Source organism: Callithrix jacchus, chromosome 5 (assembly GCF_049354715.1).
Source record: "Callithrix jacchus isolate 240 chromosome 5, calJac240_pri, whole genome shotgun sequence".
Classification (NCBI taxonomy): Eukaryota; Metazoa; Chordata; class Mammalia; order Primates; family Cebidae; genus Callithrix; species Callithrix jacchus.
In genome coordinates, this window is record NC_133506.1 from 68,741,544 (window position 1) to 68,804,658 (window position 63,115).

The window sequence follows — 63,115 nt, forward strand, 5'->3', positions numbered from 1 at the left end:
TGGGCTGGACGGAGGCCCTGGGCAGACCTGGGCATGTGAGCTCCCCGAGGACTAGAAGGGTTGCCAGGCCCAGACCCATCTGTGCTGTGAGGGGGCTGAAAACCCCCATGGGGGAGGACAGCTTCGGAGAGGAGAGAGCATTCTATTGTGTTTTCAGTACTTTCATCAGACCAGTCTGGGATGGGGGGAAGGAAATGTTCCTGGAAGAAGGATGTGCAGAAGTGCAGAGGCATGGAACAGCCACTCAGAGAACTGCCAGGAGCTCTGTGTGGATGAAGGACAGACAGTGAAGCTAGGAGGAGCCCAAAAAGGCCCAGGGGCAGGTCACCCAGGCCTCAGGAGTTTGGACATTACCCCGAGGACACCAGGGCACCACAGAGGAGGTGGATGCAGAGGAGGCACCAGGGCAGAGCTGCAGTTTGGGGCAGTGGGGGTACAGCAGAGGGGGAGACAGGCAGGGAGGCCAAGGAGGAGGCCAGGGAAAAGTCTGGGGCTGTCCCACCACACTCTACCCCACCCCTGCAGGCCAGGACTGGAGCCCATGAAGGGTGGCAGGCAGGAGAGACTGTCCCGTCTGGGTGACGCTGGGATGAGGGGCTGGACGAGGCTGAGGGAGGCCGTTTCAAGGACTCTGTCCCTTCTGTTCCACCAGTGATGCTGCTGCTGGGGAACAAGGCCAGCATTTCTGGAGGAGGACTGCCTGCCCGGTACCAGGCCACACAGCTGCACCTGCACTGGTCCAAGTGGCTGGATGAGGGCTCGGAGCACAGCCTCGATGAGGAGCACTTTGCCATGGAGGTGAGGGCCCCTTCCCTACTTGGACCTTGTCTGGTCTCTGGGCGTGCCCCTGCCTTGGGCAAGCAGGGTAGTCCAGGCCCCTCACAGGTCCCCTCTCCACCCTCCACCCCCGCCAGGTGCACATAGTACATGAGAAAGAGAAGGGGACATCGAGGAATGTGAAAGAGGCCCAGGATCCTGGAGACAAGATTGTGGTGCTGGCCTTTCTGGTGGAGGTGGGACCCCCATCCCCCACTTCCCAGGGAACCTGGGGCTGAGAGCTGCTGCTTAGGATCCAGAGACCTGGGACTCCAGTGAGGCAGGCAGTTGGGGGAGGCTCCAGCTTCCACCTCTGTTTATGGATGGGTTGCATGTCCCCGGGCCAGGTAGGGAGCCCAAAGCCTCAGTCCCAGAAGCTGCCTGGCCTTCTGTCCCCAGATCGGGAGAATGAACTGACAACCACCACCAGCTCCCTGTGACCTTCTCAAGACTCTTTCCTCCCTTTCCAGGCTGGACTCCAGGTGAACGAGGGCTTCCAGCCGCTGGTAGAGGCACTGTCTAATATCTCCAAACCTGGTGAGTCAGCATGGCAGAGGAGGGCAAGGGGTGAGGAGGGGGATGCCTTCCACAAAGGAAGGGGTGGGTGTGCAGGAAGAGGAGCTCCTTCTCCCACCCTCACTGACAGTGTCCTCTGCCCCCATCCCAGAGATGAACATCACGATGGCAGAGAGCAGCCTGCTGGACCTGCTCCCCAAGGACGACAAACTGAAGCACTACTTCCGCTACTTGGGCTCACTCACCACGCCGCCCTGCAATGAGAAGGTGGTCTGGACTGTGTTTCAGGAGCCCATTCAGTCCCACAGAGAACAGGTGCCAGGGCTTCCACTTTCTGGCTCCCCAGAAATCATCCCTCTGCCCTCAGAGGTCCCTCGGAGTATGGGTGGGGAGCCCAGGGAACTGAAGTCCGTTGTTAGTCATGGACATTCACTGAAGACAGGCAAGAAAGGCCTGGGTTGTTCCATTGCTGAACTGGTGGCTGGACGGGAGGCTAGGGAAGGTGGAGTCAGAAGAGGCTTCCAGGCTGAAATCTGAATAGGTGGGAGTTGGCCCAGTGAGGGCAGGGGCAGTGTCCTGGGAAGAGGTGTCTGCCAGCAGCAGGGTCTGAGGTTGGCCTGGAGTTGCTTGGAGGCAGCAGGAAATAATGCATTCATTCAGCAAATGGTGCTGGAGTTTCTGCGATGAACTAGAACAAGGCTCTGGGAGGAAGCAGTGAGCCCAAAGGGCCCAAATCCCTGCCCTTCAGCTAGTTTGATTCCAAAACAGTGGTTCTCAAAGAGCACTCCTGAACCAGAGGAGTCAACATCATAGTCCGGGGAATTTGCTAGAAATGCTAATCCTCAGAGCTACTGAATAGGAAACTCTGGGGGTGGAGCCCAGGCATCTGGGGTCCAACAAGCCTGCCCCCCAGCTGATGCTAATACATACTTAAGTTTGAGAGCTGTCTTATAGTAAGAGTGACAAGAGAAGCAGGCATTTGGGGCCCCCTGGGGTGTGAGTGAAAGGAAGCCCAAGGGTGCTTAGCCCCACCCCTGCCACGCACCTCATTTCCATCCCTTATTATCATCTTCACGACCACCTTGAGAGCCAGGGGTTTGGAGCCCCTCTTTCCTTTTTTTTTTTTTTTTGAGACGGAGTTTCACTCTTGTTACCCAGGCTGAAGTGCAATGGTGCGATCTCGGCTCACCGCAACCTCCGCCTCCTGGGTTCAGGCACTTCTCCTGCCTCAGCCTGAGTAGCTGGGATTACAGGCACGCGCCAACATGCCCAGCCTGTTTTGTAGATTGAAATGGCAGCGGTGGTGGTGGCGGCAGCGGCGGCCGGCCACCCAGGGGTAAGCCCCTTGGGAGGAGGGAGCGGCAGAGGCCGGGGTGGGGTGGGGCCGTGGCCGGGAGGGAGGAACGCTGGGAGGAAGAGGCCGGGCAGGAGAGCCCCCGCCCTGGGAGGAAAGAGAGGAGGCCGAGCGTTTCCAGGCGCATTACCTGCCCGCTCGACTGACTCACTCAGCCAAGGACGCTCCTGGGCCGTGCCTGGACCCGCAAGCCGCCGTGGACCCAGGTGAGGAACCCCGTGCGTCCGCGTCTGCCCTACGACCTCCGTGGGGTCCAGGTAGCCCTCTGAACGTGGGCTGGCCAGGGCGGCGGGCCGGGACTGAGCCCCCCAGTAGCGCAGCCTCTGGGATCGCCATGGCCCCAGCGTCCCCAACTCTGGCCCCGGGCTCCAGGTCCCCCACCCCTAAACCGGACTCCAGGTCCCCGCACCCTAAACCACGCGCCGGGAAAGGTACCTACCGACCAGAAAATGCACATTCCAGCCCCCGCCAAGTGACAGCACCAGGCAGTACCCGGCACAGCTGGGGCCAGGCACGAGAGCTCCAACTATGGCGAGAAAACCGCCAGCTCAGAAAGCGACTGTCGCGGGAGCCCGAACTCTCGCGCGAACAGCCGCCCGAACTCTCGCGCAAACAGCAGTCAGGCGTGCGCTGCAGGAGCGCGGAGTAGGGCGCGGCATGGGCAGCCTTGGAGCCGGCTGGACCCGCAGGAGGAGCGGGACTTGCTGGAGCTCGTCTGGAGTGTTGCCGGCCTCCAGGAGGAGACAGACCCCAACTTCCAGCTCGCCCTGAACTTCCCGTGGTCCAACTTAAGGCGGGGAGCATGGCGCGGGGCAGGGCGGGGCGGGGGTCGCGAGGCGATGCAGGGCGGGGCGGCGCGGTGCAGGGCGGGGTTGGGGGGTCGCGGGGCGGGGCGGGGCAGGGCAGGGCGGCGCGGCGCAGGGTCGCGGTGCAGGGGTAGCGTCATGGGGCGTCGCGGCTCCGGGCGGGGGGTCGCGGGGCGGTCGCGGCGCGGTCGCGACGCGGGGTTGGGGGTCCCGCGCGGTGGGGCGAGGGTTCCCCGGAACAGGACTCGCTAGGGCGGGGCACGGGGCTGAGGTGGACGAGGCCTTGGGGAGCCCTTGCAGGCCCTGCCGCCCCCCTCTGGACGCTGACCAGCCTCTCCTGATAGTCTCGGGGTAAGCGTAGGACTGGGTTCTTTTGGGCTGGGGCGCGCCTGCAACCCCAGGGCTCTGGGAGGCCCAGGCGGTTCTCAAGGCCAGCCTGGGCGAGGTTGCCACTCCACCTCTAATTTTTTCTTTTTAAGTAAAGAGATTGTATTCTCACTGATTCCTGCTCCCTGGTCTGCCAGTACAATTTCCCTTTCACTCTGTTTTCCTTTTTCCAAAAGGCATGTCAGGACAGTGATTTAACCTGTCATTACTGTCTCCTCTGCCTCCACTCCAGCTAGAGTGCTGCATTCCTGCACAGCTCCTGGCAGGTAGCACGGTAAATCACCTAACACAATTGCTAATGCGGTTTCTCTTGTAACTAATTTCTTGTTTGGTTGGGTTTTGTTTTGTTTCGTTTTTGAGATGGAGTCTAGCTCTGTTACCAAGGCTGGAGCGCAGTGGCGTGATGACGGCTCACTGCAACCTCTGCCTCCCAGGTTCAAGCGATTCTCCTGCCTCAGCCTCCCCAATGAGCGTGCCCCCACGCTTGGTTAATGTGTGTGTGTGTGTGTGTGTGTGTGTGTGTGTGTGTGTCTGTGTATTAGTAGACATGGGATTTCACTGTGTTAGCCAGGATGGTCTCAATCTCCTGACCTCGTGATCTGCCCCCCTTGGCCTCCCAAAGTGCTGGGATTACAAGCGTGAGTACCATGCCTGGCTTCTTGTAACTAATTTTTAAAGACTTACAGAGTTTAGATATTTAGGTGTAGTGAGATCTGTTTTTCTTTATGGGAGATGTAAATTAAACAATGCTTTAGTTCATTATTCATAATGAGGTTATTAGTAAAAGAATGTTAATGCTCTACCTGTTTAATTTCAGTAAAAATCTTCTTGAGTAATGATTAGGTTTTCAAAACCTGTAATCTTAGTTACCTTAATGATCATAGCCCATAAATAAAGTGTCTAGTTAGTTGATTTATAATAGGAATACAGGGCTTTCAGATTCTTTTAAAACATGCCAAGTTTCCGAAGTAATAAACTGAATTCTTAACTGTAACTTACACAAATATACAATGTGTGAAATAGGTTATACAATATAGAAACTTAAAGGCTGAATCCCAAGTTATTTTTCTGTAAATGTTTCTAAATGACAGTAGGCAGATGTTCATCATTTTAGAGCTGGGAGAGACAGTAGAGGTTACTATTTACTTTCATAAAATGGAACCCTACATTACCTGTACCTAAATTATAGGTAAAGTGGTGTTCCATTAAGCCATTTACTGGAATAGTATCAGATGTGGTTTTCAGTAGTGAAATTTTATTTCTTTTAAGTACAGATTGCTGGCTGTGATAATAAAAAAGGCAAAAAGTTTTTTGCATAGCCTATGCTATATACATATACATTAGTTGCATAGGCTATGCTCTAATGTTATGACACTTTAAACCATCAGGAAAATGAATAGTTCATGTTTACATTTTTTGAAATTGTGGCCATTTAGAATTCTAGGCCCTAGAAATTCAAAAATGAGTAAGTTATAGCCTCTGTCTTTAAGAAAAAGACAAAAGTTAATCACAGTATAGTATATAATAGGGATTTTTATAATTCAGATATTTGTTAATTTAGATGAGGAAAAAATTGTACTAATCTCTAACTGGAAAGTATCATCTCCTTCCATTAGGAATGAAGGCAGAAAACCATAGGAGAAAGAGAACACTCACCTTTGAGAATGAGTTAATTAAAATGTTCAATGTTTCAGAATATCAATTTAATAAATGTTTCAATATTTTTAAATGTTTATCTGATTGTATTTTATTTTGAGTCTTGTTAGTCTTTTTTCCTTTAGTTTTGAGATTTTTTTCAAAGATAGATACAATAAAGCTGATGAAGTTCTTCTGTCACATTTTAGAAAAGACAGATGATTTTGACTTGGGAAAATACTTGATGGAAGGTGAAGAAATGGACATTGGTCCAGACTGGTAAGTGACAGTAGTTTTGCTATTAAAAATTTAAATACACACCAGGTAATAGAGATGATTTTAATGTGTCTTTCCACCCTAGGCCAACTAAGCTAAAACAGGAACACTCTTAATTCTTAACAAATCTAGAGTCATTTATCATGGAAGTCTGGTTAGGATTTTGCACCAAATCACGAGTATTAAGAAGTTAGAAAGGGGTGGGCATGGTGGCTTGTACCTATAATCTCAGCACTTTGAGAGGCTGAGGAGGGAGGATTGCTTGAGCTCAGGAATTTGAGACCAGCCTCGGTAACACAGCAAGGTCTTATGTCTATTTTTTAAAAATAGATTTTAAAGAAAGATGTTTGGGCACACTGGCTCACACCTGTAATCCCAGCACTTTGGGAGATCAAATCACTTGAGGCCAGAATTTCGAGAGAAGCCTGGGCAATATAGTGAAACCCCATCTAGTAAAAATACAGAAAATTAGCTGGGCATAGTAGCACACGCCCGTAATCACATCTACTCGGGAGACTCAGGCACGTGAATATCTTGAAGGTCAAGGTTGCAATGAGGTGAGATCATGCCACTGCACTTTGTCACCTGGGTGACAAAGTGAGAGACTGTCTCCAAAAAAGAAAAAAGATAAGTTAAAAGGGTTGAGTATAAGTATCTCTTAAGGACCTGTGATCTTGGGACTTTTTGCCACCAAAAATAATTCCATTCCTTATTGTTTCAATGTTACAGAAAAAAAGAAAAAGTAATAATTATATTTCCATTCCTATAATAGGCACTTCCAAGGGATTTAGAAAAAAAATTCATTTGGTTTTTGTTTTTCTGTTCCATGTTGCTTCAAAATTTTTGCTTTTCTTCAAAATCTTCTTAGTCTTTTAATATAAATAGCTTTAAGTGTTATACTCTATAAGGCTAAAGTGTATTTCTTTTTTAAATCAGAATTGGTCTGAAGAAAGTGACAAGGAAAATGATCAATAGCCATTAAGCAGAGAGGACTCTGGAATTCAGGTAGACAGGACACCTTTAGAAGAACAAGATCAAAACAAGATTCTGCCACTGCACTCCAGCAACAGAGCGAGAGACCTTGTCTCAAAAAATAATTAAAATAAAAAACTATAAGGGAGGATATGCATAGATTATATGCATACACTGCCATTTTTATCAGGGACTTGAGCACCTACAGATTTTGGTGTCTGCAGCATTCCTGCAGTCAATCCCTGGTGGATATTAAAGGACAGCTGTATTTCTGGACTTAATAATCTGTGCTCTTGGTGTTGGTGTGACCTGGAAACGGACAGACTGTTATTTATGTGGCCTTTTAATATTATGTTTTGATACATACATGGCAGGTTTCCTCTCAGCTGCTTCGGAGCCTGAAGCAGGAGAATCACTTTGCTCTGGTTTTCTTTCTTTTTTTTTTTTTTTTTTGAGAAAGGGTCTCACTCTGTTGCCCAGGCTAGAGTGCAGTGGCACAATCTTAGCTCACTGCCTTTGCCTCCTGGGCTCAAGCAGTCCTCCCACCCCAGCCTCCTGAGTAGCTGGAACCACAGGCGACTGCCACCACACCAAGCTATTTTTATAGAGACAGGGCTTCACCATGTTGCCCAGGCTAGTCTCAAACTCCTAGACTCAGGCAATTCACCTGCTTCTGCCTCCTAAAGTACTGGGATTATAGGTGTGAGCTACTGTGCCCAGCCCACTTTGCTCTTTTTTTTTCTCCCCATTCAGCTTCCCCAAGTAGCTGGGGTTACAGACATACACCACCATACTCAGCTAATTTTTGTATTATTATTAGAGATGGGGTTTCACCATGTTGGCCAGGCTGGTCTCAAATTTCTGACCTCAACTCATCTACCCACCTCTGCCTCCCAAAGTGTGGTGATTACAGATGTGAACCACTGCACCAAGCCCACTTTGTTCTTTTTCAAAATTGACTTAGCTATTTGTGACTTTTATTCTTCCATAGACATTTTAGAAGCAAGATGGTAAACTTTAAAAAAAAAAAAAAGGCCCACCTGGCTCATGCCTGTAATCCCAGCACTTTGGAAGGCCAAAGCGAGTGGATCACTTGAGGTCAGAAGTTTGAGACCAGCCTGACCAACATAGTGAAACTCTGTGACTACTAAAAATACAAAATTAGCTGCACACGGTGGTGCATACCTGTAATCCCAGCTACTAGGGAGGCTGAGGCAGGAGAATTGCTTAAACCAGGCAGGCAGAGGATACAGTGAGCCACGATCATACCATTATACTCATCCTGGGCAACAAGATCAAAACTGCATCTCAAAAAAAAATCCAGCTGGAATTTTCATTGGGATTGCAGAGAATTTGTAGATCAAACTTGGGGAGGTTTGATTGCCTTAACATGTTAATATCTACATTTATTATAACTCTTTATCTTTTACTAGATCTTGGAAATTTTCTTTTTGAAGATCTCCAGTTTCTTTTGTTAATTTCTATATCTGTTACAGTTTTTATTTTTGTGAATGATACTTCTTTTGTTTATTCGTGATGTGAAGGAGATAATACTGGTTTTCTTATATGCAGCCTTTTGTTGAATTCTGATATGAATCATAATACTTTGTTGATTCCATTTGGTTTTTTGTATAGATGATTAATGTTATTTGCAAATATTGGTTTTTATATGCAAATATGGTTTTAGTGTCATCTGCAAATATGGTTTTATGTCCTCCTGCTAGTTCTTATGCCCGTGTCTTCTCTGTGATGTTGTGATCTAATCTCTTTTCTGGCCCAGCAGCCTAGCCCTCTACTCCATAGCAGAAGCAGCAGCTCATAGGAGTGGGCTTCCTGGACAACTAGGTCTCATCCTAAGGGCGGGGGGGGTTATACCTGAAACTCCTCCATTAAGTGTGATGGTTGTTTGGTATCAGTTCAGGCTGTGTAGCCTTTATCAAACTAAAACAATTTCCTTCTATTCCTTTTTTTCTACAAGTCTTTAATCATAAATAAATGTTGAATTTTTATTAAATGCTATTATTTATCTGTGAGATCATCTCATAACTTTTCTTTTATGATAATAATACATTGATAGACTTTCTGATATTGAATTACCCTTGAATTTTTCACCTAAACTTGTGTGATCATGTTATTTTTTAGAACATTGTTAGATTGGGTTCAATTTTGGATTCAGTTGTTTTTTTAAAAGACGGAGTCCTGATCTGTCACCCAGGCTGGAGTGCAGTGGCATGATCACAGCTCACTCCAGCCTCAACCTCCTGAGCTCAAGCTGTCCACTACCTCAGCCTCCTAAGAAGCTGGGACTTCAAGTGCATGCCACCACACCCAGCTAATTTTTTTTTTTTTTTTGCTTTATTGTAGAGATGAGGTTTCACTATGTTAGAGACCAGCCCAGGCTGGGATTACAGGTGTGAGCCACTGAGCCCAGCAGGTTAGCTCTTTTTTAATGTAAGATTTTTCATTTTTATTCTTTGATGAATTATATTTATTATGTCTTTATCTGGTTTAAGCATCACTGTTATATTAGCCTCATAAAATGTTAGGTGGCTTTCTCTTTTTCTGCCTTTTGGAACAACTCGTAAGATAGACATTATCTAATCCTTCAAAATTTAGCACCAGTGCTGAGGCTTTGTGAGTGGTTGGGAAGGTCTTTGGTTACCATTTTAATTTCCTTAATGGGTATTGGACTATTAACATATACCATTTACATCTTTTTATATGTGGGACAATTTTTTTTAACTTTCTAGGCAATTATATTAAATTAAATTTAGTATGTGTTTCTTTTTAAATGAGTTGCTTGTCTTGAACCCCTAGACACAAGTGATCATCCCATCCTGGTTTCCCAAATGACTGGGATCATACATGTGAGCCATAGAACCCAGCTTATATATATGGTTTAAAATAAATGATCATATGTAAGTAAGTGTTGTTAGGTAGCTGTTATTTTTAAAAAGCCATTTTCAACTATACATTTGAATGGATCTGTAAGTCCAGATATTGTGACCCAGTATTTATTGTTGTTGTTAACTGTTATAACTCAAACTTACTACATTTCTTTCAAGCAGATGAGCCAGATGACCGAAGCTGGCTGGAACATCACATGGTCCATCAGTGCTGGACAGCCAGGCCTTCCCAGTTTCTTCATAGCTCACATTTGCACTCCAGTTTAGCTGCTGTCTGGTAAGAAGCTAAAGTTTTCATTTAATGTGATAATAGAAAAAACTTTGATGTTTAAACATTTGGCTTTGATTTGTGACTTCAGTTCCTCTCTGAAATTTAAATTTGTTTTGGTTTTGACAGTTTCTTTTTTGAACAGAGTCTTACTCTAGTTGCCCATGCTGCAATGCAGTGGTGATATCTCAACTCACTGCAGTCTTCACCTCGCCCAACTAATTTTTTGTTTTTTATTTATTGATTTTTGGCGGGGGGGAGAGAAAGTCTCACTCTGTCACCGTGGTTGGAGTGCTGTGGCATAATTATGGCACACTGCAGCCTCTGCCCACATGGTTCCAGCAGTTCTTATGTTTCAGCCTCCCAGGTAGCTGGGATTATAGGCACACATCACCACACCCAGCTAATTTTTACAATTTTAGTAGAGATGAGGTTTCATCATGTTGTCCAGGCTGGTCTCCAACTCCTGACCTCAGGTGATCTGCCTACCTCAGTTTCCCAAAGTGCTGGGATTATAGGCATGAGGCACTCGCCCAGCCACAGTGTTTTAAATTATAGCATAACTTGAATTTAGGTTCTGTCATGTCATCTACAATGTAAAAATCTTTGGAATCTAATTTTGAGAGTCCATCCTAGGCACAGAAAAGCAGTAATCTGCTGATCTTAAATGTGGGGACTGGGAACCAGGTGTTATTAAAAATGTGAGGAAGTGATCTTGGAATATAAGTCACCTGGTAGATCGTCTCAGTCCGCTGGTCAGGATCCATTCACTGCTAACTTCCTGCCTTACACAGAGCTCAGGGTGGGAGCAGCTGAACCTTCACCATCTAGTGGCAGGACTGGGGTACCCGACACCCATCCTTGCTGTGCTCCTGAAGAACCAGGGTCGCAGTTGAAGGGGAGCGGGGTGCCTGGGCCGTGCGGAGTGTTTAAGGCCATTTTCCTGAGCACGCCTGAGAGCAGCTCACCCCGCTCGGCACTTCCGTGTGAGGTTTGGACCTCACGGCCCTTTCATGATTGTTTACTGGGACAAACTCACATCAGGTTTTCCTCTGTCCACCCTTCCACGGGTGCGCCCAGGTCTGCACCAGCTCCCTCAGGTGGCTGGGCTGAGGGCCGAGGGTTCCCCAGCAGGCTCTGACCTGCCGCCCCCGGAACCTGCCTGCCCAGTGCAGGTGTGAACCTCCTGCCCATGGGGCGGCCCCAGACGGGCGCCCTGGGAGTCCCCATCCCACTACCCAGCACAGTCCTCCCCTGCGCTGACCCCATCCCCTGCCCTGATGCCACATGCCCTGGTGCAGTACTCGGTTCAGACCCCATTCCTCTACTGTCTAAGCCGGACTGACCAGCAGGATGACCCCACAGTCGCATTCCCAGCCCACCCTACTGACTCATTCGGCCAAGGAAACTCCCTGGCCCGCCCAGACCTTCAAGCTGCCATGGACCCAGGTGAGGAGCGCTGCATGCCCGCGCCCTCCCTGCAGCCTCCGTGGGGTCCAGGTCATCTCAGAACCTGGGCCTGCCAGGGCAGCAGGGCTGGGACTGAGCCCCCTGGTAGCACAGCCTCCGGAATCGCCCTGGCCCCAACATCCCCAGCTCCCGGCCTCGGGCTCCAGGTCCTCCCAACCCTAAACCAGGCTTCTGGTCCCCACACGCATAAATGGTGGCCCCCAGGCTCCAGGTCCCTGCACCCCCAAACCACTCCCATTGGGCTCCAGATCACCATGCCCCCTAAACCACGTTCCCGGGCTCCAGGTCCCCACAACCCCTAAACTATGCCCCCCGGGTTCCAGGTCCCTGCACCCCCTAAACCATGCCTCCCTGGGCCCTGTGCCCCCGGCCTCTTGGCCTCAGCTCTGAGCCCCCCACAGCTTGGATCCCCAATTCCGTGGCTCCTGTAGGGAAGGCACACCTCCATGTTCACGGGTTTTTGTTGGAAAGTAAGGGGCAGGCAGATTGCTAGTGTTGCCCTACACTCATGCAGTGGGATCTGAAGCCATTTTTCTTTCATGCCCTGTTAGGACCTGAGGGAGCCTGGTCCATGCAACCGTTCCATGCATTCTTGGAGAGAGGAATTTTGGGCTTTGTTTGAGGAGGTGTGATTGTTTCAGGAGCAGCACTGTTTCACACGAGCCTTCTGAATTGTGTATTTTCAGCCTGAAATGCATGAGCTTTGTTTGCGGTACACTGTGGGTGTGACTAGAAGGGGGCAAGAGTAATTGGGAAATGGGATTGAAGGAGCGTTTTTTTTTTTAAGTTGAGAGGGGCATTGAGACAGTGCCTGCTCCACCAAGAAGTCCACTCAGGGAGCAGTGTGGATGGAGCCCAGTGCCGTGCAGACCCCTTGGGGACTGAGGCTTGGAGCGTTTGTTTTCTGGAGGTGGAGGGCACTGTGGCCACGCCAGGAGCGGTGGTGTTTCCTGGAGTCATCGGGTGGAATCCAGGATGAGGCATGACGGGAGCCACGGTGATGCCTATGCAGGCGTGTGTTCCTGTGCCTGACAGCTTGGTGGCTGCGGCAGAGCCCTGGCCAGGCCAGGACCTGCAGGGCCCCATGTGTGCTGCCCTTTGCCTGCACTGGCCAGTGCTTTCCATGTGAAGTCTAGACCCACAGGCATGGAGCCTGGAAGAACGAGTCACATTGTGGGTGGGCGCAGGCTGTGGCAGGTGTGCACTTGTAGGGTCTCTACAACCAAGTGCCCTGGAGTCCTGCATTAAGACACTGTCTCTGTGCCACACTCAGAGAAAAATGTATCCCCTAAGTTTGTGTGTGTGTTTAAATTTACATATAGTAAGGTTTACTTTTTGGTGTGCAGTTAGTTCAGTGAGCTTTAACAGATGCGTGGACTGCAGCGACTACCACCGCAGTCACGATACTCAGGAAGGCAGCCTCTCTCCTCCTCCCTGCTCCTGCAGCCACCTGTCTGTGCCTGAGTCCTGCTTCTTTGCCTTTTCCAGAGTGTCACATGTGGGCTAGGAGTCTGGCTTGCTTCACTTAGCATAAGGAGTTGGAGATTCAGCCATGCTCTGGTTTGTCCCTGAAGCGTAAAGATACAAAGGTTTTAAAAGTGTGGCTCTCGGATACAGCCTGAGAGAGAGACTAAAATGATAAAGTGATGAGAAAAATTATGAAACTATAGTTCATTAAAGACATTAAATAGTATGGAACCAACGTGTATGCTGAAAGTGAAATTCCCTCGGTACTTTTAAGTAGTATACAGTCTTTGCTGTGCATACGTAATTTTTTTTATAACATAGAGCATATTGCATATATTATCATCATACATTTTTCACTTAATGTTTGGTTATTTAAACATTTTAGTAACCTTTACATGTTGATATATACACACAGATTTCCCTTAGTCTTTTAAGTGGCTGTATAGTTTTTTTGTTTTGAGGCAGAGTCTTGCTTTGTGGCCCAGACAAGAGCTCGGTGCAAACTTGGCTCACTGCAACCTCTGCCTCCTGGTTCAAGCGATTCTCCCATGTCACCCTCCCAAGTAGCTGGGATTACAGGCATGCACCACCACACCTGGCTAATTTTTGTATTTTTAGTGTAGACAGAGTTTCCCCATGTTGCCCAGGCTGGTCTTGAACTCCTGACCTCAAGTGATCCTCCTGCCTCAGCCTCCCAAAGTGCTGGGATTAAAGGCACAAGCCACTGTGCCCAGCCAGATGACTATAGTATTATGTAGTATGGATGTTCCATAATTTTATCAGCCTCCTGTTAATTGATGTTATAGTTATTTACTGTTTTATGCCACTACAATCAGTGCTTGTATCTGTATCTTTGTGCACATACATTTATCATGCTAAAGGTGACTTTGGGTTTAAATAATAGCTAACATTTCATGAGTACTTCTCATGCACCAGGCGTCGTTCTAAGCCAGGGTTACCTGTCAAGGTCCAGGTAGTGACTGCTGACAGCTTTGCAGGCCGTGTCATCTCTGGGCTGTAGCACCCGTGCAGTGTGGACAATATGTATGGGGAATGAGTCTGGCTGTGTCCCATTGAAACCTCTGTACAGAAAGAGGCAGTGGTCCATAGTTTGTTGACCACTGTTCTAAGTCATATGCATCCTAATTATTCTCATAGTCCTCCAAGGGATGTGCAGTTACTATCCCCACTTTGTGGATGAGGAAACTGACACACAGAAAGAAGGAATCCAACGTGACATGGTTGATCAATGGCCCAGCCAGGCCTTGACCCATCCATCAGACTTACATGCTTCAAGTTTAAAGATTAGAAAAAAGCTGCCAAATGTCTTCTCCTAAATGTCAGACCTGGTATAGGGACCCTCAGGCACCTGCTGAACCAGTGTCCTCTGGTTCTTTGAAAGCCATGTGCTTGCTAGCTACCACTCAGGGCAGTTTTTGGATGCTGGATAGGCCAGCACCCTCTCAGCACCTCTCCTTGTGTGCCTGTCTATATTCCTGCTTTTGATAAATGTTTCCCCAGCACCAGCCTACAGAGAAGTCAGCACAACCAGTGCCTGGGACCACCCATCTGGCAGGCAGGAGGAAGGACAGACTTTTCCAGCAGGGAAGATCAAGTTGGGTGCTGGCAAGGTTAACTTCCTTTGATGTCTGCTCCAGCAGTGATCACCTAACCCAGGTCGACATGTTGCTTGGCTACCATGGCCCATTTTCTTTAAGTAATGTGGAGCAGGCAGGGTGCGAGGGCTCATGCCTGTAATAGCACTTTCAGAGGCCAAGGCAGGGCAAATCACTTGACACCAGGAGTTCAAGACCAGCCTGGCCAACATGGTGAAACCTTGACTCTACTACAACTACAAAATTAGCCAGGCATGGTGGTGCATGCCTGTAATCCCAGCTAGTTGAGAGGCTGGAGAATCACTTGAACCCAGGAGATGAGTTCACACCACTGCACTGCAGCCTGGGCCAACAGAGCAAGACTCTGTCTTGAAAAACAAAAATTGTGAAGAATAAATGAGATAATGCATAGAAAAAATACTGCAAGCTGGGCACAGTGGCTCATGCCTGTAATTCCAGCATTTTGGGGGGCTGAGTTGGGTGGATCATAAGGTCAAGAGTTCAAGACCAGCCTGACCAAGATGCCGAAACCCCATCTCTAATAAAAATACAAAAATTAGCCAGGCATAGTAGCATGCACCTATAATCCCAGTTACTTGGGAGGCTGAAGCAGGAGAATCACTTGAACCCGGGTGGCAGAGGTTGCAGTGAGCTGAGATCACACCACTGTACTCCAGCCTGGACAACAGAGCAAGACTCTGTCTAAAAAAAAAAGTACTGCGTAAGATACACTGTTTATGCTATGTTTTCTAAAGATTTTATCTTTGTAAAACATTTTATAGTGTCAAGTTTTAACTAACATGTCCAAGCTGTTTTCATTGTTTTCCCTATTAAATAATATTTAGCCAAGTTTTTGGTTATCCCTAGGTATCTATTATTGGTGGCAGCAGTAATGAAATAACTTTCCTGAAGTTTTATTTTGAAGGAATGTTGAATTTTGTTTTTCAGCATCTACTGAAATGATTATGTTTTTTTCTTGATTTGCTGAATGTGATGCACACTTATATGTTTGTGTTTATTGAATCATCCTCATATTCCTCAGACGAATCCCACTTTGTCATGGCAGATGATCCTTTTATTGTCTTGTCAAATGCAGTTTTCATGTATTTTGTTGAGGATTTTTTGTATCTGTGTTCATCAGGGATATTTGCCTGTCTTTTTCTTTCTTGTGTTGTGTTTTGGTCTGATTTTTGTACCAGGCTAGTAGTGCTAGCCTCATAGAACAAGTTTGGAAGTATTTCTTCCTCTTCATTTTTGGGGAAATGTTTTGAGTACAATTGGTATTAGCTCTTTTAAAAATGTTTCATTGAATTCATCAGTAAAACAATGGTTCTTGTGTTTTTCTTTGACAGGAGACTTTTTATTACTACTTTAATTGCATTACCCATAATGTTCTGTTCAGGTTTCTTATCTTTCTGTCATTCTATCCACAGCAGCCCAGGGACCAGCACCAGCAGGGGAGGCCCCAGCGAGTGACCACACTAGCTGCTGCCTTTCTCTCTGGCCACTGACACATCTGGTTCATTTCAGCATCCCCAGCTGTTCTAAGTGGGGCAGAGTGTAGCCTGCCCTGGCTTGGGAATGCACAAACACAGGGCTGCTGGGTGGGCCTAGAACTGGGGCTGTAGCTAGAACTTCAGGGCAAGAGAGGCCCCTGATCTCTCACTTCCTGGTCCCGGTCATGAGGTTTCAGGAGTGGGGCCAGAGTGGGCTCACTCAATATTGTGTAATGACAGGACAGAGAAGGCAGCAGCCTTTGACACTTCACATGAAAATGTGGCATGAGAAGAACCACTGATCAATCCAGTCTTAGCCAGAAAGTCATTGTGAGTGCCTGTAGCTATGTATGTATGAGCTATATACATATATATATGTAATGCTTCTTGGCTGCAGTGTCTAAATATTTACCATCTAATGCATCAGAAGAAATGTTTGCCTTTCCCAGTGCTAACTGATAATGGCTGTGCATGACCCTATAAAAATTTAACCACTTTTGATGCCAATAAATAATAACATTAGCTGCCATTTACTGAGGCTCAGAAACGTTAAGTAACTTGCTTAAGGTCACACAGCTAGTAAGTGGCAGAGCAGAATCTTACAGTGACAGGTTGGAGGGAAGAGGAGAATAAGTGATGGACTTGATTCCTGCCATGCAGATGCAGCTGGTCCCCTGGACTTAAGCTTCTCTGGGGCCAGACTTAACTCCAGAACTGCCAGGAAGCTCTGTGACCCCGTCTCTTTTCATGGGCTTGCTCTGGGATGGCTGCCAAAGCTGCTTTTTAATTACAATCCACGTGAGAACACTGTGGCCAGAGCTTCTATCTTCCTGGCATTTTCCTTCCTGTGGGGCCTCCCAACTCAGCAGTTCCTCTGTAACATGGCTAACTCCCCTATTCTTTCCTCCTAGACTTTACCTTGTGGGTTCAGAGGGGAGACTGCTGTTGCTAAGCCCTGCTGAGCATCATTTCTGGTGTGGCAGAGTTGGCAAGCCTCCTGCTTCTTGACTACTCCTGACTCATCTCTGCAGAGCAGACCACCTCACTTCTTGGACATAACTGAAGAATGTTCTGGTAAGTAAATTTTTCAGGAATGAAAGCTTACTGCTCAGAACACTCAACTTTAGAAACCTGGAACTATTTTGCCCATTAATCTTTTTATGTTTCTGAGATGGAGCTTGCTCTTGTTGCCCATGCTGGAGTCCAGTGGCACAATCTCGGCTCACTGCAACCTCTGCCTCCCAGGTTCAAGCAATTCTCTTGTGCTAGACTTGTGAGTAGCTGGGATTACAGGTGCCTGCCACCATGCCCAGCTACATTTTATATTTTCAGTAAAGAGATTTTCACCATGTTGGTCAGGCTTGTCTTGAATTCCTGACCTCAGGTGATCCGCCTGTCTTGGCCTCCCAAAGTGCTGGGTCTGTGCTATGGTCAGGTCCAAGACAGGGCCCAGCCAAATCTAGAGTGATGGCCAGGAAAGGGTCAAACCTAGGGTAGATCCAAGGCAGGGGCAGGACCAGGGTGGTACCAAGACCAAGGTAAGGACAGAGAATGGTCAGGGTAGGGACAGGACAAGGGCAAGGATAGTGCAGGTTCATGGCACGGCCAGGGTCCAGGGACAGGGTCAGGGCCATAGCATCACCAGCAACTGGACTGTGGCTAGGACAGTAACAGAGCCAGAGTCAGGGCCAGAGCAGTGCAAGGCCAGGATAATGCCAGGCATTTCAGGGTCAGACAGGATCAGGACCAGGGAAGAACCAGGGTGAGGCCGCAAGTGGGGCAGGGCCAGGACCAGGATCTGGGTTAGTGCCAGGGCTGAGCCATAACAGAGGGGCAGTGCCAAGGCAAGGCCTGAGTATGGTAAGGATCAGGACCAGGACCAGGGTGGGGGAAGGGCCAAGTCTGTGACAAGGTAGGGTAATGGCAGGGCATGGCCAGAGCTGGTTTATGGAGAAGGCAGGGCCAATGCTAAGGTAGGGCCAGGGCTGAGGCAGGGTCAGTGAATATCGAGTGTGGGACCAGGGCCAGAGCACAGCCAAGGCAGGGTAGGTCAGAGCATTGGTACAACTGGGATGTTGCAGTGTCATTTCAATGCCAAGACAGGCAAAACAGGGAAAGATGATGGTAGGGCAAGGGCAGGGAGAAGCCAAGGCTGGGCCAGGTCAATTCAGGGTCCGGATACCTCCAAGTTCAGTTCAGGACCGGGACAGGTCCAGGGCTATTGCAAGATGAAGTGTAGGTCCAGGGCAGGGTGAATACACAACCAGGGTATGGCAGGGAAGGGTGGTTCAAGACAAGAGCTATACCAGGACAGAGCAGGATCAGGGCCATGGCAGAGTCAGAGCAGGTCCTTGGAAGGCCCTGGGACCAGGTAAGGGTCAGGGTCAGGGTCAGACCTGTATAAGAGCAGGGTTACAGTCAGCGATATGGCAGGGATAGGGCAGGGCCATGGTATGGCAGATCCAGAGCTAGACCATACAGAGGGTAGAAAAAAAGCCAAGGTAGCGTTAGGACAGGCCCAGGGAGGCACCAGAGCCAGGGCACAGCCATGGTAGGATAGGCCAGGGCAATGAAACTTCTGGGCCATGGCAGGGCCAGGTCAGTCCTGGGAGAGAGCAGAACAGGCAAGGCCATGGTGGAGACAGGGCAGGGAAGAGTCAAGGCAAGTATGGGACAAATCAGGCCAATGACATATCCAAGTACAGGTCACAGAACAGGACCAGGACCATGACTATTGGCAACCCTGGGGTCATGTCAGGACCAGGGTCAGGACAAAAGGCAGGGTCATAGTGAAGTCATGGCCAGCCCAGGTCCAGAGAAGGGGTAGGGCATGCTAAGGCCAGTGTAGTACAGGGACAAGGAAAGGGCAGGGCAGATAGGGGTCAGGGCAAGGTCAGGACCATGGAAGAGCAGGGACGGGGAAGGCCAATGGAAAGGACAAGGCCAGAGAAGGGCTAGATAAAAAGGAAGCCAGGGTTGGTTCAAGGCAAGAATGGGCAGTTCAGAACCTGAGCCCGAGGGGCTAAAGGCAGGGCCAAGACAGAGCAAAACCAGTATATGCAGGGACATAGCAAGCCAGGTAGGGCCAGTGCAAGGTTAGGGACAAGATAGGACTAAAATAGCACAAGACCAAGGCAGAGATAGTGCCAGGGCAGAACCAGAGAATGACAGGGCCAAGACAGGGTCAATTCAGTGGCATGGGCAGCATCAGCACCATGCTATGGGCAGGGAAGGTATATACAGAACCAAGGAGGGGCCACGGTGAAAGCAGACATAGGGTGGGTCCAGTGTCAAGGCACAGCAATTGCCTGGTGAGTACTTTGCCAGGGCCAGTTTCGGGCCAGATCAAGGTTGGGTCAGGAACAGGGCCAGAACGGGTCAGGGCCAGTCAGGGTCCAGGGCAAGAGCAGAGTCAGGGCAGAACCAGGACCAGGAGACACCAAAGGTAGGACAAGGGTAGGGTAAGGCTAGAGCAGTGTAGGACTAAGCTGGCACATGGCCTGGCCAAAAGCAGGGTAGGGCCATAGCAGGAGAAGGACTAGGATCAGGGCAAGGGCAAACACTGGGCCAGGGTATGGTGGGGCCAGTACAGGACCAGGTTAGAGGATGACAGGTGAGACCATGGCAATGCCAGGGAAAAGGCAGAGCCAGGGCCAAGGTCATGCCAATGCAGAGAGGGCCGATGAAGGGTCAGTGCAGGGAGAGGGCAAGACCAGGACATGAAAGACCAAGGAAGAGCAAGTGAATGGCCAGTGCAGAGCCAGGGCAGGCTCAGGACCTCAATAAGGGCAGGGCTAAAGCCCTGCTGGTCCAGGGCAGGGTCATGGCAGTGCTGGGCAGAGCCAGAACATGACCATAGAGAGGACAAGACAAATGCCAAGTCAGGATCAGGGCAAATCCAGGAAGGGTCTAGGGCAGGCAAGAACCAGGGAACCTCCAGTGCAGGATAAGACAGGATAATGGTATAACTAGGCCATGGCAGTGCCAGGAAAGGGGAGAACAGGCAGGGCCTTGGTGGGGTCAGGGCAAGGACAGACCAAGGCATGACAGTGACAGATCAGACCCTGGATATGACCAAGTCCAGTTCAAGGCCAGAACAGGACCAGCACCATGACCATTAGCAGGCCAAGGCCATGGTAGGACCAGAGTCAGGACGAGGGGCAGGTTAGGGTAATGCAGGTTCAGGGCAGGGACAGGGTAGCACATTGCCAAGACAGGGGCCAGAGCAGGGAAGGGCACTGCAGAGACATGTCCAGGGCAGGGGCAGGGTCTGGTCAAATGCTAAAGCCATGCTCAGAGCAGGTCCAAGGAAGAATCAGGGCCTCTGAAGCAGATGGCCAAGGAAAGACCAGAGCAGGGAGAAGGGGTCAGCACAGGGCCGGGGCAAAAGCAGTGACCGGGCCAGAAGCATTGCAAGGCCAGCAGCAGAGCAGGACAAAGGCCACATTCAGGTCAGGACTGTGGCTGGAAGAGTGGGTAGTATTAGGACCATAGCCAAGTGAGGGCCATGACAGAACCAGGGCTGGGTTAGAATCTTCATATTGGCAATGCAGGGCAAGGAAAATAGAAGTTCCCAGTCAGAACTATACCAGGGCAGGACCAGAACTTGGGAGGGGCCAGAGCAGGGCAGGATGAAGGCTAGGTTATGGCCAGGAAAAAAAAATCAGGGGCAGGGTCACAGCCAGGGACATGACAGGACCAAGATGAGGGCCAGGACCGAGCCAGAAACAGGGACCAGGCAGGAACATGGCAGGGCTAGGGCTTGAGACAGGGCAAGTTGAGCAGCACAGGCAGGGCAAGGCTAGGGTTGTGCAGAGCAAAGGCAGGATAGGGCCAGTGTAGAGCAAGGACGCAGCCAGAGGATGGCAGAGTAGGAGCACAGAAGGCCATGCTGAGGATATGGACCAGGCAGGGCCCACAACAAGGCAGGGCCAGATAGGGGCCAGGACAAGGGAAAGACCACTGAAGGGCCACAGAAAAGGCAGGGCCACAGAGGAGCCAAGGCAAGGACAGGGCCATGTGAGAACCAGTCACAACCAGGGCAAGACAAAGGGAAGGGTGGGCCTCAGCAGGCCATAGTAGGGCCAGGGTAAGGTCAAAGCTAAGGCAGGACTAGGATAGCACAGGGTAAACTCAGGGCCAGTGAAGGGCAAAGCATCACTAGGGCAGACCCAGGGCATGGTCAGGGCCATGGCTTGAACAGGGCAGGGTTAGTGCCATGGCTAGGTCTAGGAAAAGGCTGGGCAGGACCATGACAAGACCAGGACCACGACAGATCTAGGGTTAGGAGCAGGGACCAGTGGTCAAGGTCAGGGCTGGGGTCAGGTCTGTGCTAGGGTCACAGTGAGGGCCAAGGTAAGGCAGGACCAGATCAAAGGGGCAAGACCAGGACCATGGTGAGGTCAGGGTCAGGATAGAACTAAGATTGTGCAGGGTCAGACCCAACCCAAAAGCAATGCATGGTCACGGTCCAAGATGGTGTGGTCAAGTCTAGGCCAGGGCCAGAGCAAATGCAGAGCCAAGGAGAAGACAGGAACATGGAGGGTCCAGAGGAGGGCAAGATCAAGGCAGAGGGAAAGCAAAAGCAGGGACAGGGCAGCACAAGGCCAGTTGAGGGCCAGGTCCAAACAGGGCAGGACTAGGATAGTACAAGGCATACCAAAAAGAAGAGCAGGGGTGATAGCTGGGGTACCACTAGAAACAGGGCCAGAGTATTTTGTGGCTGTTACAGGCCCATAACAGGCTGACAGTGTAAGGCCAGGGAAAGGAAGAAGGAAAGGCCAGGGTCAAGGCTGTGCCAAGGTAGAGAGTGCCAGTGCAGGGTCATTTCAGGGTTAGGGCAAGACCAGGGAATGAAAGGGTAGGGAAGGTCCAGGACAGGGCCATGGTCCAGAGCAGGGTAGGGTCAGGGTCAAGGTCTGGAAAAGGAAAGGGCTAGGGTGAGGGATATGACAGGACCAGATCAGGGAAGGGCAAAAATCAAGGCAGGGTTAGAGCAGGCCCAAAAGGTGCTAAGGAGGGACAGGTCCAGGACACAAACCATGCAGGTTAAGATAGGACAATGACACGACTGGTTCATGGCATGAACAAGTAAAGCATAGCAGAGGGTCAAGGAAAGGCCATGGCAGGAAAGGGCCAGGGAAATGTCAGGGACATGGCAGTGCCAGGCCCAGAAGCAGGGCAAGATCAGAGCCAGGGCAGGTACAGGGCCAAGAGAGAGTCAGGAATATGGCAAGACAAGTGGCAGGGTGAGGGCCATGGGCAAGTCAGGGCCAGGGTACTGGGTAATACAGTGCCCAGTCATGGGTCAACCAGGACTGGGGTTGGGCTGGAGCCTGGACAGGACCTGAGCTTGGTCAAGGCTAGGGAGAAGTGAGGCAGAGTCACAGCCAATGTCATGACAGGACCACGACCAGGACAAAGTAAGAAGCAGGGAAGAACAAAGGCCAGGGAAGGGACAATGCAGGGAAGCACCAGGGAGGAGTAAAGGCCAGGGCACAACCAGGACAGGGTTGGGCAGGGTAATGGGAGCACCAGAACATGACAGAATTATTTTAGCACCAAGACAGAGTGGGGCCAGTCCAGGAAAGCACATGGCAAAGGGGGGCAGGTCCAATGCATGGCAAAGGTCCAGATCAGGGCCAGAGAAGTGCCAGGGCAGGCATCTGGAAAGGGCAATTTTCATACCAAGGCAAAGCCTGAGCAAAAGCAGGATCAGGGCCATCGCAGGACCAGAAATAGGTAGGAATAAGACAGTGAAAGAGCCATGATGGGGGCTAGGGCCAGAACAATGTACAAACAGTGCGGGCAAATCACACCCAGGACAGGGTCGGAGCCATGGTTAGACCAGGGTTATGTTAAGGCACAGGATACAGGCCAGAGCAATGTCAGGATATGGGCAGACCTAGGGCCAGGATTATGACAGGGCCATTGCCAGGACCAGGGGCCTGGCAGGACCAGGGCAAGGAGACAGCAGTGCAGGGCAGGTTAGAGCCAGAGCCAGGTCATAAGAGAACAGGGCAAAAGCCAACACACAGTCAGTATGAGTCAAAAGAGGGGTTAGAGCTGATCTGGGCCAGGGCACAAACAGTGTCTGGTGAGATAGGGCAATGACACGATGGGGCCATAGGACTGCCAGGAAAGGACAGAACATGAAGGGCTGTGGTGGGGCAGGGCACAGATGTGCCAAGGCAGGACTGGAACAAATCAGGCCCAGGACATGTCCAAGTCCATGTCAGGGCAGAACAGGACCAGGACTACTGGCAGTCCTTGGGCCATGTCAAAAGCAGAGTCAGGATCGGGGGCCAAGCCAGAACCAAGGCTGGGACAGTGCAGGTCCAGGACAGGGGCAGGATAGGACATGGCCAAGTCATGGTCAGGTTGGGGCTGGGGCAGAGCCAGCATATGGGGAGGATAGGACATGGCCAAGATAGGGTCAGGTGGGGGCCCAGACAGCCCAGGTAATGGTAAGGTTGGTCCAGGGCACAACACTGCAGGATAAGGTCCAAGACAGGGAAGGTTTAGGGTAGGGCCAGACTGAATGCCAAGGCCACACTCAGAGCAGATCCATGGCAGAGGCAGGACCAGGACATGCAGGCCCAGCATCTCAGAGGGCCAAGGAAAGACTATGGCAGGGGCTAGAGTAGGGACAGGGCCAAGACAGTGCCAGACCACAAGAGGGCCAGCCAATGGAAGGGAGAGGCCAGAGCTAGGGCAGGACCAGGACCAAGTTAGCATCAGGACTATAGCAGGATGAGTGGCAGTGTGAGGGCCATGGCCAAGTCAGAGCCAGAACACGGCCGTGGCATAGGCAGTGTAGGACAGGGCCTAATCAGGGCTGGACTATAGCAGCACCAGAAGTGGGGCAGGGCAAGATGCAGAGTGGGACCAGAGCTGGTTCATGACCAGGGAGAAACCAGGGTTAGAGTCACAGCCATGGACATGACAAGACGAAGACTACAGCCAGAAATAGGGCAGGCCCAGGGATTGGGACATGGCAAGGTCAGGGCCAGCGCAGGCCTAGGGTAGAGCAGGGATAGGATAGTGCATAGCCAAGACATGGCTGGGTCAGTGTAGGTGCAGGATAGGCCAGTGTTCAGACATGTACCAGGCAGAGCCCACAAGGCAAATCCAGGAAGGGGCCAGGGAAAGGGCAAGACCAGAGTAGGACCAGGTATAATACAAGGTCCAGGAGGAGCCAAGACAAGGGCTGGGCCAAGTCAGAATCAGAACCAGGGAAGACCAAAGGGAGTGCCAGGGCAGGACAAAGTCAGGGTAGGGAGAGCCATGGCACACCAGGTTAGGACCTGGGCAAGGTGAGGGCCGAGGGAGAACTAGGGTAGCACAGGGCCAGGGAATGAGTGGGGAAAGGCGGAGCCAGGGCAGAACCAGTGCATGTTAGGAAAAGGACAGGATAGGGAAAGTGCTGTGCCATAGCTGGGGTAGGTCCAGGGACAACACAGTGCCAAGGAGGGGCCAGGGGAAAGACAGGCATGGGTCCAATGCCAAGGCATGACCAGTGTGGGGCCAGGGAATTTCCAGGGCCTGTGTAGGGCGACGTCAAGTTAGGGCAGGGATAAGGCCAAAGCAAGGGCATGCCTAGGGTGGGTCAAGGGCTAGCACCAGGCCAGGGCAGAACCAGTACCACAACAAGGCAAAGGCAATGCCAGGGCAGGGTATGGCCAGGATAGAGTCAGGGCAGAGCAGAACTAAGGTAGCACAGGGCATGGATAAAAGCAGGGAGGGTCAGAGCAGGAGCAGGACTAAGAACAGGGCCAAGAAAACACTGGGTCCAGTGCATGGTAGGGTCAGGGTCATGTCATGGACAGAATAAGCCCAAGATCAGCCCAGTGCAGGGCCAGGATTAGTGCTAGGCCAATGTAGAGTGAAGATAAGGCCGGGGCACAAAACTGCAGGGTAATGGTAGATCAGGACCAGGTCAAGGATAGGTCCACAGCTATGATTGTGACAGGACTAGAGCCAGCGCAGGGCAAGGGTAGGACAGGACCAGAGTCAAGCCATTGAGTGGACAGAGGAATTTCCAAGTCAGAGCTGGGTAGTGCCAGGGCTGAGAGAGACTGAGCCCTGAATGCAAGAGTCAGGGAAGGTTCAGGACTGAGTCAGGGTGAGATCCAAGACAGGACCAGGACAGAACCAGGGAGGGGCAGAGCCGGGACCGGACCAGGACACAACTAGAGCAGAGTTGGGCAGGGCAATGGGAGGACCAAGACATAGCAAAGCCAGGTAAGCACCACCACAGGGCAGGGCCAGGCCAGGATAGCATAGGTTAAAGGCAGGGCAGTTCCAATGCAAGGGCAGGGTCCAGATGAGGGCCAGAGGAGCTCCAGGTCAGGACAGGTACCAGGACCAGGAAAGAGAAATATTAGGACAAGAGCAAAGACAGAGCAGGGACAGGGCCAGGATTGTGGTATGACCAGCCACAGAGCTAGGGCCAGGACAGTAATGGGGCCTGGGTCACGGCTAGGACCAGAACAGCATACAGGGTAGGGCCCAGGAAATCAGAACCAGGAAAGGATCAGAGCCAAGGCTGGGGCAGGGTCAGGATAAGACCTTAATCAGGGGAAAGGTCAGCACCGGGGTCCATGCGAGGGCCAGGGCAACAGCAGGGTCATGGCAGGATGAGGGTCAGGAGCAGGGACAGTGGTGGTCCAAGGTGGGGGCTGGGGCCAGGTCTAGCCTAGGGACAGGGTAATGGCTGGGCAGGGCCAGGGCAAACAGTCAAGTCTAGGTTCCGGGTGAGGTCAGCACCATGGAAGGACTAGGATAGTGTAGGACCAGGGTCAGTTCAGGACCAATACAGGGCCAGGGGCAGGGACAGAGTAAGGGCTGAGCCAAGACAAAGCTAGAACCAGGACAAAGGAAAGGCAGGGCAAGGGTGTGTTAGGGCCAGGGCAGAGCTACCATAATACAGGGTATGGTCAAAATCAGAACAGGGCCATAGCCGGGGTAGGCTAGGAACAGGGCCAGGGCAAGCACTGGGCAAGGGTCTGGTGGGGCCAGTTCAGGGCTGACAGAGGAGGACAGGACAGGGCAAGGGGCATGATATGTACATGGCAGGACCAGGTCAGGGTCAAGGCCCACTGAAGGCTAGGGAGAAGGCAGGGCTAGTGAAGGCCATGCCAAGGCAGAGAGGGCCAGTGCAGGATGAGGGCAATGCCAGTGCAGTGAAGATGAAGGGAAGGGTCAGGCTGGACCATGGCAGGAAGATGGCAGGGCAGGGCAGGTTACAACCCATCCAGGCCAGGGCAGACAGTGTTAGGTCCTGGGTAAGGGCAGGTAGGGCCAGGGATATGACAGGAACAAGACCACAGAAGTACCAGAAACAAGGTAGAACCACAGCCAGGGCAGAGACATGGCAGGACCATGGGCTCGGGCAGGGTAAGGTCAGGGCTATGATAGCACAGCCAGTGTAGAGCAAGGAGAGGACCAGGTGATGGCAGGGCATGGACAGGGAGGTGCCGGGCCAGAACATGAAGAGAAGATTGCTTACAACAAGACAGGGCCAGAGAGGGGCCAGGGCAAGAGCAAAGCCAAAGAAAGTCCCATGAAAATGCGGGGCCACGTAGAGTCCAAGGCAAGAACAGCACCAGGACAGAACAAAAGGTAGTGCAAGACCAGAGTAGGGAGGGTCATGGATGTCCAGGGTAGGGCCAGGGTAAGTGTAGGGCCGATGCAGGACAGTGATGACACAGAGCCATGGGATTGCTGGAGAAGGGCAGGGTCAAGGCAGAACCAGGATATGGCAGAGTAGGCTTAGGTCTTTGGCATGGACAGGGCAAAGTCAGCACCGTGATATAGCCAGGATAGGTCCTGGGATTATGTAGGGCCAAGGAGAGGTCAGATAAAGGGCGGGTATAGGGTTGGTCAATTGCCATCGCATACCTGGTGCATGGCCAGGACATTTCCATGGCCAGTGTAGGACCAGGCCATGGTGTTTCAGGGTTAGGGCCAGATCAAGGGCAGTGTTAGGGAGGGTCCAGGGAAAGGGCAGGTCTCAGGCAGAACCAGGACCGGTATAGTGTAAAGGCTGGCCCAGGACAGGATACAGCCAGAGTAGGGTCAAAGCATAGCAGTACTAAGGTAGCACAGGGTCTGGCCAAAGGTAAGGCAGAACCATAGCAGGGGCAGGACTAGGAACAGGGCTTGGGCAAGCACTGGGCCCAGGGTATGGCAGCTCCAGAGCAGATTAGGGCACAGCAGTGACAGGGTCATGAGATGCACAGAGTAGTCCCAAGGCAGAGACAGGGCAAGACCAGACATGTCCAGACCTAGAGAAGGCAGGGCCTGATCCAAGGTAGTGCCAGGGTAGAGCAAGAACAGTGCAAGAACAATTCAGGGTGAGGGCAAGGCTAGGGCACCAAGGACAGGGCCATTGTAGATCAGTACAAGGACAAGGGTAGGGACAGGGCCTCAAATATGGCAGGACAAGGGCAAGGTTCAGGGCTGTGCTAGGGCAGGGTAAGGGCAAAGGCAGGGATGGACCAGAGCCAGGTCATAGAGAGCGTATGGTGGGGCCAGTACAGGGCCAATTCTGGCTAAGGGCTATAGGAGGATGAGTTCGACAAGTGCCACGGTCGTTCCATGTTGTGATAGGGTTAAGTGACACGGAACCCTCAGTGCAAAGGCTGAGGAAGGGCCAGGGAAGTTCCAGGGATAAGTGAGGGTTAGATCCAGGACAGGGCATGGACAGGATCAGGGAGGGGTCAGGGACATGGAAAGACCACGACAAACCCAGGGCAGGTTTGGGGAAAGCAATGGAAGAACCAGGTCATGGCAGGGCCAGGTCAGCGCCAGTACAGAATAGAGACAGGCCAGGTTAGTATAGGGCAAAGACAGGGCAGTTCCAGTGCAGGGCTAGGGTCCAGACCAGGGTGAGAGAAGCACTGGAGCAGGGCCAGGGCCAGGACCAAGAAAGGGAAATGTCAAGACCAAATTAAGCCACAGCAGGGCTAGGGCCAGGACAGTGACAGTGGCAGTGGCAGGGCTAAGGCCAGAACAGTGTTCCTGGGGAGGGCCCAGGCAAATCAGACCCAGGACAGTGTCAGGGCCAGGCTAGAGTCAGGATAAGGACTTAAGCAAGGAAGGGTCAGTGTCAGGGTTTGTACCAGGACCAGGACCAGGACAAGGGAAGATCCATGGCCAGGTCTAGGACATGGCTGGGTCAGGGTCATGTCAGGGACAGAAGCATGGAAGAACCATGGTCAGGAGCAAAAGCAGTGGCAGTCGAAGGTCAGGGCTGGGGCCAGCTCTTGGCTAGGGACAGTGTGAGGGCTAAGAGAGGCAGGGTCAGGGAAAAAGGGCAAGACCAGGAACATGGCAAGATCAAGACCAAGACAGAACTAGGATAGCACAGGGCCAGGCCAGCATCAATGCACGGCCAGGGGCCATGCCCTTGCCATGGACAGAGGAGGTCCCACAACAAAGCAGGGCCAGAAAGGGGCCAAGGCAAGGACAAGGCCAGAGAAGTGTCAGGGAAAAGCAGGGGCCAAGACTAGTCCAGGGACAGAACCAATGCAAGGGCAGGACCATGGAGAAGGCAGGACCAGGAAAGGTCCATAGCAAGAGCAGGACCTGGGCAGAACCAAAACCAGGACAAAGGAAAGGTAGGGACAGGGAGGAGAAGGCCAGGTCAGGGCCAGGGACAGTGCAGCACAGGGATAGGATAGTGCAGGACATGGCCAAAAGCAGAGAAGGGACATAACAGTGGCAGGACTAGGAACGGGGCCAGGGTAAGCAGTGGGCCAGGTAATGGTAGGGCCAGTACAGTGCCAACCTATAGGTTGATAGAATAAGGCCAGGAACAGTGAAAGGCCATTGAGAAGACAAGGCCAAGGTCATGTGAAGGTAGAGGGGGTCAGTGCAGGAATACAGGATTAAGGCAAGACCAGGACATGGAAGAGTAAGGGAAGGGCAAGAGTAGGTTCAGGGTCAAGGTTTTGATAATGGCAGGGCTAGGGTGGGGCCAGGACAGGGCTCAGATAGAGCAGGTAACAGTAGGCTGGGCAAGGGTAGGACACTGCAGGACCAGGCCAGATGCCAAGGGCTTGCTCAGAGCAGGGCCAGAACAGAGGCAGGGCCATGGAATGGCAGGGCCAGCATAGCAGAGGGCCACAGAAAGTCAAGGGTAGCTAGGGGCCTGGGCAGGGCCAGGGCCAAGTAAGGGTCAGGGCTATGGCAAGACAAGTGGCAGGGCAAGGGTCATGGCCAAGTCAGGGACAGGCCCAGGGAAAGATCCTGACATGGGGAGTGTAGGGCAGGGCAGGGCTAGAGTAATGGATAGTGCAGTGCCCAGTCTGGGCTAGGGAAAAGCAAGTCCAGAACCAGGCAGAGCCAGAGACGGGACAGGACTGGGGCTGGGTCATGGCCAGGGAAAAACCAGGAGTAAGGTCACAGTCCAGGAACGTGACAAGACCAATTCCAGGAGCAGACCCAGGATCAGGGCAGACTCAGGATCAGTGCAGTGACATGGTATGGCCAGTATAGGGTCAGGAAAGGGCAGGGGTAGGGTAGCTGAGAGCCAAGGCAGAAAAGGGCCAGTGTAGAGTTAGGATAGGGCTAGGTCGAGTAAGTATGTAGAGTAAGGATGGCAGTGCGGGGACATTGAAGGTCCCACAATAAGGCAGGGCCAGAAAGGGGCCAGGGCAAGAGCAAGTCCAGAGAAGTGCCAGGGAAAAGGCAGGGCCAGGGAGTGGCCAAGTCAAGGGCAAGATTAGGTCAGAACTAGAGCCAGGGCAGATGAAAGGGAGTGCCAGGGCAGGGAAAGACCAGGGTAGGGAGGGACATTGCAGGCCACGGTAGGGTCTGGACAAGATCAGGGTGACGCAGGACTAGGGTAACACAGGTCCAGGGCAGAATCAGGGCATGGTAGTGCCAAGGCAGGGCATGGTAGTGCCAGGGCAGAGCATGGTCAGGTCTATGAAATGGGCAGGGCAGGGTGATCGCTGTGCCATAGCCAAGGAAGGTTCAAGGACAATGTAGGGTCAAGGAGGGGCCAGGGAAAAGACAGGCCTAGGGTGGATTCTGTGTCAGTGTACGGCTAGGACATTGCCAGGGCCGGTGTAGCGCCAGGCCAAGGTGGGGCCAGTGATAGTTCACAGCAATGGCACAGCCAGCACAGAACCAGGACTAGGAAATGTCAAAGGCTGGGACAGGGCTAGAACAGAGCATGACTAAAGTAGCATAGAACATAGCCAATAGCAGGGCAGAGGCATAGCAGCAGCAGGACTAGGAACAGGGTCCAGCACATGGCAGGGCCAGGGCAGAGGCGGGCAGGGAAGGGCCACAGTCTTGTAATGGACATTGTAGGTCAGGTGTCACTCCAGGGCGGTGCCAGGGCAAGGCAGAGCTAGGGTAGTTCAGGACCAGTTCAAGGCCAATGTAGGGCGAGGTCAAGACCAGGACACAGAGGGAAGAGCCATGGCAGGTCTGGGCCAGGAGTAGGGTCAGGACTAGCGCAGGGCAGGACCAGAGCCAGGCCATAGAGATGGCAGGGCAAGTGCCAAGGCAGGGCCAGGCAGTGCCAGGACTGAGTGACACTGAGCCAAGTGCAAGGGCTGAGACAGGCACAGGGAATGTCCTGGGGTGAGTCAGGTTTGATCCAATACAGTGCTTGGGCCTGGCCAGGGAGGGTTTAGGACCAGGATAGGGTTGGGGAGGGCAGTCAGAGGACTAGGACAAGGCAGGGCTAGGTCAGCACCAGCACAGGGCAGAGACAGTCCAGGATAGCACAGAGCAAAGGCAGGACAAAGGGAGGGCAGGTCCAATGCAGGACCAGGGTCCAGACCAGTGCCAGAGAAATGCAGGGGTGGGGACAAGACTGGGACCAGGACCAGGGAAGGGCAATGTCAGGATGAAGGCAAAGCCAGAGCAGGGTAAGGACCATGGCAGGACCAGCAACAGGGCTGGGGCCAGGCTAGGAGACAGGGCCATGTATGGGGTTAGGGCCAGAACCATATACCAGGGCAGGGTGTGCACAAATGAAAAACGATTTGTTCTTCTATAATAGGGGATGTGGCATTTTGGAGTCCTAGCTGGGCTGGGTGGGCCATTGAGATATATAGAGTTTACTCTGTAATTTAACTTTGACAAAGTTATATAATTATTTTACTAATATCTTCTTGAAAGAGTTGTAGGGTTTATGGGATTGGCTTGAAACCAGTTTCTGGAGATTTGAATCCTTGCTTTTTCATTTAAGTTATTACATAGGCTGATTCTTTGAATGTGTAATGAAAAGGGGGACAGCTGTAAAGTCATTCTAGGTTATTAGTAATTGTTCAATGGGAAAAGCTTTCGTTTTGAGAAAGGCTTCTCAGAATATAAAGGCTATCAGTACCTCTGCAGTTACTGACATGAATGAGCCTACAGATGAAATAATATCTCATGCTGTGATGCATCGGGGTAATTGGAGTATCACTGAGATATTCCAGATAGGCCGAGAGAATGTTGTGGGAAGAAAGTTAAGTTTACACCTACAAATATAATGGTGAAGCGATTTTTAGCATAGGTTTGGTTAAGTGTGTAGCCTGAAAATAGAGGGAACCTCTATTTTAGTGGATAAAGCCTGCTATAATGGCAAACACTGCCCATATCGATAGGACATAGTGGAAATGGGCTAATAGATCATGTGTCATGTAAAATAATGTCTAATGATGAACTGGCTAATAAAATTCCTGTTAAGCCACCTACTATGAAGATAAAGCCTAGAGCTCAGAGTATTGTGGGAGATCATTTAATGTTGCCCCACTGTGTGATGTGGTCAATCAGCTAAAGACTTACTCTGGTAGGGATAATGATGCTTATAGTGGTGGAGAGAAAGTATGCTCATGTATCTAATATCGATTCCTACTGTAAATATGTGGTGATCCCATACAGTAAAGCCTAGGAAACCAACTGATGATATGGCTCATATTATACCTATACCCAAATGGTTCTTTTTTGCTGGAGTAGTATATTACGACAAGAGAAATTATTCCAAAACCTGATAGTGTAAGGATTTAGACTTCAGGGTGCCCGAAGAATCAAAATAAATGTTGGTATAGAATAGGGTCACCTCTGCCAGCAGGATGAAAAAAGGTAGTTTTAAGGTTATGATCAGTTAGTAATACAGTAGTATCAGTGGTTGGAACAGGGAGATGAAGTAGAAGAACTGCTGTAATAAGGATGGATCAGACAAAAAGGGGCATCTGGTATTGGGTTATGACTGGAGGTTTTGTATTAATAATTATAGTATTAAAGTTTATGGTTCCTAGGATAGAACAAATACCTGCTAGGTAGAGTGAGAAGAGAGTTAAATCTACACAGGCTCCTGTGTGTGCCAGGCTTCCTGCTAGGGGAGGATAGATTGTTCAGCCAGTTCCAGCACCAGCTTCTAGTATTGAGGACACAAGTAGGAGTAGAAGGGTTGTGGGGAGAAGTCAGAAGCTTCTGTTATTTATTTGAGGGAATGCTATATCAGGGGCACCAATTATTAGGAGGAAATGTCAGTTGCCAAAGCCTCCGATCATGATTGGTATTGCTATGAAGAAAATTATAATAAATGTGTGAGTGGTGACAATAACATTATAGATATGGTCGTCTCCTAGTAGGGTTGCTGGCTGGCCTAATTCTGCTGGAATTAGGAGGCTTAGGGCTGTGTCTACTATTCCTGCTCATGCACTGAATAATTGATGTAATGTTCTGATATCTTAATGATTAGTCGAAAATAATCAGCAGTTGATGAACATAGGTATACAAAGGTAAAATGGCTGAGGAAGCATTAGACTAAATCTAAAGACAGGGGAGTAGGCCTCTTTTTACCAGTCCTGAGGAGATACTATCATATTGAATTGCAAATTCAAAGGAGCAGCTTCAATCCTGCTGGGGCTTCTACTGCCTTTTTTTTCTTATGGCAGAAGTAGATTGAAGCCTGTTGATAAGTTATTTAGCTGCTAACTAAATATTTGTGGGTTAAAGTCCCATCAATCTAGGAAGGGCTTGGTTTAATGAAAGTAGTTGATTTGTTTTCAACTGATGCAGAGTAAAGTTTTGCAGTTCATAGAATTGATACAGAAATTAAGTATAATTTACTTCCTGAGGGCTTTGAAGGCTCTTGGTTGTGATTAATATTGACAGGGTTATATGTAGAAGGAGAGTGGAAAAAATAATAAATGGAGGAAGGAACAGTATGGGTTTTATGTTTTCAAATTGTCTTTCTATTTTTATGTTGTTGGATGTAGGAAATATTGTTATTGAAATAGAGTAAATTAGGCATATGTAAAAGTATACGTTTAGTAGAGTTATTATCACTATAGTAATTGGAATAATTGGGTTATTGTTTTTGTAAACTCTTGTTAGATTGCTCATTTAGGAGAGAATCCTATTAATGGTGGTAGGCCTCCTAGGGATAATAGAATTAGTGGAATAATAGGTATTAATCATGTTAGTTTATTTCAGCTGTGAGATAGTGATAGGGTTTTAGTATTCAAGTTTAAGTATTATGGATATAGAAGTTGTTAGAATATAGTAGATACGTAAATTTAGGATGGTGATGTTTGGGTCATAGGTTAATATTGCTATTATTTATCCTATATGGATAATTGAAGCATAGGCTGAGGTTTTACATAGTTGTGTTTGATTAAGTCCTGGTCAGCTGCCAATTATAATGGTTAAAATTGAAATTAATAGGAGGTTATTTGTGTTGATAGATGGAAAGATTTGAAGTAATGTGAGATGGGAGGTAGTTTTTGTCATGTGAGGAGAAGTATGGCAGGTATTAGGGGGGGTTCTTGGCTTACCTCTGGGAGACAAAAGTGAAAGGGGGCTATTCCTTGTTTTATTGCCAGAGCTATTATTCTTATGGATGAAAGGTGGTTAATGTGAGGAATAACTGTTCATTGTCTGGAGAGCAGGTTGATAGAAAGAATAGCTATTATAAGAATTATGGATGTGCTTGCTTGTGTTAGGAAGTATTTGGTGGCTGCTTCTGTGGAGTGGTGGCTTATGTTTTTTATTAGGATTGGCATGATGGCTAATACATTTATTTCTAAACCTGCTCAGATGAGGAATCAGTGTGAGCATAATATTGTAATGAAAGTTTCTGTAAAGATAATAAGGGAGATGGTGAGTTGGGCTACTGGGTTAATTTTTGGAGTATGGGCCCAATAGCTTGTTTAGCTGACCTTACTTTAGTGTGTGGTATAATACGTAGCATGGAACATTTTGAATTCTCAGGTGTGGATTCAATTTCTATAGCCTTAAAGAAAAGAGAATTTAAAATGCTATAATTTGCTCTATCAAAGTAACTCTTTTTTTTCGGACATATTTCTTGTGTTTGGAGTGGGATGCTGGACCTTAGAATAGGTATTGAGATATGCATAGTGCTAGTGTAAGTGATAAAAATTTTTTTCATAGTAAATGTATTAGTTGGTCATAGGAGAACTGAGGATTCATTCGAATTGATAAAAATACGGTGATTAAGAGAAGGGTTTTGGTGATTAAATTTATTGTGTAAAGTTCTGGTGAAATTATGGTGTGGGGTGCTCATTGAAAAATAGAGGTAGTTAAGGCATTTATTATAATAATATTTATGTATTCTGCTATAGAGGAGAGTGAATGAACCTGCAGCATATTCAGTGTTGAAACCTGAGACTAGTTCTGATTCTCCTATTAGGTGGAAAGGAGCTCAGTTGGTTTCTGCTAATGCGGAGATAAATCATATTATGGCTAGGAGTCATGGTGGTAGAAGTCAGAAATGTTCTTGTGTTGTAATGAGTGTATATAAATTAAATGAGCTGCTGATTAGTAGGACTGATAATGGAATGATGGCTAGGGTGATTTCATGTGAAATTGCCTGGGCTACAGTTTGTAATGCACCAATTGGTGCACAGTTTGAATGGGGTGCTCATCCGGATCATAGAATGGAGTAAATGGTCATCCTTGATGTGGCTAATATAAATAGAAGGCCTATGTTGAAATTGATTGGGGGATCTGGTAAGGGTAGAGGAGCTCATAGGAGGAGGGCAATACAAAGGGCTAAGGTTGGAACAGTTACATAAAGGGTTATAGTGGATGTGGAGGGTCATAAGGATCCTTTTTTAAAAAATTTTTTATTGCATTTTAGGTTTTGGGGTACATGTACAGAACATGGAAGACAGTTGCATAGGTACACACGTGGCAGTGTGTTTTGCTTCCTTTCTTTCCTTCACCCACATTTGGCATTTCTCCCCAGGCTATCCCTCCCCAGCTCACCCCCCCACTGGCCCTGCCCTTGCCCCCCAATAGACCCCAGTGTTTAGTACTCCCCTCCCTGTGTCCGTGTGTTCTCATTTTTCACCACCCGCCTATGAGTGAGAATATGCGGTATTTCATTTTCTGTTCTTGTGTCAGTTTGCTGAGAATGATGTTCTCCAGATTCATCCATGTCCCTACAAACGACACAAACTCATCATTTCTGATTGCTGCATAATATTCCATGGTGTATGTGTGCCACATTTTCCCAATCCAGTCTATCATCCATGGGCATTTGGGTTGGTTCCAGGTCTTTGCTATTGTAAACAGTGCTGCAGTGAACATTCGTGTGCATGTGTCCTTATAGTAGAACGATTTATAGTCCTTTGGATATATACCCAGTAATGGGATTGCTGGGTCAAATGGAATTTCTATTTCTAAGGCCTTGAGGAATCGCCACACTGTCTTCCACAATGGTTGAACTAATTACACTCCCACCAACATGGTAAAAGTGTTCCTATTTCTCCACATCCTCTCCAGCATCTGTTGTCTCCAGATTTTATAATGATTGCCATTCAAACTGGCGTGAGATGGTATCTCAATGTGGTTTTGATTTGCATCTCTCTGATGACCAGTGACAATGAGCATTTTTCATATGTTTGTTGGCCTCATATATGTCTTCTTTGTAAAGTATCTGTTCATATCCTTTGCCCATTTTTGAATGGGCTTGTTTGTTTTTTTTTTGTAAATCTGTTTGAGTTCTTTGTAAATTCTGGATATCAGCCCTTTGTCAGATGGGTAGACTGCGAAAATTTTTTCCCATTCTGTTGGTTGCCGATCCACTCTAGTGACTGTTTCTTTTGCCGTACAGAAGCTGTGGAGTTTCATTAGGTCCCATTTGTCTATTTTGGCTTTTGTTGCCAATGCCTTTGGTGTTTTGTTGATGAAGTCCTTGCTTACTCCTATGTCCTGGATGGTTTTGCCTAGATTTTCCTCTAGGGTTTTTATGGTGCCAGGTCTTATGTTTAAGTCTTTAATCCATCTGGAGTTAATTTTAGTGTAAGGTGTCAGGAAGGGGTCCAGTTTCTGTTTTCTGCACATGGCTAGCCACTTTTCCCAACACCATTTGTTAAACAGGGAATCCTTTCCCCATTGCTTGTTTTTGTCAGGTTTATCAAAGATTGTATGGTTGTAGATATGTTGTGTTTCCTCCTATGCCTCTGTTTTGTTCCATTGGTCTATATCTCTGTTTTGGTACCAGTACCATGCTGTTTTGATTACTGTAGCCTTGTAGTATAGTTTGAAATCCGGTAGTGTGATGCCCCCCGCTGTGTTCTTTTTGCTTAGAATTGACTTGGCTATGCGGGCTCTCTTTTGGTTCCATATGAAGTTCATGGTGGTTTTTTCCAGTTCTGTGAAGAAAGTCAATGGTAGCTTGATGGGGATAGCGTTGATTCTGTAAATTACTTTGGGCAGTATAGCCATTTTCACGATATTAATTCTTCCTAACCATGAACAAGGAATATTTCTCCATCTGTTTGTGTCCTCTCTGATTTCGTTGAGCAGTGGTTTGTAGTTTTCCTTGAAGAGATCCCTTACATTCCTTCTGAGTTGTATTCCAAGGTATTTTATTCTTTTTGTAGTAATTGTGAATGGCAGTTCGTTCTTGATTTGGCTCTCATTAAGTCTGTTATTGGTGTAGAGGAATGCTTGTGATTTTTGCACATTGATTTTATATCCTGAGACTTTGCTGAAGTTGCTTATCAGTTTCAGGAGTTTTTGGGCTGAGGTGATGGGGTCTTCTAGGTATACTATCATGTCGTCTGCAAATAGAGATAATTTGGCTTCCACCTTTCCTATTTGGATACCCTTTATTTCTTTTTCTTGCCTGATTGCTCTGGCTAGAACTTCCAGTACTGTATTGAATAGGGGTGGTGAAAGAGGTTATCCTTGTCTAGTGCCAGATTTCAAAGGGAATGCTTCCAGTTTTTGCCCATTCATTATGATATTGGCTGTTGGTTTGTCATAAATAGCTTTTATTACTTTGAGATACGTTCCATCGATACCGAGTTTATTGAGGGTTTTTAGCATAAAGAGCTGTTGAATTTTGTCAAATGCCTTTTCTGCGTCAATTGAGATAATCGTGGTTTTTGTTTTTGGTTCTGTTTATGTGGTGAATTACGTTGATAGACTTCCGTATGTTGAACCAGCCTTGCATCCCCGGGATGAATCCTACTTGATCATGATGGATAAGTTTTTTGATGTGCTGTTGCAATCGGCTTGCCAATATTTTATTGAAGATTTTTGCATCTATGTTCATCATGGATATTGGCCTGAAGTTTTCTTTTCCTGATAGGTCTCTGCTGGGTTTTGGTATCAGGATGATGTTGGTCTCATAAAATGATTTGGGAAGGATTCCCTATTTTTGGATTATTAGGAATAGTTTCAGAAGGAATGGCACCAGCTCCTCTTTGTGTGTCTGGTAGAATTCGCCTGGGTACCCATCTGGACCTGGGCTTTTTTTGTGTGGTAGGCTCTTAATTGCTGCCTTGACTTCTGACCTTGTTATTGGTCTATTCATAGTTTCAGCTTCCTCCTGGTTTAGGCTTGGGAGGACACAAGTGTCCAGGAATTTACCCATTTCTTCCAGGTTTACTAGTTTATGTGCGTAGAGTTGTTTGTAATACTCTCTGATGATGGTTTGAATTTCTGTGGAATCTGTGGTGATTTCCCCTTTATCATTTTTTATTGCATCTATTTGGTTGTTCTCTTTTCTTTTTTATCAATCTGGCTAGTGGTTTGTCTATTTTGTTGATCTTTTCAAAAAACCAGCTCTTGGATTTATTGATTTATTGAAGGGTTTTTCGTGTCTCTATCTCCTTCAGTTCGGCTGTTATCTTGGTTATTTCTTGTCTTCTGCTAGGTTTTGAGTTTTTTTGATCTTGCTCCTCTAGCTCTTTCAATTTTGACGATAGGGTGTCAATTTTGGATCTCTCCATTCTCCTCATATGGGCACTTATTGGTATATATTTTCCTTTAGAGACTGCTTTAAATGTGTCCCAGAGATTCTGGCATGTTGTGTCTTCAGTCTCATTGATTTCAAAGAAATTCTTTATTTCTGCCTTCACTTCATCGTTTATCCAGTCAACATTCAAGAGCCAGTTGTTCAGTTTCCATGAAGCTGTGCGGTTCTGGGTTGGTTTCTGAATTCTGAGTTCTAACTTGATTGCACTATGGTCTGAGAGACTTTGTTATGATTTCAGTTGTTTTGCCTTTGCTGAGCAGTGCTTTACTTCAAATTATGTGGTCAATTTTAGAGTAGATGTGATGGGGTGCTGAGAAGAATGTATATTCTGTGGATTTGGGGTGGAGAGTTCTGTAAATGTCTATCAGGTTTGCTTGCTCCAGGTCTGAGTTCAAGCCCTGGATATCCTTGTTGATTTTCTGTCCGGTTGATCTGTCTAATATTGACAGTGGAGTGTTAAAGTCTCCCACTATTATTGTGTGGGAGTCTAAGTCTCTTTGTACGTCATTAAGAACTTGTCTTATGTAGCTGGGTGCTCCTGTATTGGGTCCATATATGTTTAGGATCGTTAGCTCTTCTTGTTGTATCTATCCTTTTACCATTATGTAATGTCCTTTTGATCTTTGTTGCTTTAAAGTCTATTTTATCAGAGATGAGAATTGCAACTCCTGCTTTTTTTTTGCTCTCCATTTGCTTGGTAAATCTTCCTCCATCCCTTTATGTTGAGCCTTTGTGTATCCTTGCATGTGAGATGGGTTTCCTGGATACAGCACACTGATGGGTTTTGGCTTTTTATCCAATTTGCCAGTCTGTGTCTTTTGATTGGTGCATTTAGCCTATTTACATTTAGCATTAATATTGTTATGTGTGAATTTGATACTGCCATATTGATGCTAGCTGGCTGTTTTGCCCATTAGTTGATGTAGATTTTTCATTATGTTGATGCTCTTTAGCATTTAGTGTGATTTTGGAATGGCTGGTACTGGTTGTTTTTTTCTATGTGTAGTGCCTCTCTCAGGAGCTTTTGTAAAGCAGGCCTGGTGGTGACAAAATCTCTGAGTACTTGCTTGTTTGCAAAGGATTTTATTTTTCCTTCACTTATGAAGCTCAGTTTGCTGGATATGAAATTCTGGGTTGAAAGTTCTTTTCTTTAAGGATGTTGAATATTGGCCCCCACTCTCTTCTGGCTTGTAGAGTTTCTGCAGAGAGATCTGCTGAGTCTGATGGGCTTTCCTTTGTGGGTTACCTGACCTTTCTCTCTGGCTGCCCTTAGTATTTTCTTTTTCATTTCAACCCTGGTTAATCTGACCATTATGTACCTTGGGGTTGCTCTTCTTGCAGAATATCTTTGTGGTGTTCTCTGTAATTCCTGCATTTGAGTGTTGGCCTGCCTTGCTAGGTGGGGGAAATTTTCCTGGAGAATATCCTGAAGAGTATTTTCCAGCTTGAATTCATTCTCTTCGTCTCATTCTGGTACACCTATCAAACGTAGGTTAGGTCTCTTCACATAGTCCCACATTTCTTGGAGACTTTTTTTATTCCTTTTTGCACTTTTTTCTCTAATCTTGGTTTCTCCTTTTATTTCATTGAGTTGATCTTCGACTTCTGATATTCTTTATTCTGCTTGATCAATTCAGCTGTTGAAACTTGTGCATGCTTCGCGAAGTTCTTGTATAGTGTTTTTCAGCTCTTTCAATTTATTCATATTCCTCTCTAAGTTATACATTCTTGTTATCATTTTCTCGAATCTTTTTTCAAGTTCCTTAGTTTCTTTGCATTGATTTAAAACATGTTGTTTTAGCTCATAAAAGTTTCTCATTATCCACCTTCTGAAGTCTGATTCCATCATTTCGTCACAGTCATTCTCCGTCCAGCTTTGTTCCCTTGCTGGTGAGGAGTTTTGGTCCTTTGTAGGGGTCACGGTGTTCTGATTTCAGGTGTTTTCCTTTTGTTTGCACTGGTTTCTTCCCTTCTTTGTGGATTTATCCACCTGTCGTCTGTGTAGTTGCTGACTTTTCGATTGGGTCTCTGAGTGGACGCCCAGATTGTTGATGATGAAGTATTTCTGTTACTTGGTTTTCCTTCTACCAGTCTAGCCCCTCCACTGTATGACTGCTGAGATCCACTTCAAGCCCTGCTTGTCTGGGGTGCACCTATAGCAGCAGCAGCACAGTGAGGGATGCTACCAGTTTCTTTTTCTGCTATCTTTGTCCCAGAATGATGCCTGCCAAATGTCAGTCTTCCAGATATAGAGGGGTCAGGGAGCTGCTTGAGGAGACAGTCTGTACTTTGTAGGAGCTCAAGTGCTGATCTGGGAGCTCTGTTATTCATTCAGGGCTGTTAGGCTGCTACATTTAATTCTGCTGCAGCAGAACTCATTAAAAAAAACCCTTTTTTTCTCAGATGCTCTGTCTCGGGGGGTTGGGGTTTTTTTTATGAGTGTCCATTGTGCTGTCCTGCCCAGCTAGGAGGCAGTCTAGTCACTATTTGCCTGCCGAGGCTCCGCCTTGCTGGTGTGAGGTCCACCCTGCTGCTGCGGTCTCTGCCCTGCTGCCACGTGCTACGCCCTGCGGTGGAGTCTCTCTGTTGTGGGGGGGTTGCCTCGGCAACAGCAGGCTGCATCAGCAATGGGAGTGTACCTCAGTAGGGGCAGGATGCCTCGGTAAAGGCAAACGCCCCTCCCCCACCGAGCTGTACCGTCCTGGGTTCAACTGTGCCCACAGTGAAACTCTCCACCCGGAGCGTTTGGAATCGCCGTTTTGTTTGTCTCACTGCCCTGGCCCAAATGCCATTTTCCTGGAATCTCCTGGCCTGGCTCACTGTCCAAGTCCCGTTCAATCAGATGGATATGCCAATCTGCCCTCTCAGGTCTCAGATTGCCAGTTCAACAGGGCACCTGGTCCAGTGAGCTTTGTGCAGAGCGCTGTGGAGTGCCACTGTGCTGCAGTGCCAGCCGCCGGCTGCACCAGCCGCCGGCTGCACCAGCCAAAACTGCTGCGCTGGCTTCCCGTATCTTTTTTATATCTGGGAATTTCCCCATTCTGTGGGCAACAGAGATCCGCCTGGAAATGCGGCCCTGACTCACCCTCCGCGCATTCATCAAGAGCTTCAATCCTGGGTTGTTCTCACCACGTTATCTTGAGTTGGTCCATCTCAGGATTCTTTTATGAAAAGTTTTTTTCTGCTGGCGAAAGGTTGAAGTATTATGTACGTACCTATGATGTTGGGCCCTTTACATAGTTGTATATGGCCTAGAATTTTTTGTTTGTTGACTGTTAGAAATGCTGATTAGGGCAGGAATAATAATAGGAGGAGGTTAATCATGAACATGCTGTTAAGAAGAAGAATTGAACCTCTTACTATAAAGCTTTGAGTCTTATGCGGGTACTGGGCTCTGCCATCTTAATGAGTCCTGTTCTCAGGCAGGGAAAACTGTTAGATTGAGATAATATCATCTGTTGTGTTAGGGCACTTTGTTAAGTAGGCTCTATTTCTCTTGTTCATTTGTACTGGGAGAAATATTGAATAGATAAAAACCAACCTGGATGTCTCCAGTCTGAACTCAGATCATGTGGTACTTAAATCGTTGAAAAAATGAACCTTTAATAGTGGCTGCACCATTGGGATATCTGATCCAACATTGAGGTGGTAAACCCCATTGTCGATATGAACTCTAGAACAGGATTTTGCTGTTGTCCATAGGGTAACTTGGTCCATTGATCAAGTTATTGGGCCAATGAGTGTTAATTTTTTTTTTTTTTTTAATTTTTTATTGGATTATAGGTTTTGGGGTACATGAGCAGAGCATGCAAGACAGTTGCGTAGGTACACACATGGCAGTGTGCTTTGCTTTTCTTCTCCCCTTCACCCACATTTGGCATTTCTCCCCAGGCTATCCCTCCCCACCTCCCCCTCCCACTGGCCCTCCCCTTTTCCCCCCAATAGACCCCAGTGTTTAGTACTCCCCTTTCTGTGTCCATGTGTTCTCATTTTTCATCACCCACCTATGAGTGAGAATATGCGGTGTTTCATTTTCTGTTCTTGTGTCAGTTTGCTGAGGATGATGTTTTCCAGATTCATCCATGTCCCTACAAACGACACGAACTCATCATTTCTGATTGCTGCATAATATTCCATGGTGTATATGTGCCACATTTTTCCAATCCAGTCTATTATCAATGGGCATTTCGGTTGATTCCAGGTCTTTGCTATTGTAAACAGTGCTGCAATGAACATTCGTGTACATGTGTCCTTATAGTAGAACGATTTATAGTCTTTTGGATATATACCCAGTAATGGGATTGCTGGGTCAAATGGAATTTCTATTTCTAAGGCCTTGAGGAATCGCCACACTGTCTTCCACAATGGTTGAACTAATTTACACTCCCACCAACAGTGTAAAAGTGTTCCTTTTTCTCCACATCCTCTCCAGCATCTGTTGTCTCCAGATTTTTTAATGATCGCCATTCTAACTGGCGTGAGATGGTATCTCAATGTGGTTTTGATTTGCATCTCTCTGATGACCAGTGACGATGAGCATTTTTTCATATGATTGTTGGCCTCATATATGTCTTCTTTCGTAAAGTATCTGTTCATATCCTTTGCCCACTTTTGAATGGGCTTGTTTGTTTTTTTCCTGTAAATCTGCTTGAGTTGTTTGTAAATTCTGGATATCAGCCCTTTGTCAGATGGGTAGACTGCGAAAATTCTTTCCCATTCTGTTGGTTGCCGATCCACTCTAGTGACTGTTTCTTTTGCCGTGCAGAAGCTGTGGAGTTTCATTAGGTCCCATTTGTCTATTTTGGCTTTTGTTGCCAATGCTCTTGGTGTTTTGTTCATGAAGTCCTTGCCTACTCCTATGTCCTGGATAGTTTTGCCTAGATTTCCTTCTAGGGTTTTTATGGTGCCAGGTCTTATGTTTAAGTCTTTAATCCATCTGGAGTTAATTTTAGTGTAAGGTGTCAGGAAGGGGTCCAGTTTCTGCTTTCTGCACATGGCTAGCCAGTTTTCCCAACACCATTTGTTAAACATGGAATCCTTTCCCCATTGCTTGTTTTTGTCAGGTTTATCAAAGATTGTATAGTTGTATGTATGTTGTGTTGCCTCCGGTGCCTCTGTTTTGTTCCATTGGTCTATATCTCTGTTTTGGTACCAGTACCATGCTGTTTTGATTACTGTAGCCTTGTAGTATAGTTTGAAATCCGGTAGTGTGATGCCCCCCGCTGTGTTCTTTTTGCTTAGAATTGACTTGGCTATGCGGGCTCTCTTTTGGTTCCATATGAAGTTCATGGTGGTTTTTTCCAGTTCTGTGAAGAAAGTCAACGGTAGCTTGATGGGGATAGCGTTGATTCTGTAAATTACTTTGGGCAGTATAGCCATTTTCACGATATTAATTCTTCCTAACCATGAACATGGAATGTTTCTCCATCTGTTTGTGTCCTCTCTGATTTCGTTGAGCAGTGGTTTGTAGTTCTCCTTGAAGAGGTCCCTTACGCTCCTTGTGAGTTGTATTCCAAGGTATTTTATTCTTTTTGTAGCAATTGCGAATGGCAGTTCGCTCTTGATTTGGCTTTCTTTAAGTCTGTTATTGGTGTATAGGAATGCTTGTGATTTTTGCACATTGATTTTATATCCTGAGACTTTGCTGAAGTTGTTTATCAGTTTCAGGAGTTTTTGGGCTGAGGCGATGGGGTCTTCTAGGTATACTATCACGTCGTCTGCAAATAGAGACAATTTGGCTTCCACCTTTCCTATTTGAATACCCTTTATTTCTTTTTCTTGCCTGATTGCTCTGGCTAGAACTTCCAGTACTATATTGAATAGGAGTGGTGAGAGAGGGCATCCTTGTCTAGTGCCAGATTTCAAAGGGAATGCTTCCAGTTTTTGCCCATTCAGTATGATATTGGCTGTTGGTTTGTCATAAATAGCTTTTATTACTTTGAGATACGTTCCATCGATACCGAGTTTATTGAGGGTTTTTAGCATAAAGAGCTGTTGAATTTTGTCAAATGCCTTCTCTGCGTCAATTGAGATAATCATGTGGTTTTTGTTTTTGGTTCTGTTTATGTGGTGAATTACGTTGATAGACTTGCGTACGTTGAACCAGCCTTGCATCCCTGGGATGAATCCTACTTGATCATGATGAATAAGTTTTTTGATTTGCTGTTGCAATCGGCTTGCCAATATTTTATTGAAGATTTTTGCATCTATGTTCATCATGGATATTGGCCTGAAGTTTTCTTTTCTCATTGGGTCTCTGCCGGGTTTTGGTATCAGGATGATGTTGGTCTCATAAAATGATTTGGGAAGGATTCCCTCTTTTTGGATTGTTTGAAATAGTTTTAGAAGGAATGGTACCAGCTCCTCCTTGTGTGTCTGGTAGAATTCGGCTGTGAACCCATCTGGACCTGGGCTTTTTTTGTGAGGTAGGCTCTTAATTGCTGCCTCAACTTCAGACCTTGTTATTGGTCTATTCATAGTTTCAGCTTCCTCCTGGTTTAGGCTTGGGAGGACACAGGAGTCCAGGAATTTATCCATTTCTTCCAGGTTTACTAGTTTATGTGCATAGAGTTGTTTGTAATATTCTCTGATGATGGTTTGAATTTCTGTGGAATCTGTGGTGATTTCCCCTTTATCATTTTTTATTGCATCTATTTGGTTGTTCTCTCTTTTCTTTTTAATCAATCTGGCTAGTGGTCTGTCTATTTTGTTGATCTTTTCAAAAAACCAGCTCTTGGATTTATTGATTTTTTGAAGGGTTTTTCGTGTCTCAATCTCCTTCAGCTCAGCTCTGATCTTTGTAATTTCTTGTCTTCTGCTGGGTTTTGAGTTTTTTTGATCTTGCTCCTCTAGCTCTTTCAATTTTGACGATAGGGTGTCAATTTTGGATCTCTCCATTCTCCTCATATGGGCACTTATTGCTATATACTTTCCTCTAGAGACTGCTTTAAATGTGTCCCAGAGGTTCTGGCACGTTGTGTCTTCGTTCTCATTGGTTTCGAAGAACTTCTTTATTTCTGCCTTCATTTCGTTGTTTACCCAGTCAACATTCAAGAGCCAGTTGTTCAGTTTTTATGAAGCTGTGCGGTTCTGGGTCGGTTTCTGAATTCTGAGTTCTAACTTGATTGCACTATGGTCTGAGAGGCTGTTTGTTATTATTTCAGTTGTTTTGCATTTGTTGAGCAGTGCTTTACTTCCAATTATGTGGTCAATTTTAGAGTAGGTGTGATGTGGTGCTGAGAAGAATGTGTATTCTGTGGATTTGGGGTGGAGAGTTCTGTATATGTCCACCAGGTTTGCTTGCTCCAGTTCTGAGTTCAAGCCCTGGGTATCCTTGTTGATTTTCTGTCTGGTTGATCTGTCTAGTATTGACAGTGGAGTGTTAAAGTCTCCCACTATTATTGTGTGGGAGTCTAAGTCCTTCTGTAAGTCATTAAGAACTTGCCTTATGTATCTGGGTGCTCCTGTGTTGGGTCCATATATGTTTAGGATCGTTAGCTCTTCTTTTACCATTATGTATCGATCCTTTTACCATTATGTAATGGCCTTCTTTGTCTCTTTTGATCTTTGTTGCTTTAAAGTCTATTTTATCAGAGATGAGAATTGCAACTCCTGCTTTTTTTTGCTTTCCATTAGCTTGGTAAATCTTCCTCCATCCCTTTATTTTGAGCCTTTGTGTATCCTTGCATGTGAGATGGGTTTCCTGGATACAGCACACTGATGGGTTTTGGATTTTTATCCAATTTGCCAGTCTGTGTCTTTTGATTGGTGCATTTAGTCCATTTACATTTAGGGTTAATATTGTTATGTGTGAATTTGATACTGCCATTTTGATGCTAAGTGGCTGTTTTGCCTGTTAGTTGTTGTAGATTCTTCATTATGTTGAAGCTCTTTAGCATTCAGTGTGATTTTGGAATGGCTGGTACTGATTGATCCTTTCTATGTGTAGTGCCTCTTTTAGGAGCTCTTGTAAAGCAGGCCTGGTGGTGACAAAATCTCTGAGTACTTGCTTGTTCGCAAAGGATTTTATTCTTCCTTCACTTCTGAAGCTCAGTTTGGCTGTATATGAAATTCTGGGTTGAAAGTTCTTTTCTTTAAGAATGTTGAATATTGGCCCCCACTCTCTTCTGGCTTGTAGTGTTTCTGCCGAGAGATCTGCTGTGAGTCTGATGGGCTTCCCTTTGTGGGTGACCCGACCTTTCTCTCTGGCTGCCCTTAGTATTCTCTCCTTTATTTCAACCCTGTTGAATCTGATGATTATGTGCCTTGGGGTTGCTCTTCTTGCGGAATATCTTTGTGGTGTTCTCTGTATTTCCTGCAATTGAGTGTTGGCTTGTCTTGCTAGGTGGGGGAAATTTTCCTGGATGATGTCCTGAAGAGTATTTTCCAGCTGGGATTCATTCTCTTCGTCCCCTTCTGGTACACCTATCAAACGTAGGTTAGGTCTTTTCACATAGTCCCACATTTCTTGGAGACTTTGTTCATTCCTTTTTGCGCTTTTTTCTCTGATCTTGGTTTCTTGTTTTATTTCATTGAGTTGGTCTTCGACTTCAGATATTCTTTCTTCTGCTTGGTCAATTCGGCTATTGAAACTTGCATTTGCTTCACGAAGTTCTCGTATTGTGTTTTTCAGCTCCTTTAATTCATTCATATTCCTCTCTAAGGTATCCATTCTTGTTATCATTTCCTCGAATCTTTTTTCAAATCTTTTTTCAAGGTTCTTAGTTTCTTTGCATTGATTTAATACATGATCTTTTAGCTCACAAAAGTTTCTCATTATCCATCTTCTGAAGTCTAATTCCGTCATTTCGTCACAGTCATTCTCCGTCCAGCTTTGTTCCCTTGCTGGTGAGGAGTTTTGGTCCTTTCTAGGAGGCGATGTGTTCTGGTTTCGGGTGTTTTCCTCCTTTTTGCGCTGGTTTCTTCCCATCTTTGTGGATTTGTCCGCTGGTCGTCTGCGTAGTTGCTGACTTTTCGTTTGGGTCTCTGAGTGGACACCCAGAATGTTGATGATGAAGTATTTCTGTTGCTTGGTTTTCCTTCTACCAGTCTAGCCCCTTCGCTGTACGACTGTTGAGGTCCGCTCCAGACCCTGCTTGTCTGGGGTGCACCTCTAGTAGCCGTGGCACAGTGAGGGATGCTACCAGTTTCTTTTTCTGCTCTCTTTGTCCCAGGATGATGCCTGCCTAATGACAGTCTTTTGGATATAGAGGGTTCAGGGAGCTTCTTGAGGAGACAGTTTGTACTTTATAGGGGTTTAATTGCTGAGCTGTGCACTCTGTTGTTCATTCAGCACTGTTAGGCTGCTATGTTTGATTCTGCTGCAACACAGCTCATTAAACAACCCTTTTTTTTTTCTCAAATGCTCTGTGTTGAGGGGTTTGGGCTTTATTTTTGGATGTCCGATCAGGTGTCCTGCCCAGCTCAAAGGCAGACTAGCCACTGTTTGGCTGCCGAGGCTCCGCCCTGCTGTTGTGTGATTCGCGCTGTTCCTGCGGGCTCTGCTGTGGTCTCTGCCACGCCCTGCGGCGGAGTGTCTTCGTTGTAGCGTGTTGCCTCAGCAACGGCAGGCTGCGTCAGCAGTGGGCGTGTATCTCAGTAGGGACGGGTTGCCTCGGGAACGACTGGCTGCGTCAGCAGTGGGCGTGTATCTCAGTTGGGGCGGGTTGCCTCGGCAACGGCTGGCTGCCTCAGCAGTGGGCGTGTATATCAGTTGGGGCAGGTTGCCTCCGTAGTGGTGGACGCCCCTCCCCCACAGAGCGTCTCGGACCGTCTGCCCGGGATAGTTTGAAATCGCGGTTTTGTTCGTCCCACTGGGTATCCCAAGCGATCTGTCCCTGCAATCCCCTGGGCTGGGCTACTGTGCAAGTCTCGTTCAGTCTCAAGTCCAGCCCTCTCAAGTCTCAGGTTGCCGGTTCAACAAGGCACCCGGACAAGCGCGCCCTGTGGGGATTGCTGGGTAGGGCCGGCCGCCGCCGCCCCGGCTGCTGGCTTCGCCAGGCAGACCTACTGCCTGGCGTCCCGTGTCTTTTTATACTTGGGAGTTTCCCCGTTCTGTGGGCAACAAAGATCAGTCTGGAAATGCAGCACTGACTCACCGTTTGTGAATTCAACGCGGGCTCCAATCCTGGGTTGTTCTCACAGCGCCATCTTGAGTCCCCCTCCAATGAGTGTTAATTTAGTTAGACTAGTGCGGTCTTAGTTTATATGTTTTGGAGGTTATATTGTACACCCAGGTCACCGCAACCAAAATTTTTAATGCATGGATGGTGAGTTAATGCCTGTACTTTTTTGAATGTTGTTTGTATTGGGAAATTGAAGCTTTATAGGATCTTCTCATCTTATTTGGTCATATCCACCTCTTCAGGGATAGATCAGTTTCACTGATGAAAAGTAAGAGACAGACCCTTGTGTGGCCATTCATACAAGTCCCTATTTGGGGAACAAGTGATTATGCCACCTTTACACAGTCAGGGTACGACAGCCATTCAACATGTGTCACTAGGCAGACAGTGCCTCTAATCCTGGTAATGCTTGAGGTGATGTATTTGGTAAACATGTGGTGGTAAGGTTTGCCGAGTTCCTTTTACTTTTTAAAATCTTTCCTTAAGGACATGCCTGAGTTGGGTTAACAGTTTAATAAGGTGTTTAGAGTATAAGTTATTATAATTGGGCTGTTAACTGGCAGTAGTTATTCCAGTCTGATATAAGCTTATGCAGGAGAGAATGCTTTTGTTACTTACACTAACATTGTTGCCTCTGTTAATAGATTAGTCCAATGTAATGTTAGGGCTTCAGGAAAGTGAGTACAACTGAGATACTTAAATATTGAGCTTGAACACTTTCTTAATTGGTGGCTGCTTTTAGGTCAACTATGGTAATGAAGTTTTTTACTCTCTTTGAAATGTTATTTCCTAGGGAGAGAAGAGCTGTCCCTCTTTAACAGTTAAACTTAACCATTAGTTATACCTCCTATAACTAGTCCAGTTAGAGGCAATATTCCTGTGCTTGAATCATCCCAGAGCAATGAGTCAGGCAACTAGCCCAATGCCTGCTAAAATTGTTCAAGCTAGCCAATCCCAATCTTGCCCCATAGAACCCTCAACAAAGGCAGTGGCCTAAATGTTCTTGGTCTTGTCTTCTGCCTCCTGACCACCTTAGTGTCTTTCCCATAAGGCCCTTTGTGGCATGCTGTGCATCTTGTTTCTTCAGCAACTCTGAATATTAAAAATCTCTTAATGGCATCAGACTCTCCATGTTATCCCTCAGTCACCTTAGTAAATTAAGACCTGGGCACAATGCAATTGGAGATTTAACCACTATTTCATTAATTAGAAGAGGACTACCCAAAACATGAGTATTCCTATGCTTCCCTTTAAAAATTGCATTTAATATAGTTAGTTGTTAGTTTAGGAATAGCTATACCTATGTTTAATGAAAAATGAAACAATCTATATGTACTAATGGAAAAGCTTAATGGAACTTAATCTGTATATTCTAATTGTAAAGTTTGTGACTCTTACTCAGAAGTAGACACAGATAATTTGGAGAATTTTTCCTCTCCTATGTGTGTCTGAAATTTAATTTTTTTAAAGAAAAGCTAGAAGTAGAATAATTAGCCAGCTGATTATAAGAGCTGGTCAGCATTGCTTCACACAGAATATTTTTTCATTTATTTGTAACTTCAGGTTTTTTTCCATTAATGTTTCATGGATTTTAATGTGCAGAAGTTTTACCTCCTTGGTTAAATTTGTTCCTTAATATTTTATGTTTGGATGCAATTGTAAATGGGATTGCTTTCTTAATTTCCTTTGTGGGACAGATCAACCAGACAGAAAATTAACAAGGATAACCAGGGAAAAAAGAAAAAAAATTTCCTTTGTGGATAGTTCATTGTGTATATAGAAACACAACCCACTTTTGTATGTTTTGTATCTTGTAACCTTACTGAATTTGTTTATGAGTTTTAGTAGTTTTTAATGGAGTTGTTAGGGTTTTCTACATATAAGACATGTTATCTGCAAACAGATACTTTTACTTTTTTATTTCTGATTTGCATGCCTCGTACGTCTTTTTATGGCCTACTTGCTCTGGCTATGACTTCTGGGTATAATACTGAGAACTGGTGGGAGTTGGCTTCCTTGTTTTGTTCCTGATCTTTGAGGAAAAGTTTTCAACTTTTTAACGTTGAATATCAAATTGTACATATTGAACCATATTTGTACCTCAGAGATAAATCCCACTTGATCATGGTATATAATTGTTTTAATATGCTGTTGAATTAGGTTTGCTAGTATTTTGTTGTGGATTTTTGCATCTTTGTTTACCAGGGATGTTGGCCTATAATTTTCTTCTCTTCTAGTGTACTTGTCTGCCTTTGGTAGGAGGATAATGCTGGCCTTATAAAATCAGTTTGTAAATGTTCCCTATTGTTCAATTCCTTTTGGTAGCCTGTGAGAAAGATTAACAATTATTCTACTGTAGGTGTTCATTAGAGTTTGCCAGCATATCCATCAGGTTCTGGACTTTTTCTTTGTTAGGAGTTTTTGATTACTGATTTCATCTCCTTACTCTTTGTCTCTTCTTAGTTTCATTTTTTTCATGGTTTAGGATGTATGTTTCTGGGAATTTATCCATTTCTTTTAGATTATCCAATTTGCATAATTGTTCATAGTAGTCTCTTATGATCCTTTGTTTTTCTTTGTTACCAGTTATAATGTCTTTTCTTACATTTATAATTATACTTATCTGAGAGTCTTATCTTTTTTTCATGATATAACTAAAGATTTGTCAGTGTTTTCTTTCCAAAATCAAATCTTAGTTTTGTTGATCTTTCTATTGTCATTTTAGACTCTATTTCATTTTTTTCTGCTCCATTCTTTATTATTTTCTTACTTCGGCTGACTTTGTATTTAGTTGCTCTTTTCTAGTTATTTGAGGTGTAACATTAGATTGTTCATTTGAAATATTTCTCTTTTTTTAAATGTAGGCACTTGTCTCTATAAACTTCCCTTTTAGAACTGCTTTTACTGCATCTCATGAGTGTTGATATATTGTTTTTCCATTTTCACTTGTGTCAAGGTACTTTTTCATTTTCTTTTTTGATTCCTCCCCTGACTCAGTATTCAGGAGTATGTTGATTAATTTCTACGTATTTGTAAATTTCTGATTTTCCTCCTGTTATTGATTTCTAATTTAATATCATTGTGAGTGGAAAGGATGTTTAATATTATTTCAGTCTTCTTAAATTTGTTAAGGCTTATTTTGTCGTCTAACATAGGATCTATCCTAGAAAATATTTTATATCCATTTGAAAACAGTATATATTCTGTTGCAGTTTATTGAAATGTTAGGTTTATATTTGATAGGTTCATTTGGTCTATAGTGTTGTTTAAGTCGGCTGGGTCCTGATGGTTTTCTGTCTGGATGACCTGTATATTGTTGAAAGTTAGATGTTGAAATCCTCTACTATTATTGTATTGCCATCTGTCTCCCTTCAAATCTGGTAATATTTGCCTTATGTACTTAGGTGCTTCAATGTTGGCTGCATATACATGATAGTTATATCCACTTGATGAATTGAAACCTTTGTAATTATATAATGACCTCTCTTGTGACAATTTTTGACTTAAAGTCTTCTGTTTTTTGTTTTGGTGTTTAATTGTACTTTAGGTTCTGGGGTACATGATCCTGCAGATCCTGCAGGATTGTTGTGTAGGTGGCAAAACACATGGCAACGTGGTTTGCTGCCTCCATTCCCCCGTCACCCACATTTGGCATTTCTCCTCATGTTATTTCTCCCCGACCTCTCCAACACCCTGCTGCCCTTCCTTGGCACCTCCCCCCAACAGATCCAAGTGTGTGATGTTCTTCTCCCTGTGTCCACGTGTTCTCATTGTTTAACACCTGCCTATGAGTGAGAATATGCGGTGCATGATTTTCTGTTCTTGTGTCAGTTTGCTGAGAAGGATGGTTTCCAAATTCATCCATGTTCCTACAGACGAAATGAACTCATCGTTTTTTATGGCTGCATAGTATTCCATGGTGTACATGTGCCACATTTTCCTTGTCCAGTCTATCGTAGATGGGCATTTGGGTTGGTTCCAGGTCTTTGCTATTGTAAACAGTGCCACTATTAACATACATGTGCATGTGTCTTTATAATAGAATGATTTATAATCCTTTGGGTATATATACCCAGTAATGGGATTGCTGGGTCATATGGAATTTCTATTTCTAGGTCCTTCAGGAATCGCCACACTGTCTTCCACAATGGCTGAACTAGTTTACACTCTCACCAACAGTGTAAAAGTGCTCCTATTTCTCCACATCCTCTCCAACATCTGTTGTCTCCAGATTTTTTAATGATCACCGTTCTAACTGGCATGAGGAGGTATCACAATATGGTTTTGATTTGCATTTCTCTAATAATCAGTGATGATGAGCATTTTTGTTATGTTTATTGGCCTAATATATGTCTTCTTTGGAAAAATGTCTGTTCATCTCCTTCTCCTACTTTTGGATGGGTTTGTTTTTTTCTTGTAAATCTGTTTTAATTCTTCATAGATTCTGGATATTAGCTCTTTGTCAGATGGGTAGAGGTAGATTGCAAAAAATTTTTCCCATTCTGTTGGTTGCAGGTTCACTCTAATCATTGTTTCTTTTGCTGTACAGAAGCTCTGGAGTTTAAGTAGGTCCCATTTGTCTATTTTGGCTTTTGTTGCCATTGCTTTCAGAGGTTAAAATGGTCAAAAGAGAGCTCAGTCTAATAGAAAAATGTTAGGATTAAGTTTAATAACCCATCCCAGTGCCTGAAAGTCCTGGCCACAAATAATGCAATTCTAGTGGCCTTGTTTGGCGGACTCAACAATGTTACTCATGTGTGTCTGTTCTCCCCTGCCTTCCTTATTCTATATCATTATATTTGTATGCACATGAACATGTGTGTGTGTGTGTGCATGAGCACATGCAAATCAGTGTACACACACACAAACTTTCACACCTCATATTCTGACCTAGCCTGAGGCTTATGTCAAATCGGTGATTGGAGAGATACAGATTGGCCTCCAGAGAGAATAATCATGGTTTGGCTTCTTGGGCACAAGATGGGATGTGGGGATATGGTAATCGCATCTACATGATTAATTGTTTTATCAGATTACAAGCAGTCTTAGAAATTATAACTAATGAAACATATAGCTATAGATTTGATAGCTGTACAATCTACACAAGAAATGCAGTCTATCAAAAGAGACTAGCATTAGATTATCTGCTGGACTCAGAAGGAAGAGTCTGGTAAATTTAACTGTTGTTGAGAAACTAACAACAATGGACAGGTAGTTGCGGAAATCACTGCCAAGATGAGAAAGTTATGCCCAAGTTCCAGTCTGAACCTGGAAAAGGCTGAATTTCAGACTCTGTTTTTGGTTGACGGTTCTCATCCTTTGGACAAATTCAAGACTCTAATAGAGAGCATAGTACTTATATTAGGTGCTGTCTCATATTCTCTTGTTTATTGCCACTCCTGTTTAGGAGTATACAATTGACCGTAGAGGCAGTGGTGACAAAACACCACATAAAATGGCACTAAGTAGGTATCAGCCATTACCTACAGGAAAAAGCTTATTTCATGAAAAGGCAGAAGGCTATTAATTTGACAGAAGCATTTTATAGCTTATTTTCCTTTCCTATCTCTCCCCTTCCTCACCTTCTATGTGGCTTACAAAACAGAGATGTGTGAGGATAAAGTAAAGAGGCTGAGCTTTAAATATCACTTGTAAAATAACGTCCTAGGGTGTAATATATAAATCCTACCTAGGCAAAAGCAAAAGGCTCAGAAAAGAACTCTAGGTTTAATTCCCAACTGGCTTCCTCAAGAAAAGCCAAAAATGTGCCCCCGAGGTGGATGGCTGGTTATCCAGTGAGGGGTAAGACTCTCTGAAAGATGAGAGCAGCCTAAGAGAGGCACAGCCGCAGGGAGGAAAGCAAAGGCTAAAGTCATAGCAAAAGCCAGTCTGCTCCCATGAAGGAACTGAGCAGCACCAGGAGCAGATGCACCAGCAGCATAATTGACAGGCAAGCAAGTAAGTTGCCTGTGTGCCCCCCAGGTGACTGGTTAGCCAATTATGGGTAAGACTCTCTGAAAGATGAGACCAACCTAACACAAGCAAAGCAGTGGGGATGCCAGCAAAGGCTAAATTCATACTTGGAGCAGATGCACCAGCAGGAAAATTGACAAGCAAGAAAGTAGGTTGCCTGTGTGCCCTCCAGGTGGATGGCTGGTTAGCCAATGACGGGTAAGACTGAAAGATGAGAGCAACCTAAGACAGGCAGAGCTGCGGGGAGGCCACCAAATGCTAAATTCATACTGGGAGCAGATGAACCAGCAGGAAACTTCACTTGCAAACAAGTAAGTTGCCTGTGTGCCCCCCAGATGGATGGCTGGTTAGCCAATGACGGGTAAGACTTTGAGATGAGAGCAACCTAAGACAGGCACAGCCACGGGGAGGCCAGCAAAGGCTAGATTCATACTGGGAGCAGATGCACCAGTTTCCTAGCTGACAGGCAAGCAAGTTGCCTGTGTGCCTCCCAGGTTAATGGCTGGTTAGCCAATGATGGGTAAGACTCTCTGAAAGTTGAGAGCAACCTAAGACAGGCACAGCCACGGGGAGGCCAGCAAAGGATTCATACTGGGAGCAGATGCACCAGCACTGTACTTGACAGGCAAGCAAGTTAGTTGCCTGTGTGCCCCCCAGGTGGATGGCTGGTTAGCCAATGACGGGTAAGACTCTCTGAAAGATGAGAGCAACCTAAGACAGGCACAGCCGTGGGGAGGCCAACAAAGGCTAAATTCATACTGGGAGCAGATACACGAGCAGCGTAATTGACAGGCAAGCAAGTTCCCTGTGTGTCCCCCAGCTGGATGACTGGTTAGCCCATGACAGGTAAGACTCTGAAAGATGAGAGTAACCTAAGACAGGCACAGCTGCGGGGAGGCCAACAAAGGCTAAATTCATACTGGGAACAGATGAAATAGCAGGGAGCTTCACTGGCAAGCAAGTAAGTTGCCTGTATACCCCCCAGGTGGGTGGCTGGTTAGCCAATGACGGGTAAGACTCTCTGAAAGATGAGAGCAACCAAAGACAGGCACAACCGCGGGGAGGCCAGCAAAGGATTCATACTGGGAGCAGATGCACCAGCACTGTACTTGACAGGCAAGCAAGTAAGTTGCCTGTATACCCCCCAGGTGGATGGCTGGTTAGCCAATGACGGGTAAGACTCTCTGAAAGATGAGAGCAACCTAAGACAGGCACAGCCGCGGGGAGGCCAGCAAGTTCTAAATTTGTACTGGGAGCAAAAATGTTAAATAAAAAAATAAAAATAATTGCTTGAGGGTGACTGGCCTTAATGACATAAAACTTGGTATCTGGTGGCACCTGATTGCATCCTGGTTCTGCTACTTATGGGCTGTGTGACCTGGAGACAGTTTCTTGACATCTTTGTCCTTAACTCCTCAGCTTTACAGTAAGGATATTACTGCCTAAATTCTAGGGTTTTGGTAAAATTAAAGCAATTAACTCAAATAAAGATGTGAGAAGAGTGCCCAGCATATAGAGTACAGAAAATTATTAACTTTGTTTATTTGTAAAGTGTTTTAGATTGGGGGGTTGTAATTTGTGTTCATTTTAATTGTCAGTTTGGCACTATAATATTCGATAGATATTTGTAATACTACCCTTGGCAGATTCTCATATATTCTCATATGGCATGAATATAAAAATACTAAAGGAAGTTCCCTCGTTTTGTACTGCTCTTTACCACTCCAGTAATACCAGATAATAAACACTTAAATGCTGAGTTTTTTCTGTTTAAAAATTAGAGAAATAAAGTGTTTTCTGATCTGTTTAATAAATTTTTTGCCAACTAATTTTTTGTGTTCACTTGATAAACCCAAAGGTAGTTTAAAGTATACGTTTATATAACTTTTATGTATAAGTGAAAAAAGTCATTTCTGTTGAGAGAATTTAAACAGTTGCTTTAGAGTGTGTATTTCAAAGTATTACCTTTTCAAATAAAGCTGGGTGTGGCAACTCACGCCTCTTATCCCAGCTGCTTAGGAGGCTGAGGCAGGCAGATCAACTGAGGTCGGGAGTTCAAGACTAACCTGACCAACATGGGGAAACCCCATCTTTACACAAAATACAAAATTAGTTGGCCATGGTGGTGCATACCTGTTACTCTAGCTACTCAGGGGGCTGAGACAGGTGAAACACTTGAACCCAGAAAGTAGGGGTATCAGTGAGCCAAGATCGCACCATTGCACTCCAGCCTAGGTAACAAGAGTGAAACTTTTGAAAAAAAGACAGACAGAAGAAAGTAAGAAGGAAAAGAAAAGAAAGAAAAAGCGAAAGAAGAAAGTAAAAGAAAAAGCAATTATATTATTCTGAACAATAATAATTAACATATTTTATTATTGAGTGGTAGGTTCAAACTACTCATGATATCAAAGTTTACTTAACCTACATCACTAAATAAGCAAGCTGTGTGTAATAAAAAAAATATGTATATTTTTCCTGAAATTATACATGAAGAAACGTTAAATTTTCTTAGAAAAACACATGTACTACTAGTATATTTGACAAATCAAAATTGTATACATTTGTGGGGTACAATGTAATGTTTTGATATATGTATATGTATAAAATGTGGAATAATTAAGGCAAATTAACATATATATCGCCTTACCTATAATTTTTTTGCGGTGAGACATTAAAACTTACTGTTAGTCATTTTGAGAGGTACAGTACATTATCATTGACTGTAGTCACCCTACTGTGCAATAGGTCTCAAAACATATTTATCCTGTGTGTAAAACTTTGCATTCTTTTATCAACAACAGTCTTTGGTAACCAATTATTCCACATTGTACTTTGTTATTTCAACTTTATTAGATTCCACATTAAAGTGGAATCATGCAGTAATTTTCTTTGTGTATCTGGCTTATTTTACTTAGTAAAGTATCCTCTACATTTATCCATATTTTTTCAATTGATGTTGTCTTCCCGTTTTTAAGGCTGTATAGTATTCTACTGTGTATGCTATTATTCTAAATGTATATACAATATTTAGAATAAAATTGTAATTTAAATACATATTCATCTATTGGTTGAAAAACTCATGTAATGGAAAAACATTTTTGTGGCAACATGTATTAACATAAATCAGCATATAAATGTCTTATTAATAATAGCTAATTTGTACTGAGCACTAACCATAATACTATAAATGGGTTAATAAATTTTGTTCTCACAGTGTTATGGTCTGGCTGTGTCCACACCCAAATTTGATTATGAATTGCAGTTCCCATAATCCCTATGTGTTATGGGAGACACCTGGTGGGAGGTAATTGAATCATGTGAGCTGTTACCCTCATTCTATTCTCATGATACTGAGTTCATGAGTTCAAATTAAAAGACCTGATGGGGTTTTCTTTGGTTTCTTTGTTCGTTTGTTTTGATGGAGTCTTGCCCTGTCCCCCAGGCAGGAGTGCAATGGCACAATCTTGGTGCAACTGCAACCTCCACCCTCTGCATTCAAGTGGTTTTCCTGCCTCAACCTTCTGAGTAGCTGAGACTAGAGGTATTCCACCATTTCTGGCTACCTTTCTGTATCTTTAGTAGATACAAAAGGTTTGACCATGTTGGCCAGGCTGGTGTTGAATTCCCTATCTCCTGATCCACCAACCTTGGCCTCCCAAAGTGATGGGATTATAGGTGTGAGACAGCGTGCACAAAGGATTTGATGGGGCTTTCCCCCTTTTGCTAAGCACCTTTTCTCTTCCTGCCACCATATAAAAAAGGACATGTTTTGTTTTGTTTTTTTTTTTTCGTTATGATTGTAAGTTTTCTTAGGCCTCCCAGCCATGCCAAACTGTGAGTCAAATTAACCTCTTTTCATTATAATTTACCTAGTCTTGGGTACATTCTTCTGGCAGTGTGAGAATGGGCTAACACATACAGTAACTTAATAATGAAGACATTATTGTTATCCTCAATTTACAAAGAGAGAAACAGAGCCAGAGAGAGAAAGGACTTGCTCACAATAGCAGAGCCAGTATTAAAACACAAGCAACGTTGACTCCAGAGATAATACTCTTGAATACAACAATGAAAACACTTTCAAAAAGAAAAGTTACCTTTAATATCTCCTTTAAAATTTCACAAAAATTAAAAATGGATGCATTCATATTGTTATATATGTCTGCATGTGGATGTATAATATAAATGAGAAGTAATATAAGCCAGGGAAGGATAAATAATTATTTTGATGAATAAAGTTAGAAAGCAATTAAATTGTTATTTGCAGATGATAACTTTGTTTACTTAGACAACAAAAACAACTGAAAGACTATTTTTGAAATCTATTCAGCTGGGTGGACAAAATTCTAAGATGACCCTCAGGATTCCCACTTCAGTGCACACCTGCTGTGTAAATCTTTTCTCTGAAGTGTGGGAGAATGTGACTGTGGTGGGGCATTTTTTATGTAATTAGGTCATAATGTATTGGCTTCCTTTTTATCATAAGAGAGATTACCTTGATTAAACTTAATCAGATGTGCTTATAAGAGAAAAAGCGCATCATAGAAAAACATCTCTGCTTCTCTAAAATTAATCAAACTTCTTGGTGAGTCATGTGGTGGTAAGCTGCTCATGGTGGCCACATGGCAAGGGTTATACTCAAATATCTCAATTTCTTCTTTCAATATGTTGCTTTCAGTAGGGAGAATAGGAGTTTCTCATGATGGAGAAGAAATAAGGGACCTGATTTATGCAACAAATAATCACCGCCTCATCTGGGAGAGCTTAAGAAAAAACAGAGATTAGAACATGACCACATCAATGGGAAGCAAAGACAACTTGGTTGAAAGGGCTTCCTGGCATTATGAAGCAATGTCTATACAGTTGAAATAAATGGTTAGCCTCTGGGATACCAATAGTCTACCAAAGAGGCCGATTTCATTCTCATCCTGATTAAATTAGCATTTCTGCAACATTCTGGTTACTAAATTCTACATAATTGATTACAAAATACCGTGCAGACCAGTGAGTACCTCCTAGAATTGAACTTATGAAAAAGCATACCCAGTTCTTTAAATTCCAACATTAGAAAATGTTCCAAAAATAATGTATTAATAACCATCTGACTTTCTAATTTTAGGAAATTCCACTATTCTGTAATACATTGCTGAACTTTCAACATCTTAATATGAATATTTGTTAAATGCACACATTGTTATGCAGATAGTTTCTCTTTTACATTAATGCAATAAGACCAACAATTAGAGAAAACATTTGAAATAAAAGTCATCAGAACCACATCTTGCAATGGCTTGGCATAATTGTCCTGCTCTTTGAAATGGTCATGAAGCAAAGACAAGATTTTGGCTTTGCCCAATTTTTAAGTCTTTCACCTTTTAAAATTTAATATCTTGGCTATAAAAATTATGAGGGAATATTTTTTAGGTGGTTGCCTAGAGTGTCCAAGAGAATATGAGAAGAATTTTGATAGTTGGGCAAGAAAATGCATACAACATGCACACATTGCTCTTCTCTGATTTGCTTTAACATTGAAAGACTGGAAATTGCAAATCTAGTCCCTCAATTTAGGGTAAATTAACAAAAGTTTTATGTTTCAGCTTAGCAAGGTATTGTATGAAACTTATAGGTAACAGATGTCATTAGCTGCAAAAAACTAGATAGTTACTGAATCTAGTCATGCAAATGATAGAACAATTAGAACAAGATCCGAATAGGGGTCTATAGAAAGCATTTCTGTGCAGCGTTGTGACTCTCCCCCAAACACCTTTTTCTGTCTCCTTACAGAGATACCAATTTCTCCTGAATGACTCAGGGAATACCGGGAACTGAGAATGCTCTTTGTTCAGAGTTGATTACCAGGAACAGAGTTTACACATTTCTTCTATATTATAAAGAAATGTTATGAATCTTACTCTGCCTCAGAAAGGCTTCTAGTAAAATGATTGTTCATGTATAACCTTCTATTTGGATTCATGGGAATTTTCAATATTCCATTTAACTCAGAGACACTTAAATGTCAACCAAATTTTATAAAACATATTTGAATGAGATCAAGTCTTTCTTAACTAAGAATTTTATTTCATCAGTAAGTTTAGATAAAAATAATAAATGTGTGTACTTTGGGGCAAAATACAGTGTTTGCCACATGGGAGCAATTCAGACAAGCTCTCGTTGTCATCAGTCTTAAAGTAGCAATAACACCACATCCATTTCCTGGCAGCAGCTGGCCTGTTTTTCACTGAAGTAAAGTTCAGAAGGCATTGAAACAGTGAAGAAGGCTGCTATGAATGGAATACATGTATGAAGTACAATTGGTAATGAAAAGTATCATTTGATATTCTACAACTATAGATAAGACTATTAGTATAAGATAAAAATATTTTTACTTAAATTGACAGAAAAACTTTATTCACAATATTTTTATTTCAAATAACTTTGCTCTTTGTTTGCTGGCTTTTTATCCAATATTACTTGAGCTCAATAGGAATCAACAAAATGAATTTTAATTTTCCTGCAAGAATTTTATTCATGTATATGTTTAATTTACTGAAAATATGTTGATATTTCATAAAAGATATACTTTTTATTTGATGGAGTCTCGGTCTGTTGCTACGCTGGAGTGCAGTGACACAATCTTGGCTCACTGCAATCTCCACCTCCCTGGGTTCAACTGATTTCCTACCTCAGCCTCCCAAGTAGCTGGGACTACAGGCATGTGCCACCACGCCCAGCTATTTTTTTTTTTTTATGTTTTAGTTGAGACCAGTTTCAAAATGTTGGCCAAGATGTTCTTGATTCCTTCACATTGTGATTCGCCCACCTTGGCCTCCTAAAGTGCTGCAATTACAGGTGGGCACCACTGCGCCCAGCTAAAGAGTTATACTTTTAGCCAGGCACGGTGGCTCACACCTTTAATCCCAGCACTTTGGGAGGCCAAGGTGGGTAGATCACCTGAGGTCAGGAGTTTCAGACAGGCCTGGCCAACATGGTGAAATCCCATCTCTACTAAAAATACAAAAATTAGCCATTTGTGGTGGTAGGTGCCTGTAATTTTAACTACTCAAAAAGTGGAGGCAGGAGAATCTCTTGAATTTGGGAGGGGGAGATTGTGGTGAGTTGAGATCACGCCACTGCACTCCAGGCTGGGTTAGAGTGAGACTCTGTCCCAGAAAAACAACAAAAAAAACAAATAAAAAAAGATGTATACTTTTTTGTGTCATTTTTGCTGAGAAGTGGCTGTTCTGTCAGAAAACTATTCTCCGCTGTGCTCACATTGACTCTCCTAAGCATAGTGACTGGAAGAGATGTGTGGATAAAAAACAAGATTTTTTTTTAAACATCTTCTTTGCATTTTTTAAACATATTGGCTTAAGAAAGAGGAGAATGCAGATAGAATTTAAAAAAATTTTTTTAATCTCTGATTAATCATGAGGAAGTTTTCTTAACCACAAATAAACCAAAGGAAATAGTGGTGTAAGAAGAACATGTATTATTTTGCTATTAAGAAATCTGGAGACAACAGATGCTGGAGAGGATGTGGAGAAATAGGAATACATTTACACTGCTGGTGGGAGTGTAAATTAGTTCAACCATTGTGGAAGACAGTGTGGCGATTCCTCAAGGACCTAGAAATAGAAATACCATTTGACCCAGCAATCCTATTACTGGGTATATACCCAAAGAATTATAAATTCTTCTATTATAAAGACATGCACATGTATGTTCATTGTGGTACTCTTTACAGTAGCAAAGACCTGGAACCAACCCAAGTGTTCATCAATAGACTGGACTGGGAAAATATAGCACATATACACCATGAAATACTATGTAGACATAAAAAAAACGAGTTCATGTCCTTCATAGGGACATGGATTAATCTAGAAACCATCATTCTCTGCAAACTGACACAAGAACAGAAAACCAAACACCGTATGTTATCACTCATTGGTAGATGTTGAACAATTAGAACAAGTGGACATACGGAGGGGAGCATCACACTGCAGTCAGTGGGGGAGGCTCGGGGAGGGACAGCAGGGGTGAGCAGGGTAAGGAGGGATAATGAAGGGAGAAGTACCAGATATATGTTATGTGGGGATGAAAGCAAACCACCTTGCCTTGTATGTACCTATGCAACAATCTTGCATGATCTGCCCAGGTACCCCAGAACCTAAACTACAATTTAAAAAGTTGCATCTAGACAAAATAAAAAAGTGTAAGAGTGGCCATATTTCTATGAGACACAATATACTTATAGAAAAAAAAATTTGTTCCAAGAGACAAAGAAGATCACTCTTTAATAATAAGAGGATAACTTGTCAAAAAGATACAACAATTAAAAATATATGCAGGAAGATGGCGTGGTAAGAACAACTCAGGATTGCAGCTCTCAGTGAACGCTCAGAGGCTGCTACAGGTGTACCCCAGACAAGCAGGGCCTGGAGTGGAGCTCAGCAGTCGTACAGCCAGGGGACTAGACGGGTAGAAGGAACACCAAGTAACAGAAATACCTCATCATCAACAATCTGGGTGCCAACTCAGAGACCCAATCGAAAGGTCAGCAACTACTCAGATGACAGGTGGATAAATCCACAAAGATGGGAAGAAACGAGCGCAAAAAGGAGGAAAACACGTGAAACCAGAACACCTCATCTCCTACAAAGGACCAAAACTTCTCACCAGAAAGGAAACAAAGCTGGACGGAGAATGACTGTGACGAAATGACGGAATCAGACTTCAGAAGGTGCGTAATGAGAAACTTCTGTGAGCTAAAAGAACATATTCTAA

General features: G+C 45.5%; 1 long non-coding RNA gene across 8 annotated transcripts; it reads left to right on the forward strand.

Annotated features, from left to right (window-relative positions):
* Positions 1–2,809: 2,809 nt before the first annotated feature.
* Positions 2,810–52,748, forward strand: LOC144582868 (uncharacterized). 8 transcript variants are annotated; one of them, XR_013536381.1, is made up of 6 exons: positions 2,810–2,892; positions 4,056–4,153; positions 5,724–5,793; positions 9,831–9,945; positions 16,897–17,059; positions 52,474–52,748. It is a non-coding gene; the product is annotated as an uncharacterized LOC144582868 (long non-coding RNA). The 8 variants fall into 8 exon arrangements; XR_013536382.1 differs by lacking the exons at positions 2,810–2,892; positions 4,056–4,153 and adding exons at positions 3,718–3,843; positions 4,447–4,517; XR_013536387.1 differs by lacking the exon at positions 4,056–4,153 and having other exon boundaries at positions 9,828–9,945.
* The last annotated feature ends 10,367 nt before the right edge of the window (positions 52,749–63,115 follow it).